Source organism: Triturus cristatus, chromosome 3_2 (genome assembly GCF_964204655.1).
Source record: "Triturus cristatus chromosome 3_2, aTriCri1.1, whole genome shotgun sequence".
NCBI lineage: Eukaryota > Metazoa > Chordata > Amphibia > Caudata > Salamandridae > Triturus > Triturus cristatus.
The window spans coordinates 1,103,248,870-1,103,320,958 of record NC_140584.1 but is presented as its reverse complement, the minus strand read 5'-3'; the positions used below and the strand labels follow the sequence as shown (position 1 = coordinate 1,103,320,958).

At 44.2% G+C, this 72,089-nt stretch overlaps 1 protein-coding gene across 1 annotated transcript; it reads left to right on the top strand.

The window, feature by feature from the left end:
- Positions 1–12,292: 12,292 nt before the first annotated feature.
- On the top strand, positions 12,293–71,697 carry TXNDC17 (thioredoxin domain containing 17). Its single transcript, XM_085649898.1, has 4 exons — positions 12,293–12,574; positions 13,032–13,113; positions 32,193–32,268; positions 70,509–71,697. Exons 1-4 carry the CDS (start codon positions 12,430–12,432, stop codon positions 70,575–70,577), a joined length of 372 nt encoding a protein of 123 aa, XP_085506024.1. The 5' UTR covers positions 12,293–12,429; the 3' UTR covers positions 70,578–71,697.
- The last annotated feature ends 392 nt before the right edge of the window (positions 71,698–72,089 follow it).

Sequence of the window (72,089 nt, the reverse complement as noted above, 5' to 3'; positions counted from 1 at the left end):
ACAAATATATATATATTATGTATTTACTGATCAAGATTTTCTCTCCATTGCAGAGTTTTTTGCAGTGCTCATTAAGCCAGGCCTTCCGGGTGCAGTTGCACTCATGGGCGGTGATTTATGACATAAAAGAAATCCAGATTCAAAAAAGGACAAGGGAACCCAAAAGGTAATCGAGGACCTTGGGTAGTAGTTGATTACAAAAAACAGTGGTCCTCAAATAATTTAAATAGGAATGAGAATAAATATAGTCCAGAATCGGTACTATATACAGGATGTCCAGCCGGACAACCAATTTAATTCTTCAATGAAACAAGACAGAAATACAACAACGAATTATTTGTGGGACACAGTCCTGCATCCGTTAAGAACAAATGACATTTACACAACATACATAGACATTTCAGGCAAGACAAGAGAGCTTATTTACATTATCCAATGTTTAAGCTTTTTCAAAACAGCAATTGCACTTTTTTACGCAATGGATTGATGTGAATGCTGTTTAAACTAAGGTCGACGACGTTTCGATCCTGTTAAGAAGATGCAAGGAATGAGGGACACAACCTGGTCCTCTGATAAGGTTTCCCTTATCAGAGGACCAGGTTGTGTTACGTGCACTGTCACGGATTAACGTACCGGAGCCACTGACTTGGTTGGATTGTCAACATTTGTCCCTCATTCCCGGTTCCTTTCATTCCAGTATTTTCACGTCTCTACCCGTAATTCCGAGATTAACGCCGGACCTCATCCCTGACGCTAAGCGCGGGCTCTCCTCCCAGGCATTGTACACGCCGTGCATTCGGTCTCTGTAAGAGGGAGGGTCGAAAGGAAAAGCGAGGAGGCCGAATTCGAGGATCAATGGTGTCAAGGTTTATTAGTTTTGTGATAAGAGTAATTCACAACAGGTTCAGGATGACTGGTTGGTCTTCTATATCCGGAAATCGTGTTCGCGGTCTTCCCCAGGTGATGGATCCCTGACGAGGTCGGGTGTCTTCCCCAGGTTTCCTCGGAAAGAAAAAAGGGAGAGAAGGCGGTAAGATCCCTGTTCAGGCTTTCCGATAGGAACCCTCCACCAGTGGCAACACTAACCAAAAATAACACCCGTTGTGCAGCGCGACAAACAGAGACAGGTATAGCGATTGCGTGAAGGACGGGGATGTGGGAACGAGGTATATTCAACAGGATACCAAACGAGTAGAGAGGGTAAGGGTCGGTCCACAGAAACCCAGAATAGCTTGACTGATTGTCGGAAGGGTTATGCTCCCAAAGGCACCGTGCAGGGTAGACTAAAATGGCTGAGTAGCGTTGTATACCTTTCTTAGACTATGGTGAGATGACAGAGGGTAGATCGCTTTACCTGTGCAACAATAGTACTACCCGCTAGTCCCCTAGCGGGACTCCACTTATACCACCCCCCCTTCCCGTGTCACGTACCGCGGTGGCCGCAACTCTCCGGAGCTGCGGCGGCTCATCAGCGTCCACCTGGGGCGTCCACCACTCTTCGGACCAGGTCTCGGCTTCCTCGGCTTCGGGAGTGTTCTCCGGGTCGACGGTTGGCCTCGGTTCTTCCTCTCCGGGATCGACGGATACGGGCTCCTCTCCGCTCCTCTCCTCTTCCTGGCGTGGCGCTTCTCCCTGCTCCTCCGCTTCCACACCCCCTCGCTGGTCTTCCGGGTCTCTTTCGTACTCGTCAGTTCCCCATTCCTGGGGATGCCATTGGTTCTCGTCGGGTCTGGGCGGGGCTCCTCCCTGCACACAAGAGGTAGGGGAAAGGATTAACTCTTTCCTTCCCGGCCTTTTCGTCTCATTCTCTTTCTGTTCAGGGGACGACGGAAAGGGCATCCCGGCTACGGAGGCCGCCTCCTCACATCCCCCTTCCCTTACTTTCTTGCTGGCAAGAAAAGAGTCAATGGGGTATCTAGAGAGATAGTCAGCATTGGAATGGTCTTTCCCTTTCCTATGAAATGTTTTGAACCGGTAGGGCTGTAAGGCCAAAAACCACCTCATAATTCTGTCGTTGTGCCCCTTGTTGCGAGATAGCCATTGCAGGGGGGCATGATCCGTATACAGAATAAACTCTCTTCCGTCCAGGTAGTAACGAAGAGTTTCTATAGCCCATTTTATGGCTAATGCTTCCTTCTCGATGACCGCATATTTGGTTTCCCTAGGAAACAGTTTCCTGCTGAGGTACAGTACCGGTCTTTCCTGGTTTTGGGTGTCGGTTTGTGACAGGACAGCACCTAGTCCTTGATCCGACGCATCCGTCTGTAAAATGAAGGGTTTGGTATAATCAGGGCTCAGTAAAACCGGTTTGGAGGTGATAGCTGTTTTCAGGGTCTGAAAAGCTGTCAGTTGTTGGTTTGTGGGACACCGTAGTGCTTTCTCCGTATTGATGGTCTTTTGTAGGAGGTCAGTCAAGGGGGCAGCTGTATGGGAAAAATCTGGTATGAATCTTCTATAATACCCAAGGATACCAAGAAAAGCTCGCAGATCTTTTTTTGTCTGTGGAAAAGGTATACTGGCTATGGCTGCTACTTTCTCTGTTTGAGGTTTAATGAGACCTTCCCCGAGGAGATACCCAAGATACTTCACTGACCTTGCTGCTAATTTACTTTTCGCAGGGTTGATCGTCAATCCACTAGTTTTCAGGTTCCTTACTACAGCCACTAAATGATCGAGATGCTGTTCCCAGGTGTCACTAAATATGACGATATCGTCAATGTAGGCGGCCGCGTATGCTGCACATGGTTTTAATACAGTGTTCATTACTCTCTGAAAAGTGGCTGGAGCCCCATGCAATCCAAAGGGTAAGACTGTAAAGTGATACAGCCCTCCGGGGGTTGGAAAGGCGGTCTTTTCCCTGTCCTGTCTTCGAAGGGGGATTTGCCAGTATCCTTTACTTAAGTCTAAAGTGCTAATGTATTTGGCGTTACCTAGTTTCTCGATCATTTCATCAACCCTAGGTAACGGGTAGGAGTCAAACTGTGAAATCTTATTAACCTCGCGAAAATCTATACAGAATCGGATAGATCCGTCAGGTTTTGGCACTAAAACAATTGGAGAATTCCATTCACTAGTAGATGGTTCGATCACCCCCATCTGGAGCATCTGTTGTACCTCCTTCTCCACTGCCAACCGGCGAGCTTCGGGAATTCGGTAGGGACGTAATTTCACCCTCCTCCCCGGTTGAGTGTTGATAGCATGTTCGGTCACTATGGTATGACCTGGGAGGGTAGAGAAGACCTCCTGTAAAGGCTGTAGCCTATCATACAGGTCTTCCTGTTTTTCTTCTGACAAGTCAGGGTCTATGCTCCCGGAAAAGGGGGCGGATTTCCGTGCGATGGCCACCAAGTGAGGTACCGGCCCTTCCCATTTCTTTAATAAATTAATATGAAAGATTTGGGTGTTGGTAGGCTTTGTGGGGTCCATTTCCAAGCGATAGGTCACCGGAGTAGGGGCCTCTAGGACTCTAAAGGGACCCTGCCATTGGCCTAGGAGCTTGTGGTCCGAGGAGGGCATCATTAGTAAAGCATAATCACCCACTGTAAGAGACCTATTTCTGGTGCCCTTATCGTAAGAACGTTTCTGGGCTTCTTGAGCTTGTTCCAAGTGGACTTTACAGATATTGCGTATTTCATGGAGATGCGTTTTCAATTGTAGGACGTAGTCGTGTAGGGGCTTAGTGCCTTCGGGGATTTCTTCCCACTCCTCTCTAGCCATGTCAAGTAGGGTTCGTGGGGGTCGGCCATATAACAGCTCGAATGGGGAGTACCCAGTGCTTTTCTGGGTCTTGCAGCGGATGGCAAAAAGGGCAAGAGGCAACATGTCTTCCCACCTACGGGTTTCTAGCTCAAGCAGTTTTTTTAGCGTGGTCTTAAGAGTAGCGTTGTATCTTTCCACTAATCCATCGGTTTGTGGATGATATGCAGATGTTCGGATTTGCTTGATATTTAACTGGGTACAGACCTGTTTCAGGAGTTTAGAGACAAAAGGAGTCCCTTGGTCCGTTATTATTTCTCGTGGAAAGCCTACTCTGGAAAAGATGTTAATCAGGGCTTTAGCGATTTGTAAGGCATTTGGGTGACGTAATGCCACGGCCTCGGGATATCGAGTAGCATAATCCACCAATACTAACACGAACCTACAACCACTTCGAGAGGGGAGTAAAGGGCCCACTATGTCCATTCCTACCCGAGAAAAGGGTTCACTAATGACAGGCAAGGGACGCAAAGGGACTCTAGAGAAGGTGTGTCTGTTGGTTTTTTGACAGATGGCACACTCTCTACAGTATCGGCGGATTTGTTGGTAAATACCCGGCCAAAAGAACTGTTTGAGTATCTCTTTTTCTGTTTTGTCCTCCCCGAAATGTCCCCCTAGTAGATGGCTATGGGCAAGGAACATTACTTTCTCCCTATAGGTGTGTGGGACCAATAGCTGTAGGGGTTGGTTGCTTCCCCCCTTTCTATATAGCAACCCCTTCTTTATTAGGAATTGGGGACCTACTGCAGTTGGATCTTCCTCCTCTGAGGCCTTGTTCCAGGCTTCTCGTAGCGTGTCGTCATCTCTTTGTGCGGCGAAGAACCCACGGTCGTACTGCCACATGGCCTCTTCCTCATTCCGTGTGAGAGCTACTCGATTCCAGTCCTGTTTCTCTCTTTTCTTCTGTTTTCTGCTTTTTGGTTGTTTCTCTGGTGGTGGTGTGAGCTGAGGTTCCTTTGAAAACGGGGCTGTTAGACACCAGGCTTCTGGGGTGGGGTGAGAGTCCGGTACGACTGCTGAGAGATAGGGATAGTCAGACCCCAGTACCAACGGTTCAGGCAGCCGAGGTATTAACCCAACTTTTACAGGCACCGGAGCGTGAACTGGACTGTGTTGGACTTGTATAGTGGTAGTTGGATACCTCCTGTTGTCCCCATGTACACACTGTATATTTACCATGCCATTGGTTTGGGTAACGCCTCCAGGAACTGCGGAAGGCTGGATAACGCTCTGTAGGCATCCCGTGTCCATCAGGGCTTGTCTTTTCTCCCCATTGACCCTTACAGTGTGATGATAGGGAGGTCTCTCCTTCCCAGGAGTACAATAATAGGACCGGGTGAGTCCGATTTCCATAGGTTCTTCTTTTTGAGGGCACACTCGTGCTATATGCCCGAAACCACCACAGGAAAAACACTGGGGCCCAGGGGGTGTGGTAGACCGAAGGGGGTTAGGTGGGGGACCAGGTAAGAGGGTGACCGTTTCCGTCCTCCTGGGACCCAGTGGTCTCACTGGTTTGCTGGGTCCGCCGCTAGTACGTTTCCAGGATTGTTCGTCCTTCCCTCGTTGTAACTCTTGGGCGCGAGCATAGGCGCCAGCAATGTCCACGGCTCTATCAAAAGTCAGTCCTGTGTGCTGTCGCACCCATCTTTGTACGGGGGGGTGTAAAGAGGTCAAAAACTGCTCGAGATACAGTTTCTCCATGATGTCTTCTTTTGACGCGGTGAGGGGTTTCAACCATCGGTCGGCTAGATCCCTGATCCGAAAAGAGAGGGCCCTAGGGGTCTCCTGAGGACCTTCTTTGATTTGTCTGAGACGTAATCTGTAGGTCTCGTCGTCTATCCCCAGCCTCTCTAACATAGCTTTCTTTACATCATCGTATGGCGTAAGGCCAAAAGGGTTAGCAGCCTGGTAGGCGGCCTGCAAATCCCCAGTCAGCAGTGGCCCTAAGTACTGACCCCATTTGTCAGCAGCCCACCCCGCCGTTCTAGCCATTCTCTCAAAATTGGAAAAGAAGAAGTCCGGATCTTCACCGTTTACATACTTCTGGAGGACAACGGAGGGTAGAGTGGTCTGATTTCTTTGTTGCCCCATCGTATCCGCTAGTCGGTTGAAAATGGCTTCTTGGGCCTGGCCTTGTTCAACTAAGGTTTTATGGTGTTTCTTCCTCTCTTCTTCGGTCATAGTCAGGAATTGTTCCATAATGCTTCCTAGTTTTTCTTGGCCTTCAGCCATTTTCTTGATTGCGGCCTCCATCTCTTCTGATCCCACTTCTGACACCACGTGTAAGAGGGAGGGTCGAAAGGAAAAGCGAGGAGGCCGAATTCGAGGATCAATGGTGTCAAGGTTTATTAGTTTTGTGATAAGAGTAATTCACAACAGGTTCAGGATGACTGGTTGGTCTTCTATATCCGGAAATCGTGTTCGCGGTCTTCCCCAGGTGATGGATCCCTGACGAGGTCGGGTGTCTTCCCCAGGTTTCCTCGGAAAGAAAAAAGGGAGAGAAGGCGGTAAGATCCCTGTTCAGGCTTTCCGATAGGAACCCTCCACCAGTGGCAACACTAACCAAAAATAACACCCGTTGTGCAGCGCGACAAACAGAGACAGGTATAGCGATTGCGTGAAGGACGGGGATGTGGGAACGAGGTATATTCAACAGGATACCAAACGAGTAGAGAGGGTAAGGGTCGGTCCACAGAAACCCAGAATAGCTTGACTGATTGTCGGAAGGGTTATGCTCCCAAAGGCACCGTGCAGGGTAGACTAAAATGGCTGAGTAGCGTTGTATACCTTTCTTAGACTATGGTGAGATGACAGAGGGTAGATCGCTTTACCTGTGCAACAATAGTACTACCCGCTAGTCCCCTAGCGGGACTCCACTTATACCACCCCCCCTTCCCGTGTCACGTACCGCGGTGGCCGCAACTCTCCGGAGCTGCGGCGGCTCATCAGCGTCCACCTGGGGCGTCCACCACTCTTCGGACCAGGTCTCGGCTTCCTCGGCTTCGGGAGTGTTCTCCGGGTCGACGGTTGGCCTCGGTTCTTCCTCTCCGGGATCGACGGATACGGGCTCCTCTCCGCTCCTCTCCTCTTCCTGGCGTGGCGCTTCTCCCTGCTCCTCCGCTTCCACACCCCCTCGCTGGTCTTCCGGGTCTCTTTCGTACTCGTCAGTTCCCCATTCCTGGGGATGCCATTGGTTCTCGTCGGGTCTGGGCGGGGCTCCTCCCTGCACACAAGAGGTAGGGGAAAGGATTAACTCTTTCCTTCCCGGCCTTTTCGTCTCATTCTCTTTCTGTTCAGGGGACGACGGAAAGGGCATCCCGGCTACGGAGGCCGCCTCCTCACAGTCTCCTTACTACGGCAATTTCTTTTCATAATCAGGCTTGTACACATCACTGTCCTGATGATGATCCTTGCATCTTCTTAACAGGATCGAAACATTGTCGACCTTAGCTTAAACAGCATGCACATCAATCCATTGCGTGAAAAAGTGCAATTGCTGTTTTGAAAAAGCTTAAACATTGGATAATGTAAATAAGCTCTCTTGTCTTGCCTGAAATGTCTATATATGTTGTGTAAATGTCATTTGTTCTTAACGGATGCAGGACTGTGTCCCACAAATAATTTGTTGTTGTATTTCTGTCTTGTTTCATTGAAGAATTAAATTGGTTGTCCGGCTGGACATCCTGTATTTAGTACCGATTCTGGACTATATTTATTCTCATTCCTGTTTTGAGGACCACTGTTTTTTGTAATAAAGGAATTCCAGAGCTGGTGATGGCCGTAGGGGTAGACGTTCGGGTGGTGGTGGTGGTTCTTCTCTAGTGAAAAATAAAAATGAGACGGTTGACTTGCACATCATGATTTAAAAAATTGATTGCAGCAGCTTGAAGGGCACAGATTTGTTTCTGTGGAAGCACACAGCTTTTGAATAATCAAAAGCTGTACTCGTATAAACTAAATTCTGAGCCACATCTCATCTCAATAGTACTCCTGAAATCTTTTTGTTAATCATGTATAGCAAACATTAACTGCGTAGTCCGGTGGTTCCCAAACTGAGGTCAGTGGACCCCCAGGGGTCCATGACACATTCCCAGGGAGTCTGCAGGCAGTAGTTTTAAAAGCACTGAAAAGTATTTTGTATAATCAGCAGTTTTCAAAGCAACAATAATAGTGTCAAGATAACTCCGGTGATTAATGTACCTGCTGGAGAGAGATGGGAGTTTTGTCTAGTGGCAGCTTTGACTCCTCTAAGGAAGCGCAGAGGATTAATATGCCTGCTGCAAGCAACGTGTACCATGCATTAAAAAAATAAGATCATGTGCATTGCTCACTGGGTTACTGCTTTATCACAGAGCGTCTGTTGTTACTGTGCAGTTCATAAGTTATAATCATAAACTAGCACAGTGAGCTACGAACTGCCATCAAAGAGCTGCATTCTAACTGCAGGGTACAAGTTAGTAAGTTATGTTTTCTCTCAGTCTTTCATTATCCTGATGCTGCTAATAAAGGTTTATTGGGGTAGAAATAAATTCTTCTTACTAACGTCAATGCTAACCCCTGTGTTATGTTCTGAATCCTAAGTTTGTGCTTCTTCAGACCAAGCACTCTTACAAAATGCCTACCAGTCTAGATGAAATGTGAATCCTACACCTTGAAGTCCAATTTGCCTTATGTAACATTTTCTATACACTGATTAACACATGTATGATTCATTGTCTCTGCCCTCACTGGTATGAGAGATGCTATAAAATAAATGCAATATATGTGACAGAGGGGCTATCGAGAGATAAGAGGCACTGTTGGAGGGTGATAGTGGGGGAATCATTGAAGAGCCCCAACAAAGATTGTTGTATCTCGATACACACAGTGGTCGAAGTGGGTGGGATTGGCAGGACATGTTGTGCCCCTACTTCTTTAATTTCATAGAGTCCATTCCCCTAATTTCATATTTTAAACATGCCTCCGGGACAGCAGAAATCGCCAAGGCCAATAGTTAAGGCTCAGCTTTTGGGGACGGGTGGAACAGGCAGAGAAGAAAAAGGACTTTGTCTTTTCCTACGTGTCCAGAGAAGACAAGGACTGTGTCCATTTCTCCTGCCCCTGGCAGCTCTCCCCCCCCCCACCTTTGTTCGCCTTCTTCCCTCTCTTTCTGTCTCACTCCTCCTCATTTAGTGAAAACCAAGACTTCAAGAAACAGGTATTACCTTCTCTTTCCTCCTTTCGTTTATTTGCTCCCCTGTGAAATGGATCCAAAAAAGAAAAACACTTTTGCTGAAAATTTCGTCTTTTTCTGACATTTTTCAATTTCTAAGTGCAGCCTCGGGGTGGAGAGAAATAAAACATAAATATGAAAAGTAACTAACTAACTAGCTAAAGTAAGACAGAATGGTTGCAAGGTGGCCAGATTGATTTATTCACACCTAAACACATTGGCGCCCCTTTACAGTGTTTGCCAGTGAAGCTCTACTTTTGTTTTCTCGTCTCTCTTTGAACAACATTGTTTTTCCTGGGTGGGAAAGTGTACTGTTCCTGAAAGTACTGAAATACCTGCTTGATAGGTGAATTGGAAAACTAAATGTGTACAGCTGCTGTGTGTTCACGAATGTGGTCTTTTAAAACCATACTGCTTACGTTTTGTAAGGATATAAGAACTGGGCAGTGAAACGGGTCCCTTCTGGGCCCTGTAGAGATGGCCTTAACTTTTCAGGCAAAAGCACTCACTAATTTATGAATAACAAGTGTAAAAAAAAAAGGTAATCATGTTGTTCCTGCTTACATTTCACATGCTGAACTTAATCTTGCATTCTCTATGAGTGTTTGTTTTTTCTAGGAAGTTGTTAAATTGTTTTTAGCAGCATATTGCTCTTGTCTAGCGCATAATTTGAATTGAGTCACATCCAGGTGTTTATAGCGGATCATTGCTGTGCAAGTTTCTCTAAGTAGGGAAGTATGGTGTTCAGTGGGGTAGACGATGTGGCACTATGGTCAGAGCTGCTGAATTTGGAAGTAGGGAACCAGGTTCAGCCTTCATGACCAGTCCGACAGACCACTGCCCCTGAGGGAACACATTCCCATGCTAGACCTTATAAGGCTCGCAATATCTTAAAAGCCCTGGTGTCTTAGCACCAGCAGGTGGACCCTAACAGTCCGCCACAATTCATTCTGAAGTTCACCTCCAGTCTTGCAGGCAGGCCTATGAAGCAGCACACCACAGAGTGACAGTGCATGTGTCACTGAGGTCACAGAACCCTTGAGCAGGGTGGCTCTTGGGCAGTGCAACCGCACCAGGTGCTGACCAGTCACAGTCCGTGCAGGTAACAGCGGTGGGGCAGTGGGGCAGTGGGGCCGGGTAAGGGTGGATTTTGAGGGAAGGTGACGAGGGAAAAGTAAATAAATAATTTATTTTCCTCTGCATCGTCCCTCGAAATCCCCCCCGTACCCGGCCCCACGCACCCACCGCTGTTACCTGCAGAGACCGTGGCTGGCGTTGAATTCAGGTGGGGGTGTCGTGTTTGCAAGTTTAATGTGGTTTCAAAAGCACTTGCTGCCTCTTTCCTGGCCTTCACCAATTTTCAGCACCAATAAAAATGTCATGATAACTCCAGTGATTAATGTTCTTAGTAGAAAGTAGAATATGTGTGATGTAAAGTGGTCTGACACCCTACACTGGTATTAGTGGTCCTGTAAATTTTTGATACTTTATTATTTTGACATTTTTATACATGCTAACAGTCTCTGCAAAGATTTGTCCTTATTAGTACCAGTGGAACATACAACTGCAGCAGTGAGAAAGGTGACCAGTCAACCTTTGCAAAGGGCCCTCCACAGCAGCACAAGTCAAATGTTTTAGTAACTTTTGATCCATTTGAGCTATAAACAATTTATTAGTTAAAATCAAAAGATTATGCAGCAGATAATGTATTATGTGTTAAATATGGCAGAGCCATAATTATGTTGAAAACATCTGCAAACTAGGATATTTTGCCATTCATGTTTGAACAGCTTGTGTGGAAAAAGGGAGGAGGAGTGCTGATGACAGAAACTCAATGGCTGGGAGACAAATGGCTTGCGATTCCACTTTTAAGGATATTTGGGACATTCTGTGATTGGAAACGCATCCCACTTTGTGAATGTATTTTAATGTCAATAACTCATATTAAACCTTAAATAAACATGTGTATCCATTGGTTAAATTAAATAACGTAATAAGCTGTAACCGGTTAGTGAAATGGGAAACAAATACTAAAAATGTGGATATTTTGCTCTTTCTGCCACACCTCTGATTCCACCCACTGACCCAATCCATGGGTTATTCCATCCCTCTGATTCTCCACCTACAGTTACTTTTTTCCCCCACTTCAACCACTGGGTACACAGTAAAGTCATCATTTACTATGCTTTAAAAGCTAATACAATTCAATATATAACCTCAAATGTATGTGGAATGGCCCTTTTTTCCCTCATTTTCTTGGGGGGGGGGTGGGAGAGCCCCCTAAAGCTCCCTTTGTAGTGGTCAGGCTCACTCGCTGCACTTGGTGCGCACCATATAGGGACTGGTCTGACAACATTTGCCAGTTCTGCTTTGGGTTTCCAGTACGGCCCTGGCAGGAGCAGGAGCCTTGTACTGCGAATTAAAAGCAAACATTGAAACGTTAGTCGCCGAGGTGCATCACTAACCTTCTCATTAAAATCTTTAGATTTTTGCAATTTTTTTTCAATATAATATAATAAATCTTTAGCTATTAGAGTATTTGTTTGGTGTGCGCGTTTGTGTATTTTTCGCGAATTACTGTTTTAATGTTTGAAATTTAAAGAATACAAATTGCTTGGGATCCCCGGCTTCCAGTAATGACTTACTGGGGGTCCTCAGGAGTCAAAAGGGAAGAGGAGTTGGCCTAACGGTTCGGGCGGTTGACCTCGAATCTGGGTAATTGGCTTTGAGTCTTCCAATGACGCTGAACATCCTGTGATTCTGGGCAAATCACGTAATCTCCCCATGCATAACAAAAATGAATGTGTCCTCATGTAATGCAACTGGTGCTATGTAAACCGCTCTGATACCCAATTCAGGTCAAGTTCGTGCAATATAAAACTCTGTAAAAAATATATATATATTTTGGGAAACTATGGCGTAGTCAATCGACACCTAAAAAGAACAAACAATTCTTCCACTTTTGTTGCATCCTGTTAGAATGAAGAGCTTGGCCAATTGAAGTGGGGCATGGGTGTTCATTATTATGACTTTAACTATATATTTCATTTAGCAAATTATTACATTTATTTTGTAAACTGACTGTCTGAAGAAAGATAAAATGCGGCGAAAATGCAACGATTGTGTGGGGGCCAAATACACCCTCCAAAGATGGCTCCTCTCGTGACCTGCGGAATTACAATACGAAAACGTTTTTACTGGTCATATTGTGACAGCCTGGTTGCGTCCCTTTCAAATATGGCTACGTTCTGCTCATTTCTTTATAGTACCATCCTGTTCAAAGATGGCGTATCTGACGTCTGCATCCGACTCTCACGCTGTCGTGCTCTCTCATTGGTTACAGGTGCAGTAGCTGTGGTGAGGGCTGCGGGTTCGTGGTCACGGTCCCAGAGCTGACTGAGTCTTGGTGAAGCCTCTTTCGTAGCGGAGCCGCCAGTGTCCTGTCAGCCTCCTGTCCTGCCATGGCCAACTACCGGGAAGTGAAAGCCCAGGGCTACGAACAGTTCATGCAGACAGTGCAGTACTACAAAGACAAGAACGTGTTCGTGCTGTTCTGTGGTACCAAGACGGAGGAAGGAGTCAGCTGGTGCCCGGACTGCGTGGAAGGTACAGGGCGCAGAAGGCGTTGAGCACAGGACAGTGCTCTGCTTTTCCCCCCCAAATCCCAAACCAAACTGATGATTTTCTTGATCAGAAAAATGTCTAAACAGTCGCTAAGTTGGGATATCAGATGTGGAGAAAGTTCTAGGAGATACAAAATTTCTAGTAATGTGGAATCACGTCGCGATTTTTTTTAAGGTACTCTCGAAACTTCTTTTATAGAAATATATCTACTGTCAGTGCTGTAAAAGAGCAGGTATTGTCCGGTATGGAGTACCCGATTTGAAAGAGAGAGTACCTGCACTTTTCTGCTGTAATGCATTTAATAAGAGAGTACCAGCACTTCTGAATTTTTATTTCGAGTGCTGCCCACTCGCTGTAAAGTGTCATATTTAATGTTGTCAATAGATAAAAAGGTATTGGAAATGTACACTCTATTGAAGATTTCTGTTTGTGTTTATAGCTGAACCAGTTATACGAGCAGAACTCAAATGTCTCCCCGAAGGATCCATCTTCATTTACTGTCAAGTCGGAGAACGAGCTTAGTAAGTGTCCCCGATTATTGACTGGGAAATCTGCTTCAGTGTTAAGCTTCAGCCAGCGCATAGCTTGGAATTTTGCTGTCATGAGTTTCACGCGTATATCGCAACTATTGTGATTGGATTGGTTGCTCATGGCACAGAGTGCGCATTAGACATTGTCAGCGACATTAGTACTGGTGTTCAAAGGCTTTCCTATGTCCTATTCAGCCGCTGTCATTGACCTCTGTAGGCCACATCAGGGTGATGCAAGCACCTCTGATTATTGTATACCTCACTTAAGATTCACTTACTGCTATATGTAACATTTTTCTGTTTCGTCTTTAAATACGGTTCCACAAACACGTGTATATATAGTTCCAAAGCGTTCCTGCGTTGAAAACGTTAGGGTATGTTTGCTCGCTGTGAGTTTATTCAATAAAAATGTGCTTGATCATGGTCCACTGCACTTATGCAGCAGGGTTGGGCTAAATTATGTGCCAGGGTTGATTAAATGATGTGGCAGGAAATGGCAAATTATGTGGCGTAATGCGGCACATTTTTTGATAGTATTACGTCATTAATTTATCTTTTGTACACGTATTAACACTGTTTAGGCATTGCGTGCACCTCATTAGTACCAGTTTAGCACCCAAATATGGCATGAAGCAGCAGAAAGTTGACCGGTCAACCTTTGCAAAGGACCTTCTACTGCATGGCAACATGTATCTCTGCATTTTTAGTAACTTGATCCGTATGAGCTAGAAATAATTTTTTGTTTGTTACAATCTGCAGATTAGTCATCAGCTGATTGATTATGTAGAAAATCTACAATTATGCGGAAAACTCCACAGCTGCACAATAGCATAATTCCAGTGGCCCTGCCAATAGGTCCCAACTGTAGAACTGAGGCAGACTTATTGGCAGGCCCAGTGGTGCACATACACAAGCGTTATGATGTAAGCACACCATGGCGAGCAAACTTCCAATGGGATTTCTACTTAAGAAAACTCATTACAAGGTGGCAGCTGATGCACATTCAGTATCACGGCGTGATGCATAGTAGTGATTTTTATTGTACCAATCTGACCCGATAGACGGTAAACTAAAATGTAAATGAGCCTGTGCACACGTCAATATTGATTGCAGAGTAAGTATTCTGTGTCATAGATTATCTCAGACGGAACATTCAATATACAGCAATGTAATAAAAATAACGATGAACAATAAGGAGTATTGTGGTGTTCTTTAAATCCTTAACGGTTGCCCAGCCAACACGTGTTTCGTCTGGGGAAGTACCTCACGACTTCTTCAGGGCTGACTGGATATTCAACAAAACAATTTCTGTGCTAATATGAACTCAACAAAGGTCATATGATTCTGAGCAAGGCAACCAGTGTGGCCGAGTGAGCACCCTCCGTGACATACCAATGTGTGTTACAGAGGAAGCACATCTACAGGTCAAGTGCTAGGTCCGGGTGGATGGTCAAAAGGTGAGCATGTGTGACAAGACATGTTTTTACAGTACATAGCATATGAACAGTGACACTGGTGGGGTTTTAAGCAAAAGGTGGAAAACCTTTTGCTTAAAACCTCTTCTTTTGACCATCCACCGGGACCTAGCACCTGACATGTAGATGTTCTTCCTCTGTAACACAAATTGGTATGTCACGGAGGGTGCTCACTCGGCCACACTGGTCGCCTCGCTCAGAATCAGATGACCATTGTTGGGTTCATATAAGCTCAGACATTGTTTTGTTGTATATCCTTTTAGCCCTGAAGAAGTCGCGGGGTACTTCCCCAGACGAAACGCGTGTTGGCTGGGCAACCGTTCAGGATTTAAAGAAGAACACAATACTCCTGATTGTTCATCGTTATTTTTATTACGTTGTTGTACATTGAATGTTCCGTCAGAGATAATCTATGACACAGAGTACTTACTCTGCAATCAATATTGACGTGTGCACAGGCTCGCAGCAATTGTGTGTGACCTCTGGTCTATAATGTAGGGGGTTCAGGGTTAACCCCCACCTGTTGGCACCGTCTCATGTACACTATAGGAATAGAACATGCACACTTGTTGCAGGTGCCAATTCCTAACCACATACAGTCAAAACACTGTCCTTTGTCTAAAATGTAAACAAGCATTGGAAATTCAATTGGTCTCGCATTTGTTGGAGTTGGAGCTATTGGCATTGGAAATGGCAATGTTTTTTACTTGTGTGTTATTTGAGTGTATGTATGTGGTGTGTTGTGGAATTATGTGGGTTGGATTTGTTGTGTAATTGTGTGGCGTGGAATTGTGTAGAGTGTATTTGTGTAATGGAATTATGTGGCGTGGTGTGCTATGGAATTATGTGGGTAGTAATTATGTGGTATTGAGTGTGCTGGAATTATGTGGAGTTGGAATGTTTGTTTTGGAGTGTAATTATATGGAATGGTATTTGTGTAGTGTAGTGGTATGTAGTGGAGTTTAATGATGTATGCTGTTTAGGTCTGTCTTATGGCACACAAACACCTATAAAATTATACTTTTAAAATTAAACCATACATGATGTAAACGGACAAAGTAAAAGAATGCACTGCTATTTTGTTGTGGACGTAAAAGAACAAATACATTAATTTTTGAACAAGCTCTGTTTCTGATGTAAATCAACACTTGAAGAATGAAATACATGCTGTTGCAGAGTGTACACGCTCGCATCTCACACTGGAACAGGATTTTATGTATTCACACCTAATTTCACTGAACAATTAGTGAAAGGAGGATGGCGATGTAGCACCAGCTACAACTGTAGCCGTAGACGAATACACAGGGCTAGTTTTTTATTAAGAAAAGAAAAAGCAAGGCTCTATAAATACAATCTTTTGGCTGAAAGCAAGCACAATTGAGATGGATCTTAAAGTTGCAGATAACACTCCATCGAGAGCAAGCACTCTGTACCGGCGACAACCAAAGAGTTTGGTTTTAAATAAATGACGCCGAGTCGCGGCAGGAAGGGGAAGAGTGGGTGTGAAGGACATGGAAGGGCTATGCCCTAATCCTGCATATTTAGACATTATGCTTGTGCGCTAGCATACTAAAGTGTTCATTCATTATTTGGTGCAGAGTTCGTTCTAATAAAGATTGCCTCCTATTTTTCATAAACAATGCATTTCAGAATATATATTATGTCGCTATACCTTCCACTGTAATAGCCGTTCTTTCTGGGATGTGCAATGTAAGGGAAATGACTGTATGCACTAGTGTGATGTAAGGATCGTATCCTTATGGCACTGTACGTTTAATCCAAAATACACCCTTGCATGTGACCCAGTTTTATCTTTGTACTACGGATTATAATGGTGAACAGTGGACCAGCCTCGTCGTCATCTGAACAGAACCTGGCAAATGAGCCCTCCCTTTGCCACTCAGGACATTAGTCATGCCATTTCAAGTGATCTGTGTTGTGACTGACTTGGCATCAGTGCAAGTATACACAGTTGGGGGCCGAAGGAGGGGGGCAACAAGGAGCATTAGGTAAAATGTGCTTTCAGAAAGCACCATCTCCTCTTCTGAGAAATGTTGCTAAAATGGCACGCTTTCCACCTGGAGATGTGGCACCTTCGTTCACCTTTCCCACTCTACTCCCAGTAGAGGCACCCGAGAACTCTGTGGATTGTTTATCAGCTCGAGCTGCCTGCAGAGGAAGTGCTATGGGGAGTGGTGCTGGGATGTAAATATTGTCCCCCTGACTGGTAAAAGCACCGTCTAAAAAAAATCTGTGATGCTATATAGGCTGCACAGCCATAAAAAAAATAAAAATTAATTCAGTTGGTGAACTACTTAGCTAGTGCGGAATAATTATAAGTTTGGCTGACGGGCTTTCGTTAGTATGTAATTTCCTCATTGCAATTTGTCCGGAATGGGAGCGCTGCGAGGGGGGATGGTTTGGGGGAATGAGCGCGGGGAGCTACACACAGAGCAAGGGTCCTTGCGTCCATGACATCAGTGGCTTGTTAACATTCAAAGCACACCAGTGTTTACGGCAACCCCAATCCAATCTCTGTGCTATTCATTAAATTGCAGTCTGCTCTGTGGTCATTCTTTATCTGCCGCCTCGGGGCTCCCCATGCAGCGCGCACTCATTGGAAACTTGGAGCTGGGGAAAGTATATGCTGCCCGGGATGAAGTATGGCTGCATTCGATTCCCGCTTTTAAGTCTCGTAGACATGCATTGCAGCTCGCATGCGCTGCTTGCGTCTGCGAGACATATTGTAGGTGAGTATATTTCAGAATGGGGCTTGAAGCCCGCCCCTCATTTTCATTGGGTAGCGTCACCATTTATGGTAAACGGTGGCTTCCGATTGAAAATAAGGCTTCTGTGTTACTGCCCTTTCTCCTTTTGGGACGGCCCATCCGGACTGGGTCTCCTGCTTCACGGCTGTCGTGAAGCAATTTCTTATCTCCGAGGCGTGTTATGTAAACAACCCTCTGAGATCCATTCCTGATGGGCCTCCCAAAAGGAGACAGGGCGTTGCGTGTTTATTTTTGCATCGCGCTTTCGCTTTCACTTAAGCGCGATGCAAATATAAACAGCACTGCTTTTCCCCAATGGCGAGCGCTTGTCAATATGAGGGGGCCGGCAGAGGGTGGACACCTACTTCGCTGTGTACATCAGCGCTCCGCAGCCTTGCAGAGTTAGCAACAGATGATTTTTTTGCTCTAGGGACCTCCGCACAATCGCCCTTCCCTGGTTTTGTAATTTGAACGGGGCAGCGAGCCCCATGGTTGCGTGACTGCATTCTCGTGTGCGCTTTCTGAGGAGACGGTGCTGTGATCTGAAGTGGGTGTTTCACATCTGGCCTGACTGTTGTTTTCTCTCATTTTGTTTTCACCCCAGAAGTAAGTCTTTTCATTTTACTCCTATCAGTGGTTTATGTCGAGCACCCTCTGTTATTACATTCACTTCGTGAATAATTTCCACTTTATCGAGAAAGCATGAGGGCTAATTTTAAACTGAGGCGCTTTTTAACCTCGCATTACATATGATTAGGGCTTTAATAGAGGTGAAAAAATCGTGTGATGGGGTCTCTAAATGGTGCGTGGCCCATGCGTGTAAGGGCATGGCTTAGAAACCAACTAAATTTATGTGATTTCCATGGAGTGCAACCCAACCGTATTTTGGTGCCTCTCAGAGCTTACTATTTTTGCATGTACATACACGACAAGCCAAGGAGTGGGTGACCATGTCTTCCGAATACCTTTTTGACCCACTGATTAGCGCTGTGAAAAACTCGCACTGTCCTCATTCTCAACTTCAGAGCTCTCGACCGTGGCCCATTTAAGCGTCTGAGCTGACTCCGTTTAAAGTATGCGCTATGCAAGAGTAATATGCTATACAGAAAAAAATACAAAAACATAACACCCTGGAACCAGCTTACTCGCATGGGGAATGCAAGATTAAGAAAATAATTTGAAATATAGACGGGAACGAAATCACTGACCTGGATTACCGTAACGTTTTTAACATTCATTGTTCAGATATCGATCAGTTTTTTTTATCAGTAGGTTAATGACAATGGTATAGGCCCCCATAGAAACACGTTTTAATGGTTGTTTTTATTTATTTCCGGGTCTAAGCCCCGCATATGACATTGTAAGAAGGTATGCTCTTTTGTTGTGGGTGTTTTTTTTTTTTTTTGTAGTCGCCAGTGCTCTTGTAAATCAGCAACTATCATGGTTTGTATTTTGTCATGTTCGACAAAATAAGTAAAATGATCTCTCCCTTTGCAAAACAGCACTTCAGGAAAGAAGAAATGGATCAAAACAATACACACTTTACTGGCAACTCATGCAAATTAGCTGCCCGGGCAATTTATGTAATCAGACCTATCCTGTTTTTAAAACTTGTAACACTGTCTACTTATATGTATGTGCAAGTATAGTCTTTTGCGAGCTATATGTACTCCATTATGGAGTACATATAGCAGGGCCGACTCAGCCTTACATTTTTCCTAGACGAGTAAATTGAATACCATAACTTGAGAAATAGTCACTTGTTATTTACACCTCTTAGACATGGCAGAATGGCGATATTTTTAGCTATTTAAACACATCTTAAAAATGTGAAAGGTTTGGAGAGATGATGCCCTGTTTCATAGGTGCTACTTACCCGCACGGGTGCAGGTTTACAAATTAACTAAAACACACCAGTATTTATTTTTAACATGGAAAGTCTGGTTGCGTCTACTTTGGTCTATATTTAGAACATTTTGAAGGCTGTAAAAAAAAAAAAAAAAGAATTTTTCCCATCTGGTTTTCCATTTGGAAAAAAATGAACGTGGAAAATTGCTATTGATTGCTGGATTTTCCTCAAGGTGCTGTTAACTAAACTCCGTGCAGATTACAGCCTCTAAATGCAAGTGTAGTCTGATCAGCACTGCTCAATACAAAACATACAAACTTTGCATCACATCAAAGTTTGCTCCTATAAAAATTTCCAGTCGATGTCAGTGAATGACTGATGTGAACCACAGTATATAGACCTACTCATGCACAGTTTTACGCTCTAATTTTCTTCCTTGGCAAATTCATGGTCCCCGGTTAAGCTGTCGGAATAGCTCACGGATTTAACTGTGCAGGGTCGCAACTTTCTGCAAGCCACAAGGTCAAAATTTAGCAACTTTGTCTAAGCCTTCCAGCTTTCGCAAAGTTGGTAAACTGAGTACCATTAAATTAGTTAATGGTAACCCCTGCGCCAGATCACAGATAGGCACACCTTTTAATTGGGTGCACCTGGCGCAGACCGAGTCACTGCGCCCTATCGCAATGAATGTACTGACCCACCCCACCACAGGTGTGAACTTGTGCATGCCATGGGAGGAAGGCGGGTAAAATGTATATCATTTTATCCTTGGGTTCACTGCATAATATTTTTGCATAATATTTTTTGTTTACATAACGTCAAGTCAGTCTTCCACTCCTCTTGACTTTTACAGTGAGCACCTTGAGCTTGATAATTAAAACATCCCTCTCCGCATGTGTGACAGTGTCTGGTGTGTCGGCTAGTCTGCCAGACCCAAAGCTTCAGTGTGCCTGTGACTCAGTGTGACTGCATGTGTGATCACGTGCTTCGGTGCACCCGTGTGCCTCTATGTATTAATGTGTCTGTCTCACCGGGTGCATGTGTTTCTCAGCGTGTGCATGCATGTGTGCCCGTTTGTAGTGCGGTTTCTATGTATGTCTGTAAGCGGGGATCAACAGGGGGTATAATACATTGTCATTTACAACGCCATTACTTGATTAATGCTTCACAAAGGGAAAAAAACAATAACATTGTCAATGCCAATAGCTCAAAACAATGTCATTGCGAGACCTATTGCATTGTAAATGCTTGTTTTTGCCTTCACTTGTGACATTGTGTAGGCGCCTTTCTGATTGGTTCGCATACAGCAAGCTCTCATTGGCTGCAGCTATTGTAGACTCGAGCAATGAAAAACTGCTTCGCTAGCCGAAAGATTGAGATGTTTCATTTACTTGTGAAGATTGTGCTGTAGTGGAACATTTTTTAATAGGCACTAGAATCAGGTAAACCATCTCTCCACTGCTAGGCTACTGCCAGACCACACATCCAGCTAACTTAGTTGATCAGATCAAGGTGTGAAATGAGAAATAATGGCTGGACGAATATGTCGAGAAAATACATGGCAAATAATGTATTCGTTGAAAGAGATTCTAGTGTTTGTCCTCCGATTTGCCTACCAGTATTAATTAAGCAGCAGAGTGCAATACATTTAAATGCCTCTATTTTGCATTGGCACCAGATGGAAGGTGAGGATATCTTCCCAGACAGTGGCTGGAGGGCTGGGACGTGTTTTTGTAAATTATTATCTATATGTTGACACAAAGAGAAGGGAAGACCAGCGAGCACCTTATAAAAGCTCTGGAGGTTAAGTAAACGCATTTAAAAAAATGCTCATCGATTCATGCACTAAATCCATTCCTCCACAGAACTGCATTGCTCTTCACATTGCACTGTTAAAAGATTTGAAGATGCTGTGTGCGCAGCGTGTTCCAAACTGGAACATGCTTGCAGGTGTTCTGTGGAATTGCAAAATATGCCCACATGGCATGCTAGTGAGTCTTGTAGTGCAGTAAATATTGAATGATTACTAAATACATGCAAAAGGGATGTTTGGAGAGAAGGGTGACCTCTCAGTGGTGCATAGCAAAGCATGTGAGGAGGTTTGGACGTAAGGCTTTACGCCTTAGATCGTGAATGTGAGCAGCTTCCAATTCATTGTGTGTTGAATCTTGCTTTGACAAGGCTTGTATGTGATACATTATGAACTGGGCTCCACAACCCATAAAAGTTTTACTTTTAAGATGGGGCAAAGCACCGGTGGCGGGACTGTGAGCAGTGTGGGAGGGACAGTTACTGCTGTAGTCACAGCTTTTAGGCCTGATCACACTTGAAAAGCAATAGCCAAACAAGCTATGGCAGGGTTGTATTTTGGCTCTGCCAGTGGTAATTGTTTTGCAACTCAAAGTTCAGTGGCAAAACCATAATACGAGTGCACCAGCACGAAATAGTGGTAACATTCGGTCCCCCGCAGCCAGATAGAGTTGTCAGTGTGAAACCTAAAAGAGTCTTTTCAAGTATGCAGTGACAGGGTATGAACATCTAGTCCGAACACTGAGACCGAAATGCTCTTGGGGAAAGCAGAAGAATAAGGATGAAAGCCTTCAAATCAGGAGCAGACACCTGAGATAGACAGCAAATACGTCCAGTCACGAGCAACGACTGACCCAAAGCCGCCTTAGTCAGAATTACAAGCCAAGAGCAGACACCTGAGATAGACAGCAAATACGTCCAGTCACGAGCAACGACTGACCCAAAGCTACCTCAGTCAGAATTACAAGCAATGTGGCAATACTGCATGTGATACTACAGCAAATCCACCAGGTCAGTCTTGGTGGAATTTGTCCCAAGAAAATTTGTGGATCACATGTGGAAATCAATGTGATTGCACACATTTCCACAATATTTCCAGCACCACAGGGGTCAATTGGACATTTCTTATAACTCTACAGTAGTTGTGCACCAAGAGTTTGATAACTGTGTTGTCAGTACCACACTGGTATAATTACATTACTGATAATGTGTGGTGTAGTTTACTGTGCCCGGCCGGGAGGTTTTCTTTCAGAGGGCTTACCATTAGCTGTTGACACAGATGCTCACAAGCAGAACATTTTTTTGCTTGCGTCATATGTCCTAATGGTACTGACCACTTCCTCCCAAACATTTTGCCATTATTGGGTTGTGCCATTAAATATAATGGGTTGCCCTGTGTCCCTAGGAACCTGGGTATACAATTTATAGTCTACGGAGAGTTCTGTTGGGTACCGCAATTCTTAACCAAGAATTGTGAAAAAATATTGGAACAATCAATACCAGTAGAGAAGGGTTACAGAAGGGTCACAAAATGATCCCTTTTGCTACTGGGGAGTGTCATAATAATTAAGTCTTGCAGTATTCATCCCCTGGCACTGATGAGCTAAATTGTTTTGAAAAAATATATAAACAGGAAAATCACTCACAACCAGGGCGGTGAACTCTGCTCCGCCGCTGGAGGTTGCGGAGCTTTTGTGACTGTGTTGAGTTTGGTTAAAAAAAAAAAAAACTATGCTGACCACCAGCGGAACAGAGTTATGGCTCTTCCCCCTTCTTCGCTCACAGGATTTCACTCTGGACTCTTCATGGTCCTACCCTTTCAGGCTTCACAGGCTTCCAACTCATGAGAGGGGTCTGCCAGAAGAAGGGTAACTTCTGTTGAAATCATCAGTCCCTGCCCTACGGTACTGTTCTGACCTGCGCTGCTGAGGGGAGCCCTTGCCCGGAGAAGGGTAACTTCTGCTCAGAACTGCTTCCTGCAGCAATTGCATTTTTTCTTTTTTTAACAGCTTAGAGTTGAGGTTTACCTCCACTGGGGCATCGTGTGGGCAGGCAAGGGGAACAGTCGAATCTGTTTGTACTGGTGGTGAGCCCCAGAGATGAAGAAGTCTAACCCATAAAGGGACTGTGCAAGGAGACCCTGGAACTCCATGGAAACTACTCGGGAGAGACGCACCCCCAGCGTCACTGGCACCAACAGGAATAACGGATCTGAGGGCACGATGAGGAATGATTCCAGCTATATGGGCAAATACTTGGAACATCTGCCAATGTACACCCACTACTAACCCCACTACCTGCAAACAAAGGTAAGGCGATGCCACTGTGCAGCGCTCGCACCTGCCCTTGGGTGGGGGTGGCCAAAGGTCAGGCAACCGGGAAATGGCTCTATATTTGGTACCCTATTGACCAACCTCTGAGTGGCGGTAGTGATGGGTGGATGCGCCTAGAAGCACCGGTGGTGTGCGCGCTACATAAATGTTTTGCTCCTGGCCCCTTCAGCTTTGGCCTGTTGCTTCCTGCTCCGGGGGCAGGTTTCTTTAAGTGCCTTGTTGATGTGGGAAACTCGCATCACTATTGTAGCTTAATCTTATGCTTTGTCCTAACAGAAGTTTGTTTTAAGTCTGTATTTTCTCTTCTAATTGAATTTAATTGCTTGCACAGTGATCTAAATTAAATCTTGTCTTTGCTGCACAACCATTTCCCGTAGCAGGAAAGCATTAAGGAATATTAAACAAATTCATCACAGTCCTCTCAAGCCATGTTCCAAAGAGAAATCTGGGATGTATGATGATGCAACACAGCCGCCCTAATCTTGGACCAGGTGCGGAATTGATGGAGTGTTTAGACCACTCCGTGGAATTCCATGGAGTAGAGCTCTGCTAGTTCTGCCCACCCCACACACAACACCAAGGACAATTCCTAGTTTGGTATATTCATTGTCAATTAACCAACTTTACTTCCAATAAAGCATTTTTCTTTACTTTTATGTTTTTCAATATGCAGTCCAAAACACATATTACATACAAAAAAACAGCCTACACGTGGTGAGGATGTACACATCCTGGTGTACATATACACCATACATGAAACAATAAAAATATAGTGTAAAATGTCCAGATTCCTAAGTTCAGAATATAAATTTATCCTGTTGTCTATTTTAGGGTAACTGACGCAGGACATTACTCATTCCATAATCCTATGCACACACTCTATTCATTTCCATTTGTGATTGCATTTTATCACTATTCAAATAAACATTAACAACAATAACGTTTCTTTTTAATCTTTATGGATGTGTGGTGTTCTTATTTTCTTTATTTCAAGTAGAATTGCCCAGCCAACATGTGTTTTGTCGTTGGATATATATATCCCATTCGACTTCTTCAGGGCTGTAGATCAGATGGGCGATATTTATAAGCGTTCTCCCCGCCGGTTCTACTTCCGTCCCAGCTGTGAATAAGGCGACCTCCGATTCTTACTGTCGTGGATGATGCCTGTTGCAGTGTCCCTAAATGTATCCCCCAATTGAAAGTCGTGAAGTGTTCTTTTGCTCCAGTTTTACGTTCTGGTAATGGACGCACAGGTCGTTATCCCGTCGTCCCGATCTAAACGAGTGCGTCTTAGACTGCTGCCGTCCCCGTGCGAGTATCCAATTTTGACCCGACGCAGGACATTTGACCTTTCTGTCGCGGTTTGGACCCTATGGTTACATTATTAATTGCACATCACAGCGGGTCTTCCACAGGACTACAATGATGAACAAAAACGGGGGGACAGCCTTCTAATGTTGCAATTCAAACAAAAAACATACAATTTTCTGAAGAATTATCACCGACCCCAGCCGGGGTTCACTCAGAATTTTTTTTTAACTCCTTTCAATATGTACACTCCATGAGCCATATGGATTAAATATGAATAGATTTCGAGGTACATGTCCTCGTGTTGTGGGTAAAGAATCTAATTTCTTTAGATGGCGTTTCATCTTGTGACTGATGGCGGCTTTGCATAACCTATATTATTATTCTCGGTCACCTCTCGTTTCCAATCTTGCACATTTGAATTTACTTCAGGAAGGATGACATTTTGACTACAATTTAGCTTGAAGCTTAAGCTCTTAAGTATTTGCTATTTTGCGAAGAACATATGTTGGGTTTCTCCTAGTACTGCCTTGTTGGTCCCTGGACCTTTGACTTTATCTGCCTGTGCCTGGCAGCTCCTTTCTACTGCCACCCACGACAGAAAGTTGTGTAATGCTCTATAAGGGCTGACAGGCAAGCCCGGCCGGCAAGTCAGGAGGGACACTGAAAAGGATGCAGGTAGGGCTACAGATTCAGCAAAAAGAGACCAACAAAACCGTTCCAACCCCTTGCATAGTTAAATTATGATGCTCACATGAATATGTAATAGCAGCTGCTGATGCATATGCTCACCTACAGCAAGTAGTTGGATCGAAATGCCAAGGAAGTACTTTTAGTATCAGTTGTTGACTAATATTTGTGAGCTGGTGATTCATTGGGCGTTGATTTCTTCTGAGATGTTTGGATAGCTGTTGCACATCTTATTTGTGGAGCTGGATTCTACTTGTCATCTTAAGTGATTAAAGGCTTTTGCCCACGGTTTCGCCCATCATTCAGTCTTCACCTCTCCTCAGGACACAGGTTATCCTTCAGTTGCCCCAGTTACGTTAGCACAAATTAAAGCGAGGCAAGGCTGTTCTGAACTACATTTCACACCATTATGTTCTGTTGGTTACTTTCCATACATATTCCAACTGAGTCCTCTATTGCCTTGGTCCTCGATTAGAGAGCGTGAGGAAGGGAGCAAAATCAGAAGAGGATAGTGAGAGAAATTGATGCTGAGTAGGCCTGGTGGAATTCATTGGGGCCTTGCAGCAAAGCTGCTGACCTTGGAACTGGAGAACCAGGTTAGAGTCTTGGCGTCGGCTCAATATCCTGTGATTCTGGCTAAATCCTTTAACCCTGTGCTTGAAAAGATGTGTAATGTATTCTGGTGCTCATGTAAAGTAATTTGCTTAAACCCTTGACTTAGTTTGCACCATTTAAAACTAAAACAAATGAATATCTGAGATACAGGTGCCTTATGGAGCAATAACAAATGGTGAGGATGATAAAAATTAACTTTAGAAACAGAACGTTTGTCTGCTAGTATACTAAGACCCATATTACAAAGAGGGCACATTGTTCCTGTTAGTGCCATGTTACACTTACAAATTGGTGCAACGCAAGAAGAGACCGCGCCATATAATTGATCAGGCGGAGCTCTCAGGGCAGAGGTGAACTCTCGCCTGCCCTGGATTCAGTGCATTAGTGAAGACTGTTTAAAGCAGCAGGTTAATCTTTCACTGTGCAAGTGGCACCCACCTGCACGTCAATAGGGGACAGATTTCCACCACATGTCATTGAGGGAATGTCCTCTTAAGTGCGTTACATTACCACATATGGACCAGAGCTATCTGTATCGCAGAAGAGGCCGTACAAGCATCTTTGGCCCTTTCTGTAATGCTGTAGTGACCTGGGTGTAAAAAAATAGGCGCACACACGTGTGGAAGTCCCAGGGCAGTGCTTGTCATATGGCCGCAGGTGGGCAGAAGGAGAATAGATAGTGTCTTGTATTTCAAAAAAGTAATAAGAATATTTTGTATGTTGCCGGCTAGTATTCCCTAGTTGTGAAATTGTTCTGCCGTATGCTATGGCAGTTCCATGATTTCAGCATGTACCTGTATATAAATTTGTTTTCATGTAATAGGTCTCGCCTGAGCCAGCGCATGTGCTGCTCTGCGAGACATTTAGTTAGGGCTTTTAAAAGTGCTGCCACACGTCTTAGCGCTTGCGTTCACGCACACGCGCAGCCGGCAGCTTTCAGAGCCCTGACCTCTCCTTCTTTCGCGCGCACCACTCGCGTGTTTTCTTTCTTTGCGCGTGTGCGTGCGCACACAACTCCCTGGCTTGTTTTCTTTTGCTTCTCCCCCTCACCCCCCCCACCTCCCCACATAGTGCGTCTCGCGGCCACTCGCGCTGCCAATGCTTGTTATAACAAATGCTGTTGTTTTGGGTTTCTCTGGCTTTAAACTTTCTTCTCTCCCAGTATATGGGGTAATTAAATGCTTTCCATTTTTCTCTAAATCTCCTTTTTCATGGTCCCGGACTCTGAATGTTAAACTCGTGTGTACATAACCTGCTTTTTGTCCATAAGCCAAACTCTTGCCTTTACCGCGAATTCGCTTCCAGGCTGTCATATCGTTCACCGAGGGCAAAAATATTAACTGCAAACATGAGCGCAGGGGTTTAGCGTGGATTTGAAGGTAGCGAGTACCACTTCGCGGGCCAATTTGATTAGGCCCACCAGAGCTGAACCCATGTTCCGCGGAAGCAAGCAGTGAGTTAGAATGGCGGAGATTGTGTTGGGATTTACAGCTCCAGTCACCCTGAGCTGGCTAAGTGCTGGATAAGCGCTGTTAGGCCACTCCGAAGAGCAAAGGCAGAAGAGGGTCTCTCAGCAAAGGGACCGCTTTTCGGTGGGCCTCTTTTGTTGATACCGCGACCTCGTGCAGGCGTTATTGTCCTACCAGGTGCATAACACTCGGTGCATGGGGGAGGAGATGACGTTTGAAGGCGCGAAGAGCTCTTCCAACACAATGCTTCCAGATGTGCCCGACGAAAACATTGGAATAGGGAATAGGGAATGCAGGCCTATTTCCGGTGTTAAGGCAGACGATGCTAGATATGTTTCTGCACAGGACACCACCATAGTGGTTAAGGAAACGAAGCCAGGCAATTTTAGGTTTTTAATGCACAAGTCAAGGTTGGCCTGTCTGTATCTCTTGTTACTTAAAGTGTGCTTGTAATCTGGATCTGATTTATCCAGCCTGCAATCACTAGTGTCTGTTTTGTATAGTATGTGGCTTAACGGCTAGCGCTACCGACTTTGGAGCTGCAGAACAAGCTCCGAGTCTCAGCATGGGCTCCACATCCGGTGATTCTGGGCAAACCCCTTAATCTCCCCTGCCTACCAAAAATATAGGTGTCCTTATGTAATGTTTCTGGTGCTGATTTAAAGCCCTCCAGTGCCTTTGGGTCGAGTTTGCACTATATAAAACTGCAAAACAAGCACAAATAACTGTTGCACTATTATCCCTGTTGGGCAGCTATGTGTGCGTCTTTATGCTGGATTCCATATTGCATTAATTTAGTTGATTCAAGGCCTGCGAGTGTTCAGCGCTTCTGTGTGCTTCTCTGTCTTCTTTGAACCTAGAAATTCATAAAATAGTCCCCAGATGAAGGGTTCACTCCAAAAAGTACTGGAACACATGGGTGCACTTGTGATCAAATTAATCTTGTAACTATGTAAAGATATGAAATCATGGAAAAGTAGCACATGAAGTAAGGCTTTTGATTAATATGTGAAATTATGATTGGGTATTATGTAATGCAGCGTTAAGGCACACATAGCTGTGAAAGAAAAGACAAAGGTGATCCTTAACTTGTGGATTAAAATTGATGCTTGTGAATTAAGGCTGTATAAATGACATTCTGATTTGGTACACAATTTGAGCTAAAATCGAATAACCATTTTATTTAATAAGCATGTGCAGATCCCCAGGACTGATTTAATTTCACACTCAATAATGACAATTTAAAGTGTTTGAAAATCTCAAATTATTTAAAAAAATGTATTTTATTTGTGTATTTCATTGAGAAAATATGTTGATTTGTTAATATCCCAAGATGAAAAAAAACATTTCTTTGACTTAAAAATGCCAGCAATGTCATTTTAAAACTGCTAAAGAGCAACCCTATATCAGGGCCACTAGCATAGGCCACGCAAATATGTTTACCACACTTGCACCATACTTCACCATCTGCGACATAGGAAATTTCGGAACAAAATGTTTCTAGTTTAAAGGGAGCAACATTTTTAAAAGAATCATGGCAGTCTTGTTGCAAAGCACTGACACACACTCTGCAAAAGCTAAATGGTCACCTTTGAGTTGATAATTACTGTCCATCCAGGTCTTAAACGTCTTGATACTAAAGAGATGAAACTGTTGGCCAGACTGTATTTATGTCTACAGTTGATGGAAAGTGGAAGGGATTTTGAATGCACCATGAAAAAAATCATTAAACATTCAAATGTAATTCAAGACTGTGGAAATAATGCTTACTTCTTTGAACTAAACGTGCATTATTTTTTAATTTTCCTTGTAGATTCATATTACACCATAAACACTGATCTAGGAACATCAGTTCTTTAAACAAGCACTCAAGTACAGGAAAATCCTGAACATTTTACTTCTGCTTTCATGGTCAGATATTTTAAGGTACTTCTTGAGAGGCTTACATTATACATAGGTAATACACAATATTGTTCTACAGGTGCTTCAAAACTTCCATGTACGGACCATTTTCAAAGCATAACTGACAAAAGAGGCGCACCTTTAATTACAAGTAGTATGTACATGTAGGCTTAATGTAGGCTGAGTGCAGTGTCCACACTCACAGAAAACAAGCCTGCATCTGCACACTTCTTGTAACACAACATTTTACTCATGGAGCTAGAAAGAGCAGTGTTGGTAAAATAACGTTACATAGCTCCCAAGCACGATAAAATATGATTTGTTGGTTAGCAAAAATTTGAAACCGGACCTCATCAATGCATGTACATAATGCTATCACAGAATGTGCTGCATAGTGCTGCACAGTTTGCCTTTGTTTACCACATATTTTTCTTAACTGGTATCCCAACAAGCATTGGCATAGCCTATAGGTCTCGCCTTTGGCACCTTATAAGTATTTAGTTATGCAGCACAATATTCTTACTGCAACAACATTAACTGTTGCATGGCTAAGCACTTATGAGGTCCCAAAAGCGAGACCTATTGGCTATGCCAATGCTTGTTAGCTGTTACTCTTGAGTACAGAAGAGCTGCTGGGCGAGTTTTGAGTGCAAATTAATATGCATAAACAGTCTTATAAATCAACTCATGTTGTAGTGTATTCTCAAAAACCGAGTTTGCTAAATCGTCTTTTTTTTTTTTTTTTTTTTTTTTTTAAATCAAATTTTTTTTTAATTCATTGTATAGTATTGAACACAGAATTTCCAGTGTCCCAGTCATTCTAGTACATAAAAGAACCAGAAAAAGATCCCTTGCTTCCTTGGTGTGCCCAGCTGAAACGGGCAGGTATAACTAAAGCAACCCAGAAAGTAACAACTGTTGCCCAATAAGTGGGTCTCCTGTAGCTAGAATACATCTGGAGCCAACTTTTTAGCTTAGTTTAGAACTACCCCTTGCTTGATCTTCTTGTCGAGTCCATTTACATTCCAGGACCAGATTCTGTGTCGCCTATCTTGACTTGTGTGTCATGGTGAGTGGCATTGGTAGGCGATGGAGGATTAAATGCATGTCCTGGTAATGCGATCCACAATAGAACAATGGGGAAACGCATGCCAAATTGACCCCCCACACACACTGCACTTTCCAATCTGAAGTATCTGTAGGTTTGAGTCAGTCAGTGGGCAGTGGTGGGTGGGGGACAGAGAAAATGCAGACAGGAAGGACCACTGCTGTGTCCTTCTTCAAGCCTCCATTTTAAACTAGCGTCATGTGAGTAATTAAAGTGTATGACCAGCTAATTTGCCATAAATTGGTCTAGTAATATGGCCAGTGCAAGCCAGCCACCACCCTCAGCCAGAAGTGAGAGACCAGGGGCCCATATCTCAAAAGCTTGAGAAGTTTGTCTCTAAGCCAGGCAGATCTAGACACGGTCAGGGTTGTAGCGGGAGAGGTCTACATCAGCTCCATGGGGCTCTGTGGCTGGGTCGCCGGTCCCACCAGACTTTAAGGCAGAATTGTAGATATGCCATCAAGATCCACCTCAGTTCTCCTGGGAGTAGATTTTGCCCGTCTCTTGCAGTGTCTACATTTCCCTCCGCTTGGAGTGGGAGGGGGTCCTGAAAGTCCAGGGTAGCACCATCCAGCTGTTCAACATAGGAGCACTCTCCTCTTCCCAGTTCCCGACCTCCTCAGCATTCTAAAAGAAGTGTGTTTTCCCCTGGTAGATCGGTTTCAGCTGAGCAAAGGAGCATATATTTGATCTTCATTTCTCTGAACTTAGTTTTGACCCCAGGATTTACATTGCTGTTGCTCTACTGCTGTAAAGTCCAGAATGCCGTTAGACTGCTTGGTGATCACTGCTTTATTGCGTGCTACTTCGGAGTATTGCGTCTCAGGCTAAATAGTTAAATAGCCTCAGGATAATGGGGCAGAGGGAATGATCCGTCAATCATGAATCAAGTTAAGTTCTTTTTAGGTATCCCGGATGTAAACCAGTTGAAAAATAATTGTTCCGGTTGCTGGCACTCCCAAGTGCTTCAGAACTGCCACCAAGCGCACCTTGATATGCTATCCAGCTGCCGCTACTCACCGTTCCAGTTGTGCTGTTTGGCTCGGTGCCAAACAATATCCGATTTTTGTGGAGTGAAAATCATCTTATGCAAGGCAATCCGGGTCCCCGCATCAGTCATGCTAGCTGCAGCGTTGAGCAAGTCCTGTTGAAGACACCTCCATGCCAACACATACTATCCTCCCCTCAAGGGCCTCACAGGAATCGCAGATAGTCTGTAGGATAGCAGCTGAAGCTGACTGGTCTTCACCCTGTCGCGGTGATTCTATCTGATATCCCTCTGACAATCAGGAAGGGAGACCCATGGAAGGGGTATGAGCAGCTGCCACTGGGAAGCCTGTTCGCCCAGCCGTCCCAGGTTCTCAGGGTTGTGCAGGCGGGTCTGGATAGCAGGGGAGATAGTGTTTTATCGGGATTGGCTGGGCTCGGATGGAGCCTCGCCGAAACACTCACACCATCTTGGGCAGTCAGGACATGCCTAATCATCATATATTTAAATGTTCACTACAAGTATTTAAAATATATTTAAATATTGTGAATACGTTTCATAAAATTTCATTGTAGCAAATGTTCAATGTTTACAAGTATCAACATAAAAAATGCAATGTTTTTATATCATATATATATATATATATATATACACACACTACGTTATTTGGTTTGGCTGTTTGAATTATGTATAGATGAAAATGCCTACTTTAGAAATCTGTGTTTTTTTATCTTTATAACTTGTCCTTCTCTGTAGCTGGAAAGACCCGAACAATGACTTCAGAAAGAAGCTGAAGCTAACTGCTGTACCAACGCTTATGAAATACAACACTGTAAGTACCTGGTGTTCCTCATATGCAGTGAATAATGGTTTTATTCTTTTTAGTGTTGGTGTGGTTTTGGGTTAACACCACTGAGGGAAAACTTGCATTCAGTGCTAAGAATACTAAAAGACTAGGTTAGCTTGTATGATCTATGCACTCACATTTTCATCTATAACCTCCGCTACTACCAATCCACTGCCTCTGCTTCCACCCTGATCACCACACTATAACAATCTCATCACCCTACATTTGCTTCATCACTTTGCCCTTGCCTCTTTCATTCATGCATCTCCTTATTTATCACACCTTCCATCCATGCACTCACTCCCAGATACAAGCCCTCATTGGTCCAAACATCCATCGTGCCCACTATTGGCGCAGTCTCACAATTGCCCTCTCACTCGCGATCAATGAGAAATCATTCTCACTATAGTCTCAACTACTCAAAAAACGTCCAAATTTAGCAATGAAAGCGTCTTTTTTCAGTTTTTACTGTGAAACAGCAACTAAATATCAACGTGAAATAATGTTTTGATCAATTTAAAACTATTATGACCTATGATCTACTTTGCCATTTCTGGACCATGTATGATGTCAAGATTGAAAAACAAACCCATAAGGAGTAGAACTGTGCACATGAATCCTCATCAGGGTTAGCTTCGGCACCTGTTCTACAGAGGCATTCCCCATCATGTGAACATCACACAGCTCTGCTGTTGCAAGGTTTTGCACTAGTCATGGACTGAGAGCCTAGGGAGTCCGGCTTAGCAGCAAGAGGTTGTTTACTCATGATCCGGCACCGGCTCCACTCTTCGTGACTCTCAGGTGATGTGGAAAAGATGTTACCCACTAAGTCCTTAGCAGAGGCTTTGGGGTGTATAGTGCTGGGGTCTGAATCAAGGGTGAGTCCACACTGGAGTTGTCTAAGAAGCTGCACAAACCCACTTCACAAATGAGGTGAGGCCAATATGGAGGTCAAAGTGATTGGCAGAATTCCTTGAACTAATTGGGAACTGGTGAGCTTGCTGCCAAGGCTGTGATGAGTTTTGATATCTGGGAAAGAGGGCAGGAGGAGTTTTACTAACTAGCAATTATTGAGCTTGCTGCTTAGACTGTGATATATTTTCGGAACTTTGAAGGATGGCATGAGTCATGAAGACAGTGGTCACCATGAATCCATGATCCAAACTCCTCAAACCCACTAACTTCCCCCCGCCCCCACTCCTCCCGCAGCACTGCGAGATAAAGTTGCCAGAGTAAGTGCCATGGCCTCTGCTACTTAGGTCTATAAGTGACTGGGCTGCCAGATGGCCTCCTGCTCAGTGGGTGACCTTTCCTGCAGTAAAATATATTTTTACAAGAGGGGCTTTCATCAAGGATGTGACTGAAAGAATTAGGGTAGAAACAGCCAACCTGTTAGGTGTGTTGAAAATAATAGATAGACTTGATGACTCTAAGGCCCTTGGCAAGAGAAAGGGAGGGAAAATTAAGTGGACATATTTTATCTACATTTCCCTAGAGGTAGCTCTGAAACATTTGTGTAACGTGTATTTGTAAAGCGTACGAGTGTCCGGTAATATCTAGAGTGCATAGGAAGTAAAAACATATTTGACAAAGTGTAATTGATGGAGTAAGAGATTGTCTCTACGTGCCATGCAAGGGCTGGCTTAGAGGGACCAAAAATATAGGCTTAATGCCTCAAATCCTGAACATTTGTGAAAATACAAGCACTGACCTATTCCACCCCTTCACCCCCTTTTTTGTTGACTGTATCCACAACAGTTCATGGCCTGTTGCTATGGTTTGTTAGTTCTAGAGTACCCAGAGAGTGAGGGAGCGGCAAATGTAAAATATCTGATGGAAGAAATTGGAGGAGGAATCCACACTGCCTAAAGAGGTCTAGAGCCTTTAGTATACAATTTAAAAGCATTAGGCTACTTTTCATTCTGGATATGAGCTAAAACCACCTTGCGTGCATCCACCTATCGACAGTGGAACAAAGTCAATTCGGAACACTTAAAACACAACTTGCATCCAGTACAGATCTGGAAACAATACATTCTGTTAAACTATGAGTGGCTACAGGAAGCTCTTAATATCCTAAAACCACACAACAGAACAAAAGAAAACGAGCACCTTGGAGAAATACAGAGATAAAAGACATAAAACTACAAATTAGAAAGCTGCAACGTGCCTGGCTGAAAACAAAAAACGAACAAGACAACTTCAACTACAGAAATTAACAGATCATAAGTCAGCTATCCAAAAAGCAAAGAAAAGGTACTATTCTGACTGAATTCAAAATGCTAAATGTGCAAATAAAAAAATTCTATAAAATACTCAATGAATTTCGCAAACCAAATTGCCTAGAAGGAACTCATCCCGCTACTCAAGATTTCACAGACAAACTGGTAAATCATTACACGGACAAAGTAGACACGTTGGACTCGTACTTGAAACAGAGACAAAGCAACAGCACAAATCCTTTTACAAAACAACAATCCAAGAATACTCTAACTCAGCATCTCCGTTCCTTCCAACACATTTCACACAATAACTTTATAGACCTGGTCAAAGCAAGCAGGCCAGCCGGCAGCCCTTCTAACCCATGTCTACCGCAAACCTTCAAGACCATTCTTCTAACAACCTCTGCTGCCGATCCAGTAAGAAGAATCATCAACGATTTCTTAACTACCGGAATTATTCCAGAAGAACTCAAAAAGTCATACATATGTAAATTACTGAAGAAAACAAATTTGGACCCCCTTTGAACCCTGACAACTACAGACCCATTACAAACTGACCTTTTCTGGGCAAACTGATAGAATCAGCAGCGTTCGCCCCAGTGTCACAATTCATTGAAGACCATGCCATACTTTCAGACTTCCAAACTGGATTCCATCCGGAAAGAGGCACAGAATCTGCCCTCCTTGCCATCTGGGAAGACCTGAAGAACACAGTTGACTGCAACGGGGTTGCTGTGCTACTTCTCTAGGACCTCTCGGCTGCCTTTGGCACGGTTGACCATGACACTGGTACAAAGACTCTATGATGCCGGCATAGAGGGGACTGCTTTAGACTGGATCACGTCCTACCTTCGAAACAGAACTACTGTATCCATACCCCACCTTTCTTGTCCAAACCGTACTCCACAAAAGTTGGGGTCCCTCAAGGCTTTATCACCTCGCCCATGCTTTTCAACATCTACATGAAGTCATTACCGGTACTGATCAAACAATTTCACCCCACGTGCTATAACTAGGCAGATGACACACAAATACTCCTTCAACTGGAATGCCCCAAACACATCGGAAATTTGCCAATTTTCAGTAGGTTCAGAGCCGTGGATCAATGGATGACGTGGACCCATCTCAAATTGAATGCTTCCAAAACGGAAATACTCCCGTGTGGCGATTGGAAACATTATGACCCGCTTGCCACCTGGCCTGATGACCTGGGATCGCCACCTAAAGTACCGAAGGAAGTAAAACCTCGAAATGACCATGGACTTCAAGCTGTCGATGCGTGAATACCCAAGTGGACAAACTAGCAAGATCAAGCTTTGTTACCATGAAAACTCTTCGACAAATCTTCACCCATTTGGGATTTCCACACAAGGTCCAAGCTACCATCTCCCTTGTTCTGTCCATACTCGATTACGCCAATAAACTGTACCACGGATCACCTTTAACGACTATGAGAAGACTACAACGGATTCAGAACTCTGCTGCCAGACTACTCTTGCATATCAAACTACAAGACCACATCTCCCCTGCCTTGAAAGTCCTGCATTGGTTACCGGTTGCAAGAAGATCCACGTTCAAGCTGCTTTATATCACCCACAAAGCGATGCATTGAATGGGATCGCTCTTTGTCAGGAATCAAATCTCCAAACACATTCATCATAGGACCCTCCGCTCTAGAGTGGCACCTAACCTCAAAATCCCAAGATAAAATGAAAAAAACCATGGGTAGCACATCCTTCTCTGTTCAAGCAGGCAAAATATGGAACTTTTTCCCCCCCCAGCATAAGATCCACTGACGGCCACCTTATCTTCAGAAAACTACTCAATAATTGGCTCTTCCCCACATAGGCACCATACGCAAACAGAAATATACAGCATATCCCTCTGAATATAAGCATTTATTGGTACTATAGATCGGTACCTATATATGTGTATTGCTTTGTATAATCCTGTTGAATAACTGTTTTAAAAAAAAATTAAATGAATGAATACATTTTTAAGTACAACACTTGAAGACCAGAGTTTATCGAATGCATCTTTAAATTTACTGATACTTACTTCCTTTATGCATCTATATACCTTCCATCTACTTGGATCTATGTATGTATTACTTTCCTCTAATTTTTTTTTAAAAAAAAGCATATTCAATGCCCTACCTTATTTCTCACCCTATACCTCTATCACTAGCATTAATCTACATCTACTTACTTCCTTTATGCATCTATAAACTTTCCATATCCCCTCCTTGCACCAACTGACACCTCTTTTTACTATTCTGATCCCACAAAACAAGCATTTCTAAACTCTTCCCTCTGACCCTTCCCCTCCACATCCATTTTTACTCATCCCAAGCCTCCGACTACTGCCATGACAACCCGAAAAACAAAAAAATCGAAATCCTTCTCTTCTATCCCCCCCCACCCCCCCCATATCCTTTTCAATCAAAATAAGACTGACATGTCCACTTATCAAATTTCATATGTCACTATACGAATTCACCACTAATCCTTTTTTTAAAACTTTATCATTTTGGCAAGATACAAGGCAAATCAGGCTTACATGTTCACTGTCAATAGCATAACATCAAATATTAAGAAAAAGCAAAAAAAGGATAAAGTAATGCATCATATCCTTATCACAAAACAGACATGTTATAGGCTGTGTAATATCAGCAATATTGCAACTTATTAAAAAGAAAGCACAATCCCACAGGCCATCCCCCCGAGATTAGTGCCAGTTAGCAATGGGTAGGCCGATTGTAGTCTTATGTGAGCGTCCGCATACAAAAAAAGCCATAGCGACAGACAGAGCATCATTTTGTGAGGATTGAGAGGAGCATGTAATGCAAATGCTGTGTGAAGGTGATCGCTTTACCCCACGCCCTCCGGAACTATGCCATGGTCTAATTGAGAGCCAGAAGTCTGCGGCAGTGTTTCTGCATATGTTCTGTAGGGACCTCAATTGTCTCTAGGACAGGAAGAGCCTGGCAGTAGACCGGCATAGATCTCGCATTTGGTATTACAATAGGCCAGGCTACGCAACCAGCCAGCCAAGGTTGGAGCAGACTTGCGGCCCCATAATAGAGCAATTTCACGTTTAGCTAATAGTAATTTGAGGGATGCAAAACGTCTGACCTGTTTGGGAAAGTTAACTGTGTATCCCAGTAGTGCTACTTCCGGTATGGGGGTAAGGGTCAGTTTTGTCATGGCCCCTAGCACGTTGTGTATTTCTTCCCAGTAGGTGTGGAGTTTAGGGCAAGTCCATGTGCGGTGAACAAAATCAGCGTATGGGGTTGCGCACTCGCGGCAAGTATGCGGTCTGGTAAGGTTTAATCTGTGTGCTTTAACGGGGGTAATATAGATTCTGCGTAGGAACTTAAAATGCAATGGTTTATGTCTGCTGTTAAGAGAGACATCCTTTGTCACTGCGCAGCACTTGGTCCACTGATCATCCGTAATGGGGTGGCCCCAATATACCTCCACGTCAACCTTGTCATCATCTACAGGCTGCAACGATGCACAGGCGTTCTATAGTTTAGAAAGGAGATGTGCCCCGCTGGGGCTTTCAATTATTCGTGTAAGGGGTGGGAACGAGTCTGGCTCTAGAGGGAAACCGGGCAGCGCAGGGCAGAGCGCAGAGCGGATACGACTCAGCACAAATCTGTCCATAAAGGTGAAAGCCTAAAAACGAGTATCTTCCGATGGGGAGAAATTATGCCCCTCAGGGTATAGGTCCCCTGGTGTAGTGATAGTTAATTTGGTTAAAGTGCGCTAGATCAACCTTTCGCCAGTGATTGGTAGCCAACGCGCGTTTGGGACAGGTAAGGCAGAGGAATACAGTATGGGGGCAGTGGTGATCCGCCTCAGCTTGTTCCCAGGCCCAGCTGGTGGTGGAGACTGTCTGACTGTCAGTAGGGTCTCTGGGAGCTCCCTTGGGAAGTACGGTAGACAACCGTTCAGGGAGGATAAAATCAGTTTCTGGGCGCAGATAGGTGATCCGTGCGTCTGGGTGAAACCATGCATTGGCATAGCAGCATTGAGCTACTAAGTAATACAGTTGGAGATCCGGTACGCCATATCCACCTCTGTCGTATGGCAGGGTAAGAATTTGCCAGCAGACGCGCGCCTCTTAGCCCCCCCCACACTAGCCTTACAAGGTGCTTACACAATTTAGAGAAAACCCCATTGGTGAGGGGACTAGGGATATTATTGAAAAGATACAAACATTTGGGAAACACTATCCTCTTAAGAATCGCGACCCTGCCGGCAATTGACAAGGGTAAATGCAGCCATCTCTCATCTTGAGTAATTGCTCGACCGTAGTTGAGGCGAAGGATCTGGGCAGTGTCGAGATGTATATGAATGCCCAGATATTTGACGAAATCAGTGCACCATTCGAGAGGGAATTCGCACTCCCAGGGGGGTCGTACTGTAAGTTAACGGGGAGATCACAGATTTACGCCAGTTAATGCCTATGCCAGAGAAGAGGCCGAACCGCAGTATTTCTCTGATGAGGCTCTAAATTAACCCGGGGATCCCTAACGTATAGGATGGTGTCATCGGCGTATAGCGAAACTAGGAGGGAGCAGTGTTAAATTGTAAGCCCCTTTGTAGATGTTGTTCCTGAAAATGTCGGATATGGGGATCCATGGCTAAAATAAACAATAAGGGTGATAAGGGGCAGCCCTGTCGTGTGCCGCGGGAAAGCGAAAAGGGACGGGATAATGTTACGTTTATGCAGAGCCGTGCTGTAAGGCGGTGGCGGCTATGAAGCCAATTGGCATGTCCATGCGGCGCATAACCGAAAGGAAGAAGGGCCATTCTAGAGAATCAAAGGCCTGCTCCGTGTCCAACAAGATTGCGGCAGCCGGAACCGCAGAATTAATTCTGTGGAGGACCGAGAAGAGCGTCCTAAGATTCAAAGAGGTGGAGCAGTGGGGGATAAAACTGGATTGGGCCGGAGGTGTATTGAATTCCATCAGCTGGGAGAGGCGATTGGCGATGATTTTGGCTAATATTTTATAATCCAGGTTCAGGAGGGATAGAGGTCTGTAGGACCCGCAGGAGGTCAGATCTTTTCCTGGCTTGGGGAGAAGGATCACGACCGCTTCCCTAAGCGTGGGGGGCAGGATTTGTTTCTTGAAGTCCTCCGCATAAACCTCAATCTGCTGCGGGGCCAGCATATCTTTGTATCTCTTATAAAAGTCCCCTGTGAAACCGTCCAGCCCGGGGGCAGAGGAACAGCGGAGCGTATCAATGGCACCTAGAACTTCAGTTTCGGTTATCGGTACTTCGAGGAAGTCTTGCATGTCCTTCTCAAGGTAAACCAAGGCAATTTCCGACAAATAAGCTTCCTGTGCCAATGGGTCCTGGCCTGTCCTGGTGGAGTACAAGGCCTTGAATTATTATAGGAATTCCTCACGAATCTCTAAAGTGGAGGTGAGCATCTGATCCGTAGAAGTACAAATCTCAGTGATGCAGGCTTCACCGTAAGGGGGCCGCACATCTGTGCCAGTACTCTGCCCGGCCGTTTACCCTCTCCGTACCGCCTAGTGGTTTGATATTTGCCTAGGTATAATATCTCATGGTCTGCGGTCTCCTGGAATTCAAACAGGAGAGCTAACCGGCGACCCGAAGTGTCTTGGGGCGCGGAGTGCAACGTGGTATCATCTAACTCTGCGAGTTCGCGTTCAATGTGGGAGATTGTGGTGCGGAGACTTTTAAGCACGCCTGAGTGCTTGGCTATGCACATGCCCCTAATGTAGGCATTGAAGCCCTCCCATAGAACTGCCCAAAAGTCCACTGAGCCAGTGTTAATGGTGAAATAGTCTTCAAATGCTTTGTGCACTTCTTCCTTAAAAAGATCATCATATAGCGCATGGCTCGGAAAGCGCCATTGGCGTTCAAACCCCTCTGGAAGAGGGATCCTCAGACGAAGCTGGACCGGAGAGTGGTCCGAGTATGTTCTCGGGAGCGTCCCAAGTGCCTGAAACCAGTTAGAAATAGCAGGGGTAACTAGCCAAAAGTCAATGCTCGTCCAAGTGTTATGTTGGCCAGCGTAATGTATATATTCCGAGTAGGTGGGATTGCGCAGGCGCCAAATGTCAAGTAGGGGAAGTTGCTCGCAGTTGGCCATGAGACCGCGTCGGGAACGTAGTTTAATGTCAGGGGTTGAGGCTGTTCTGTCCAATACAGGATTGAAGACCTTAAAATCTCCCCCCACCACGAGCAGACAAGGGGCCAGTCAATAGTTGGGTGTGTAAGGAGTGAAACAATTCAGGCGAATCAGTGTTCAGGACGTAGACACATTGGGTAAATGCGTCTCCTGCAAATAGGCAATATCCACTCTATGCCTGAGGCGATAATGAATGACATGTCTTCTCTTAAGGTTATCGTTGGGGCCTCTGAGGTTCCAGGACATCAGGGACAAGCCTGATGGACCGTCTATAATACCCAGCTGAGCCATTGGGGGTGTTCATCGAACATGTCATGCACAAACAACCAAAAAGACAAAACAACTGTGACCGTGAACAAACTTGCAGCCAATTATAAACGCCTGGGCCAGAATCTTGTGATCTACCGTACAACAGATCAACTGAATCCCCCTCCCAGCCACTTCCTAAAGGGAGAGAGGCATACCCCAAAACTGAAGACGTATCCCGATATACCAATGACCTTTAAGCTGCAATGGAGCAAACCCCAGCAAGGTATATTCAAATTCCCAGAAAGTAAACCAAAGGTATACACCGCCATTGGAAACGTACTGGTGAACTGAACATTAATATCCCAACCTAAGAATACCATTAGTTGATCGCCTGCAGGATGTACTGATCCGCTTAAGCCCGCGCTGGAAAAACCGGTCCATGCTTGCATTGGAGCCACCATCCAAGGGCGAGGATCTGCCCTCGATCGGTTTTTGCTCTGTTTTGTGAGTGCGACGAAATTCCTGCGCCTCAGTTGGGGTGTCGAAAATGCATGGTCGGCCGTTTACATCAACTCGAAGTCTCGCGGGGTAGAGCATCCCATATTTCATGCCCATGTTTCTGAGTGTTTAAAGTTTACAAGAGCGACCCTTGTGTCCCTGTGAACCGGGTAAGTACAATGTACTGTAAAACAACGTTCACAAGGAACTCATTCAACATTTTTTTTCAATTATATACAATCTCAATGATTGCCTTGGAATTAATCTCCTACCAGGAAGTCAGGAACAAGGAATACAAAATTATTTTAAAAAAGGACAAATCAATAATAAACACAGTAAGTCTGCACAAAACCCTTTTAAACTACTGAAATCTACCAAGCCTCAGCCGAGGTCTTTATTTAATAATCACTTTTTTTCTCTGTATCACACATAAAAACACATTTTTTATATACACAAAATCTCTCTTACATTTACAGTGAATGGTGAGCCCCAGTGAAACAAACCATAACCTCATACAATGTGACAAGACAAAAAAGATTGGTGGAAGGTTATTGGAAAAAATATAAGGACAGTTTATATACAATATACAGTGATTCAGTCAAGGCTGTCTCTTATTTTGTTGTCGACGGCGTTTCGACCCACTTTTAAATACCGGGTCTCATCAGGACTGTGATTCTGGGGGCTGAGAGAGAAGAAAGAAGGGAAAATAACTATACTCCGAGTCATATACTAATATTTTTAAAAAAGGGTACCTACGCGACTTACAATTTCTTGGCTTACCAGTTTGAAACATACAATCGTCCGTATAGGATCCAGTATGTATAGAGATGTGATGGATGAAAGTTACATCCAAACCTATAAGTAAGGGATACTCATTTAGTAAAGACTCAATCTTAATTATTCCATATCATCACCCAAGTGTCTAGTGTTAGTGCACTTACTTGGGTTCTTTTCTATCCTCCAATAATGAGTCAATTGTTGCACCGGATATTTAGGGAGATTTGGAGTGCTGTTTTAACACTTCTGGAACGTATTGAAAACTGTGATCAATGTTCATAGGACAAAAAATGGGCGGGGGTGGGGGAAGGGGTTAATCCAGTTTAAAAACCACTTGGTCTACTTACATATTCAGTGTCAGAAGAACTCATGTAATCAATAACGGTTCTGCTGTATACTCAATGAGGCAGTGCTCACCCACTGTAAAAAACGAGGGTATTAATGAGTTAACCAATGTCCCTCATAATAGTCGCTTAAAAAATATATATATATATATCACTCTATGTGCAGGGGGCTACTTACTTCGTGGCACCGTGATCGATACGTGTTCTTCACGCAGCGCTTGCAGCCGAATTAATCGAGCTAGCAGTCGGGCCCGGATCTTGCTCGTTTTTAACTGCCGATCCTAAGCGAAAAGCGCCCTAGTGGCCGCCATATTGTAATGGTAAAATTATATCCATTAATTAAAAATATTTATGCCCATTCCTTTTTAAGATACATACACATAATCCACCTATGAAACTTTTGAGTGGGGGAGCATTGGGACGGCAGAGTCGATCACATTTGTGATCCGCCCTGACCCTCGCTATTTAAATGATTGCCATTTGTTAGGACGGCGCGAGCAGCGGCCATCTTGTAATGGTGAAATAACGTTACTCGACCCAAATCCAGGTCTCTTAGCAGCTTAACTTCGAAATCATACAGATGAAATGCGGGACGGAAGCGGGGGAAAGGGGACTGTATAGAATATATTTCATTGTGAAACTCAATTTCGTACCGCCTAGTGGTTTGATATTTGCCTAGGTATAATATCTCATGGTCTGCGGTCTCCTGGAATTCAAACAGGAGAGCTAACCGGCGACCCGAAGTGTCTTGGGGCGCGGAGTGCAACGTGGTATCATCTAACTCTGCGAGTTCGTATAGAGATGTGATGGATGAAAGTTACATCCAAACCTATAAGTAAGGGATACTCATTTAGTAAAGACTCAATCTTAATTATTCCATATCATCACCCAAGTGTCTAGTGTTAGTGCACTTACTTGGGTTCTTTTCTATCCTCCAATAATGAGTCAATTGTTGCACCGGATATTTAGGGAGATTTGGAGTGCTGTTTTAACACTTCTGGAACGTATTGAAAACTGTGATCAATGTTCATAGGACAAAAAATGGGCGGGGGTGGGGGAAGGGGTTAATCCAGTTTAAAAACCACTTGGTCTACTTACATATTCAGTGTCAGAAGAACTCATGTAATCAATAACGGTTCTGCTGTATACTCAATGAGGCAGTGCTCACCCACTGTAAAAAACGAGGGTATTAATGAGTTAACCAATGTCCCTCATAATAGTCGCTTAAAAAATATATATATATATCACTCTATGTGCAGGGGGCTACTTACTTCGTGGCACCGTGATCGATACGTGTTCTTCACGCAGCGCTTGCAGCCGAATTAATCGAGCTAGCAGTCGGGCCCGGATCTTGCTCGTTTTTAACTGCCGATCCTAAGCGAAAAGCGCCCTAGTGGCCGCCATATTGTAATGGTAAAATTATATCCATTAATTAAAAATATTTATGCCCATTCCTTTTTAAGATACATACACATAATCCACCTATGAAACTTTTGAGTGGGGGAGCATTGGGACGGCAGAGTCGATCACATTTGTGATCCGCCCTGACCCTCGCTATTTAAATGATTGCCATTTGTTAGGACGGCGCGAGCAGCGGCCATCTTGTAATGGTGAAATAACGTTACTCGACCCAAATCCAGGTCTCTTAGCAGCTTAACTTCGAAATCATACAGATGAAATGCGGGACGGAAGCGGGGGAAAGGGGACTGTATAGAATATATTTCATTGTGAAACTCAATTTCGGGCTTGGAGGTATTTTCTATACCCCGGTTGTAGCCATCTTGAATTGGGAACACCAGTCACCATACTGTGGGTATAAATATATATTGCAGTCCAATTGTGGGTCATTTAAATGATTTGATGCAGTGGTTGAAAGTGAGAAGTAATATTTCAGACATATGTAAGCATGGTGGACATCTGCCATTAAAGTGGGAAAACTTATCGTTTTGGTACCGGTAGTTGTTCAAGATGGTCAGTGTCATTTATGGCATAGTCCTAGTCTGTTAATGAACACAGTCACTGCCATTGGGTGATAATACATCAATACGTAAACCATTATCTCATTTTAAAAACAATCATACTGTACAAAACAACGATATTTGAGCACAGGAGGGTATCTTGAACCGGGAGAAGGGGGGGGGAGGCGAAGAAGGGGGGGGGGGGTCGGGGGGGGGGGAAGAAAAGTGGAGGGGGAAGATACACCCATACAATACTTAATAAATTGTGCAAAATATTCTAAAGGAACACAAGATAATCTAACATATGATCCTGTCTAATGGCATAGTCCTAGTCTATTAATGAACATTTCACTGTCATTGTGTGATCCTTGGTCATAATACATCAATACATAAACCATTATCTCTCTTTATAACGCAATCATACTATATAAAACATCGATTTTTCAGCACAGGAGGGTATCCTGAACCAGGAGAGGGGGAGGGGTGGGTGGAAGAGAGAAAGGGGGGGGAAAATTTACACCCATACAATACTTAATAAATTGTACAAAATGTTCTAAAGAAACACAAAATAATTTAGCATATGATCCTGCCTAATCTTAATCCTTTCCAATAGTCTACTGCATGACAGAGCCCTGTCAAATACATAGGTGTGCAGAGATTTTAAGGAGAGTCACACTAATGTAAACTAATGAATTTTCGCCACTCCTCAAGGCTGTTTAATCCATTCTTGATGGACCCACACTTGTCTATCCATTTGCATTCTAAGGATTGGAGAATAAGAGAGATGTCACCTCCCCTACGCGGAAGCTTGGCTTTTTCAACCACTTGCCAGGTCAAATCATTGAATGTGTGATCCTTTTCAATAAAATGATCGACCAGGGGGGCATTCCTCACTTTGCACCGGATACGGCTCCTGTGTTGGCCGATCCGTGTCTTTACTGGCTGTGTGGTCTGTCCTATGTAGACTGCCTCGCGATCCCCTAAAAGATATCCAAAAATCGATAAAATCAATAACAGTGAAGGGATTGGAGGATGGTTTCCTGACGAAACATGAATTTGATTTTTTGAATAAATGCTGCCCAAGAACTCCGGTTCTATATACTTTACCGAAAGTACATAAAGATTTGGAGAATCCTCCGGGACGACCAATTCTTTCTGGCTGTGGATCGGTAATGGAGCCATTGGGACATTACATCGACAGCTTCATAAAAGAATTCGTTCCGGTCTTACCCACCTATGTCAGAGATAGTACGCATATGATCAATTTGATTGAGAACATGGAGTACAACCCAGAGACAGAGACTCTGGTTACAATGGATATCAATTCATTATATACAAATATCCCTCCACAGCAAAGCATTGAGGTTATCAAACAGATTTTGGACAAAAGACCAGCACCAATAGAGGTCCCTACAGAATTCATCATTGATTTACTGAATATAGCCCTGACCAAAAATTACTTTAGGTTCAACTCTGATTATTACCAGCAATGCTCAGGCACATCTATGGGCGCAATTTTTGCCCCAAATTTGGGAAATCTTTATGTCGGAGACCTAGAAGAAAAGTATATCACCAACACCAATAATCCCTTCCACATGAACATCAAGTGTTGGAAGAGATATATAGACTATATTTTCTTTGTTTGGGTCGGCGATGAGGAAAATCTGGACTCATTCATAACATATCTGCACACATGTCAGTCTTCTCTCACCTTTACATATTACAAAAACAAAGAAATGGTACCGTTTTTAGACCTTAAAATTAGATGCCGAGATGATCATCTAAATGTATCACTGTACCGAAAACCTACGGATAGGAATACATTGTTGCAGTATAATAGTTTCCACCCTAGGTCCCTCGGAGATGGCCTACCATACGGCCAATTTCTGAGGTTGAGACGGAACTGCACAGAAAAACAGGATTTCTTCCTAGAGGCAAACCTTTTAAGTTCTAGGTTGCGTGAAAGAGGATACCCAAAAAGTTGGTGAAAACCTCAATGAAGAGAGCCTGGTTTAGCCCACGAGAGGTTCTATTAGAAAAAACGGTGAGAGAACCAATGAAAAAAGCTGTTTGTGTCACTACCTTTTGCCCCTGGAGTACGCAGATACAGCGGATAATCAAAAAACATTGGTCCACTTTAAACACCATGGATTGCTGTAAAGAAATGCCTTTGTTCTCTTTCAAAAAAGGAAAAAACATTAGAGATCACCTGGTCCATTCAGACACAAGCCTGCACCAGAATGAAAAGACTATACAAGAGCTTTGGTCATTACCGGCTATAACAGGACATTATAAATGCGGTAACTGTGTGGCCTGTAGTCTGACAAAAGAAACCAAATTCTTCATACATGGTAACATCAAGGCAAAACTGTACGACCACACCAACTGTTCAACATCCCACGTTATCTACTGTATCTGGTGTCCCTGTAATTTAATTTACATAGGACAGACCACACAGCCAGTAAAGACACGGATCGGCCAACACAGGAGCCGTATCCGGTGCAAAGTGAGGAATGCCCCCCTGGTCGATCATTTTATTGAAAAGGATCACACGTTCAATGATTTGACCTGGCAAGTGGTTGAAAAAGCCAAGCTTCCGCGTAGGGGAGGTGACATCTCTCTTATTCTCCAATCCTTAGAATGCAAATGGATAGACAAGTGTGGGTCCATCAAGAATGGATTAAACAGCCTTGAGGAGTGGCGAAAATTCATTAGTTTTAATTAGTGTGACACTCCTTAAAATCTCTGCACACCTATGTATTTGACAGGGCTCTGTCATGCAGTAGACTATTGGAAAGGATTAAGATTAGGCAGGATCATATGCTAAATTATTTTGTGTGTCTTTAGAACATTTTGTATAATTTATTAAGTATTGTATGGGTGTAAATTTTTCCCCCCGTTTCTCTCTTCCACCCACCCCTCCCCCTCTCCTGGTTCAGGATACCCTCCTGTGCTGAAAAATCGATGTTTTATATAGTATGATTGCGTTATAAAGAGAGATAATGGTTTATGTATTGATGTATTATGACCAAGGATCACACAATGACAGTGAAATGTTCATTAATAGACTAGGACTATGCCATTAGACAGGATCATATGTTAGATTATCTTGTGTTCCTTTAGAATATTTTGCACAATTTATTAAGTATTGTATGGGTGTATCTTCCCCCTCCACTTTTCTTCCCCTCCCCCCCTGCCCCCCCCCCCCTTCTTCGCCTCCCCCCCTTCTCCCGGTTCAAGATACCCTCCTGTGCTCAAATATCGTTGTTTTGTACAGTATGATTGTTTTTAAAATGAGATAATGGTTTACGTATTGATGTATTATCACCCAATGGCAGTGACTGTGTTCATTAACAGACTAGGACTATGCCATAAATGACACTGACCATCTTGAACAACTACCGGTACCAAAACGATAAGTTTTCCCACTTTAATGGCAGATGTCCACCATGCTTACATATGTCTGAAATATTACTTCTCACTTTCAACCACTGCATCAAATCATTTAAATGACCCACAATTGGACTGCAATATATATTTATACCCACAGTATGGTGACTGGTGTTCCCAATTCAAGATGGCTACAACCGGGGTATAGAAAATACCTCCAAGCCCGAAATTGAGTTTCACAATGAAATATATTCTATACAGTCCCCTTTCCCCCGCTCCCGTCCCGCATTTCATCTGTATGATTTCGAAGTTAAGCTGCTAAGAGACCTGGATTTGGGTCGAGTAACGTTATTTCACCATTACAAGATGGCCGCTGCTCGCGCCGTCCTAACAAACGGCAATCATTTAAATAGCGAGGGTCAGGGCGGATCACAAATGTGATCGACTCTGCCGTCCCAATGCTCCCCCACTCAAAAGTTTCATAGGTGGATTATGTGTATGTATCTTAAAAAGGAATGGGCATAAATATTTTTAATTAATGGATATAATTTTACCATTACAATATGGCGGCCACTAGGGCGCTTTTCGCTTCGGATCGGCAGTTAAAAACGAGCAAGATCCGGGCCCGGCTGCTAGCTCGATTAATTCGGCTGCAAGCGCTGCGTGAAGAACACGTATCGATCACGGTGCCACGAAGTAAGTAGCCCCCTGCACATAGAGTGATATATATATATATTTTTTAAGCGACTATTATGAGGGACATTGGTTAACTCATTAATACCCTCGTTTTTTACAGTGGGTGAGCACTGCCTCATTGAGTATACAGCAGAACCGTTATTGATTACATGAGTTCTTCTGACACTGAATATGTAAGTAGACCAAGTGGTTTTTAAACTGGATTAACCCCTTCCCCCACCCCCGCCCATTTTTTGTCCTATGAACATTGATCACAGTTTTCAATACGTTCCAGAAGTGTTAAAACAGCACTCCAAATCTCCCTAAATATCCGGTGCAACAATTGACTCTCATTATTGGAGGATAGAAAAGAACCCAAGTAAGTGCGCTAAAACTAGACACTTGGGTGATGATATGGAATAATTAAGATTGAGTCTTTACTAAATGAGTATCCCTTACTTATAGGTTTGGATGTAACTTTCATCCATCACATCTCTATACATACTGGATCCTATACGGACGATTGTATGTTTCAAACTGGTAAGCCAAGAAATTGTAAGTCTCGTAGGTACCCTTTTTTTAAAATATTAGTATATGACTCGGAGTATAGTTATTTTCCCTTCTTTCTTCTCTCTCAGCCCCCAGAATCACAGTCCTGATGAGACCCGGTATTTAAAAGTGGGTTGAAACGCCGTCGACAACAAAATAAGAGACAGCCTTGACTGAATCACTGTATATTGTATATAAACTGTCCTTATATTTTTTCCAATAACCTTCCACCAATCCTTTTTGTCTTGTCACATTGTATGAGGTTATGGTTTGTTTCACTGGGGCTCACCATTCACTGTAAATGTAAGAGATTTTGTGTATATAAAAAATGTGTTTTTATGTGTGATACAGAGAAAAAAAGTGATTATTAAATAAAGACCTCGGCTGAGGCTTGGTAGATTTCAGTAGTTTAAAAGGGTTTTGTGCAGACTTACTGTGTTTATTATTGATTTGTCCTTTTTTAAAATAATTTTGTATTCCTTGTTCCTGACTTCCTGGTATGAGATTAATTCCAAGGCAATCATTGAGATTGTATATAATTGAACATTTATTTTGAATGAGTTCCTTGTGAACGTTGTTTTACAGTACATGTTTCTGAGTGTGGCCTTAACCCCATTGTACTTGCGGCGGGCTGCCTGTACCATGAGCGTGAAGTCTGGATAAAGCGCTATTTTGGAGCCTTGCCAATCCGTGTCTCCTTTCTCTCTGGCGAGGCACAGAGCTATATCACAGTCTCGGAAGTTCATTATTCGGGCGATGATGGGCCGCAGGGGAAGGTCCGGATTAGTCCTGGGGCCAAGAGATCGGTGAGCACGTTCTACCACAAATCCTGGGGTTAAGGATTCCCTGCCAAACATGTCTGGCTATAACGTCTCAACGAAGAGGTCCAGGCAGCCCGTTGCAGTGGACTCTGGGACCCCCAGGTTGTGGACGTTATTTTGCCAACTGCGCGCCTCAAGGTTCTCGTTTTTCATCGCCACATCTTTAAGGATGCGCTCCACGTGCTCCAGCCTCTTGCGGGATTGCGCCGTACCGTCTTCGATGTCGGAGATGCATGCCTCAGCAACATCTAAACGCCGGTCATGCAGTTGGATTTTAGCCCCATATCTTCCAGGCGTTTATCCAGTGTGTTGAAGTGGCCATCCTGCGCTCGGAAACCAGCCCTTAACTCAAGGAGTAGCATGGATGTCTGTGCGGAGAGAGCGTCAGTAATGTCCGTTCCCAAGCTACTCTCTGCCATGGTGGGGTCGTCGTCACGGCCTTGCTCCACAATTTTTTCAAATGGCAGGGTATTTTGTTTAGGGTCTTTACGGCCCATGCCGCCGGCGGAATAAACTGCAGGAGCTGTATCGACGCAAGGCAGCGCCGCATACGATGGTAGGCCCAGGAGAGAGGCTGATGTTGTAGAGAGATATTAAGGCAGGCGTGCCGGTGGTATGACCCCTGATGGCAGCAGGCCAAAACCACAATACAAGCAGGTGGCGGGGGAAGTAGCCGTCCACACAATGGGCCCGAAGCGGCTTTGGTGGCTCTGGTAGGCCCCGCGGAGGAAGCGCAATGCGGGAGCAGGATCTCGCCCCCTTTAGCGTTTACACCATGGGAAGGCCAGCGGGGGAGATGCAGGCAGGCTGGAGGCGATGCCTGCCCGGCGGGCGGTCTGTATCAGGGCAGCGAGTCAGAGAGCTGCAGTGACGGGCCTGGTGCTGTATTTCAGGACCATCCAAAGGGAACCAGTGCAGTATGGAGCTGATAGTATTAAACCCAGTGCGGGGGGGACTCTGACACACGAGGGGTGAGGCACCGCTTCTACAGTGTCCAACCAGAGTCTGGGAAGTAGAGCACTCAGGGTGGTGAAGACGGGCGCCGACTGTAGGCCTCAATGGCGGCACTGGGCAGAAGGCAGTCACCCCCGGCGGCCCTAAGGATGTCAGGGCCTCGGGCCTCCCCCGCTACAAGGGAGCCACCAGGCAGCAGGCGCGGCCACCCAGCCCCCCCATGCCACTCCGCCCACACCCTGCAGAGGCTTGGATGTCGCTTACAGGCCCGCCACGGGCCCTATCCCTGCGGGGCCTGTGGGGGGGAGGAAGGGCAGAGGGTGCGGGCTCAAGCAGCCGAATGGGCCGCATAGCAAGGGTATGCAGGCGAGGTTTGGTCGGGGGAGAGAGCGCCGACCGTGCCCAGCGGACTCACCCTGTGTCACAGCTTCTCCGCCGGCTGGTGATTCAGTCGTAGCGGGCGTCCGAGTTCAGGGCAGGCCTCGATGATGGTGGGCACGGCAACAGCGTAGGCGCGCTCCTCCTCACCGCACCTTGAACGGCCGGCGCCTCACGGAGCTCCTGAACACATTTCGAGCATAGCTGTATGGTCACAGCAAGGAGGGCCACCCGCTGGGGCTGAGTGTAGCGGCGATGGCACGTTGGTGAGGGGGATGTTGCTGCTGGACTGCGATCAACTGGCAGAGCTTCAGCGCCGCGCGGCCATGTTGGTCGACGGCTTGGCCACGCCCCACCACTAATCCTTTATGGGTCTTTAATAGCGTGCTACTCTGCGAAAAAAAAGAAAAAAGCACTTCAACACCTCATATGGGGTAGCAAGCACTATATAAACGCAACAATTTTTTCCCTCTTCTATCCCTCCGCTATCCCTCTCAATCAAAATAACTTTCATATTTCACTATACTAATCCTTTATGAGTTCTGGAGTAGCGTGCTACTCATCAGTAACAAGCGATATATATACACACATACCTCTGTCCATCTGCTACCCTTCTCAATCCAAATAACCGACTAATAGATCATCCACCACTCAAAGTACTTTCATATTTCACTATACTAATTGACCACTAATCCTTTAATGGGTTCCAGAGTAGCGTGCTACTCGCCAAAAAAGCACTTCAGCACCCCAACAGGGGTAACAAGTGCTATATAAATGCAAACCTTTTTCTTTCCGCTATCCTTCTGAATTCAAATAACTGACTAACCTATCCACCACTCAAATTACTTTCGTATTTCACTATACTAATTCAATACTAATCTGTCTTGCGTTCCGGAGTAGCGTGCTACTTGCCGAAAAAGCACTTTGACACCTTGTTGGGGGTAGTAAGCGCGATATAATTGCAATTACAATACAATAAGAACCCACAATTGATGCAAATGTCTATTTCGGTAAAATCGGAACTTTGCTAATCTAGTGTACCAGCTGAATGGAACGCTGGCATCCAGTGTAATTCAGTCGTCTAGAATGGAAAGATGTATATCTCTTTGCACGAAGATGGACATATCACAATTTGAGGGTGCTATTGAAATAGAATTGAGACCTCAACCAACTTCAGAATTAGTTTTATACTGGAGTGTTTCACCAGTTGCTAGATTGTCTTTCTCTCTTGCGGTATTGGGGGTTAAGATTAGAATGTTGTATGCTATTAGTAGATCCTTCTATGATCGTTTCCAGTTTCTCACATTAGCCGCCTTTTCCCTCTCCTTCACACCATTCCTCTGTCCTGTTTTGATTTTGGCTAGGATTTGCTCACAAACTGAATCACATGCTTAGTGTTGGAAACATGGAATTGCTTGAATAACAAGATGCTGTACTGATCTACAGAGATCAGGTGCGGAGTACCCCCAAGGTTCCTCCCTCAGCCCCACGCTCGTCTACATTTACATGGCCCCCCCCTTGCAACCATCGTCAGAAAACACAGACTCAGCATAGTTTCCTACGCCGACGACACTCTGCTCATCCTCTTCCCTCACTAAGGAACCCTACATCACCAGGCAAAGTTTCTAGGAAGGCATGAAGGACGTCGCATCCTGGATGAGCAGCAGCTGCCTGAAGCTCAACTCTGGAAGTCCTCTTCCTCGGATCCACCCCCTCCGCATGGGACGATACCTGGGGGCCCCCTGCTCTCAGAAACTCACCCACCCCCACGGACCACGCCCACAACCTCGCCATCATACTTGACTCCTCACTCACCATGAACCGCCAAATCAACGCTGTGTCCTCCTCATGCTTCAACACCCTCTGCATACTCCACAAGACCTTCAAATGGATCTCCCCCGACTCCAGGAAGACAGTCACCCACGCACTCATCACCAGCAGACTGGACCCCAATACCTCAGTGAAGGAATCTCCTTCCACGCCCCCAAGAGAAACCTCCGCTCTGCCGACCTAGCCCTTGACGAAGTCCCCCGCATCCACAGAGTCAGAACTGGGGCAGATCATTCTCCTACATCACGGCAAAGACCTGGACCGAACGCCCCCCTCAGCATCAGACGAAACCCTACACTGCAAGTCTTCAGAAAGGACCTCAAGACCTGGCTCTTCAGATGACCTCGCAGCAGCCCGAACCCGTCCTCCCCAGCGCCTTGAGACCCTTACGGGTGAGTAGTGCGATCTATAAATCCCTGATTGATTGAAACATACGCTAGAGGATAGCTTTGCAAAAATTCTGTTTAGCCCCATCGAGTGCATGCTCAAAACATTCAAACCTCTAATGCATTCTCCCCCTTCTAATATTGAACTAAACACCTCATTATAGAGGGCAACCAATCAACCGCGGAGAAATAGACAATTTAGTAATCCATGATACTTTGCTCAGACAAGACTTAAAAAAACAAGTGATCATATATTTGAAGCAGAATAGAAGGTTACACAAGACCATTCCAGACAGGTAGCTGACTTGCAGTGCACAGTAAAGAGACCGTAAAGAAGTTCACAAAACTGGAGGATAAATTGAAATATAATAATGTGCACCACCTAGCCCTGCTGGTGGAAACAGAAACCCACCCAAAGGAACTCTTAAACTTTATACCCACCCTGTTTACTGATCAAAACACCATTGGTTTTACCAGTGGCCAGAACTCACAGGACACTAATCACTTGCCTACTTACGGGTGTGTCTCTGAAAATGATTGTGATTCTTTTACAGAGATATTGTAAGAAGTTCAAGCTATAAACACTGACACACCAGCCTTATAGCCCCTACATATTTAGGCATTAGAGCAAAACGCAAGAATCGCCACTATGACAGTCCGGAGGAGCTACTACAGTTTGTTGAACCTTTGGGCTCATTGGGCAATGTGAATATATCTTACATGTGGAGGTGTGGGGTTGTTTCAGGAACAGGGGTATAAGTAAGTCAGTTGTAAACAAAAACAAGCCAATTGATGTCCCCTTTGGGACCTCTTGGCTTGAACTATAGTTTGTACTTGGATGGTGTACACCATGACTAAAGAGAATAAATGTAAAAAAAAAAGATGGTACAACACAATGGGTCGCATCATTTTGTAAGAGTCTATAAAGTGGCGCAGGCATTTTGCTCTGGTGTGTGGGGTGAGCAACACAGAGTGTTTCGGTGGGGAGGCAGCAACACAGCAGGGGGAGGGGAGTGGGAAAGCAACGCAGGGGTAAAAACAACCTGGACTGCAGGAGTGGGTAGGAGAAGCAACTTGCAAGAGAGCAACGTGTAATGGGCCGGTATGTAGCACACCGGCAAGCGAGCACTGGGTGAGAAGTACTGGCTTTGGGAGGAAAAGCAACAGGTGAGAGGAGGAGGGCGGGTGTGAGGAGTAGAAGTAAACGCAATAGAGCAAATGGAGCACGGGGGAAGAGAAGCACACTAGAGAGACAGCTTAAAGCATATGTAGTCTTGTGGAGGGCTTAAGACAAAAGAAAAAAATGTTCCTAAAAGTGTGCAGTGGAAAGACACCAGTAAAGAGGCAATGATCCAGTGGTGGGACATACCCAAGATGGGCAAGGCAAGCTATTAAATAAGTAGCAAGTGAATTAAAGTGACTGGAAAACCACCAAGAGTAACGAATCGTTGGGGCCTTGAATCGGAGAGAAATAACAAGTGTTGAGTGGGAGAGACAAATGGAGGGGAGGTCCCATAACCAGCATTACTGCTCCATCAGTAGTGCAGTATGTTCACATGAGCATATTCATCTCCAGATATCCATACAGTAGTTTATCATCCAATTTTACAGTGCATCTGATGATTACCTGGCCTACATAAAGCGGCACTATGTAAATTGTCAGAAGACACAAAATATAGCTTAAACATATCGTTAAATTGAGTCCATGTAAAACGGGTAATCTAACATTTGGGGACTGGATAGGCGCCAGGTACTAGGAGCTTACTGGTGGATTTTAAAAAAAGAATATATGAAGTTTTTGCCCCACAACTATTAAATATGTATAATTAAGCCATTACTAAAGGAAAGTTGCCAGGATCCTAGAGGGGAGCACTGGTGGGGATGCTACCAGTAATACCGAAAAGTGGTAAGAATGCCATAGACTGTGACTCCTAAATATCATTGTTGGTGATTTAATTATCACTATTGGATATTGGAGAAAATTCCAGCAAGACTTTTTTGATGCTGGCATAATACAGAGAATACCCTTGCCTTATATTTTCAAATCTTCCCTCTCCAGTCTTGTACAATCTTTATCCTGTGACTTGTGCAGACCAATTCCTAATACCGTTTGTATGGAATCTTCAGGAGCCTCTACACCTGCAACTAAAATGGGTATGGTCTCATGGCAGTGGCATGAAATCACTGGAGTCAGTTTGATCTATTCCCTAAAATCCTTGGATCCCTTGTCAGCACTCCGTTTGGATGGCGCTGTCAACATATTTAACTCCTCTTTTATATGCTTTTGGTTAACTAGCTCCGACACAATGGGCTGCACCCAAACTAAAGTCGCCAACTGCTGCATGCTTCTCACCTCTCCTACAGGCCGAGAAATGTCACTGCATACACTTACAAAGAAAACTGAGGAAAAGATATGAGCCCACCAATAGGGCAAATTATAAAGCGGCCCTTAGTGCCTTCCAGAAATAGATCGGGAAGGTCCAAGCAGAGTCTTTTGCCAAGCAGATTGATAATGCCAGCAATTCTTGGTAAATGATATTTCAGATGGTTTGATCCATTCTTTCCCCAGTGGGGACTAAACAAACTACGAGGGCCTCTCAAACCTCATGCAATAATCTTTCTTACTATTTTCAGAATAAAGTTTCCAGTTTTTTTATTGGTTCAGGATATTGGTATGTCCTACATATTTCACTTGGGCGAGTCACCAAAAGCTGCAGGTTACTAGCTGGCTGAATTTGAGTAGATACCTTTTGCAGGCTCAGAAGAGGCCATTTTATTGGGTCGCTCAGGTTTCCCACTTGACCTCTACCCGCCTACAATCCTCAAACTTGCAGTACCTCTCGTGAATGAACAGATGCATTATTTAATTGCTCCTTGAATTTTTGCATTGTTCTTGCAACCTGGGAAAAATAGCATTAGTGCTCCCTTTGCTTAAAAAAATAAATAATGCTGACCCGGAATGCCGGTGTAATTGCAGACCTATTTTCCTTCTTCCCATACTGGGGAAGATGCTATAGTAGTCAGTCAACAAACAGCTATCCCAATTTATTGAAAGGAAAGGGATTCTGCTCTACACCCAAACCCGCTTTCAAAAAGGTGTTCAGTAAGGAAGCTGACCTTTCAGAAGTTATGACGTTTGTGAAAAACAACATAGATCTAGGAAAAAAAAGTGGGGTCATACTCCTTGAACTCTCGCCCACTTTTGATATGGTCTCCCATAAAATTCTACTGGAGTGTTTGGAAGAGGCAGTGTTGCAAAGTCATCCTACGCCCTGGGCACCCCCCAACTTTTTGCTGACTGGTATTGGTGGTAGCTGACTATGACAGACCCTGGGCTCTGCCTAACCATGGCCAGTGCTATGGTGAAATAGGCACTTGGAATACAGTGAAAACACCTACGTACACTATGGGTTAAGGTACCCCTATGATTGGCATGACCTCCTCTATAAGGCCTTAGTACATAATAGGGCAGGGGGATTGAAACTACCTTGAAGTCCCTAGTATATAATAGGGCATGACAGTTAGAGGCCAGTCTTTACTGCGCGTGTATGTGTGCACTGCAGAATCCTGAGGTCAGTTTAAAAGCAGCCCTGTGTTGCAGGACTGCGTTTAAACATGCAAAATGTGCCCAAACTCGACTTTGGTGTTTGGGGCACTTAGAAAATGGATAACCTACAATGTTTGGGCAGATTGGGTACCCCCAGGATCTCCCCTAGGTGTCCCAGGGGTGGCGGGTGTTAGGTATTTATAAGGAGGACCTTTAAGAAATTAGTTTTGTATGACCTGGGTTAAGTGAAATTGCACATTTCATTCCCCACATTGTGATAAAGTGCTTCCCATATTCGACGTTTGTGCTAGGAGCGCTGAGGATGGAAGATCTGCAATATTTTTCTATATTCAGAACCCCTAATGTGTCCCCTAGGTGTTCTGGGGGGTGGTCCTGTAGATATAAGCAGCGTTCTTATCAAAGGTGTTTTTATAAGCCCTGGTGTTGGAAAAATGACCCAAGTCATTTTTCCCATTGCAAATCCCCTGAAACGTAGGTTAACATGGCAAGAAGTTATTAACTAATACATCCTGCTAGGAGACTCCTAAAAATAGCATTCAAGGATTTCCCAGAATGGTATTTATGAATCCCAACAATATGGTATTGTTGAATTTCTTCTAAAATGTACAGACAAGAAGTTATAAGACTTTCTTGTCTGTTAGCCAAAAATCAGCTTTCCAGTTGTCTGTCATGATTGGTTAGAGTTAAGTGGTTTAGCCAGTCTCCTTTGAGGTGATAAAGAGCCCCTGGGGTTAGCCAGCTCTTCTGGGAGGGCAGAGTTCTGCTACACAGGAATGCCAGTGCAGGAAAAGGGGTCGTAAACAATATACTGCTATGGAAAGAGGAGACGGGCAGAAGATACCAGTTTCAATTAAACTTCTCCTCTTTTAACTCTGCCAGATGCTAGGCTTAAGGAAGGAATGAGCAGATGCAAGGGGGAGATAACTATGAAGATGAGCCATCCTGGAATTGTGTTTAGCCAACTTGTCTTTCCATGCTGGAAAATCAGCATTGATGAATTTTGGGGCAATGGTGCTCTCTAGGAGGAAATAGTGTCACAATTTGGAGTCATACCCTGGGGTGTTGCCCTGCACCTCATTGGACAGGAATGCCATCCTGCTTGACCCAGAGATCTTAGAATAAGTATCTGAGAGGGGCAGAGCCTGTCGGATCTGCTGCTTGAAACCTAAGAGGGCAAGAAGGGTCCACGCTGAGGAGTCTGATGTGCCTCAACCAGGCCCTGCACTCTGAAGACCGCTCCTTCTGCACCATCCAGAACAGCCCTGTGGACTTCCTTGCTTTAAATGGACTAAAGAGTGCAAGCTGCAGGTTAACAGAGCTCACCTGGAACATCACCACCAAGAATCCTCAGCCTGGATTACTATCATGTAGAGTTTTAAGGGTTTTGTCCAAGTGGATTGTGGGAACTGAAGTCCCAGTCTTTCAAGGTCCATCTAGGAGCTTCCAGACCCTTGGAGTAAGATTTGGACACTTTGGGACCCTTTGGGGAACTTCAGGAAAAAGTTCCATAAGTTTGGAGAAACTTTGGAAAAAAACTCCATAAGTGGACCGACTCGACCTTGCCAGCCAAGCCGGCGACCCTCAACCACAAGATGGTCTGCCGTCCAGGTTCATCCTGCTGAAAAGCTCCGGAGGTTCGACTTCCAGAGTATGACCGGGAGTAGGCTGAAACCCTCACCGAATCCCGCCTGGTGAATGGCATCGAGGGACAATGCAAGAAAAAGCTCTGTAAAAGATTCTTAAGTCTGAACGTTGAAAAGATGACCGGGACGAACCGCGAGAGCCAAGCCGCCCACCTTAAAACGCGAGTCGGCCTGGAGCCCTTGTTCATCCCGCTGAAAAGCTCAGGAGGTCTGTCTTCAATAAGTTTGACTGGGAGCTCGTCGCAAGGAAAGCCGGCGAACCATTATCGAATCCGGACTGGCTGAGAGCTTCGAGGGACCCCGGGAAGAAAAGCTCCAGAAAAGTTTCTAAGTCAGAAGGTAAAAGCTTTGACTGAGACCTACCGTGATGGGTAGCCGCTCATGACTTCATCGCCGTTGGCCTGAAACTTTGACCCGGTCTAGCGCGACTAGATGTCCCAATAGGCGCTATAGAGTTATATCTGCTATATAGTGCTAAATCTTTAAAAATTCATATATCCGGTTCCCTACGTTGGAGTTTTATTTTTTTGGTGTCATTTTAAAGATATTTTTTTTTCCTAATCTTATAAATTGGTATTGGATTTTTATTGCGTGTTGTATCCTAATTATTTACTGAATTGGTGCTTTTAAATGCTTTACATACCTGTTTTTGAAGTTAAGCCTGCCTGCTCGCAGCCAAGCTAAGAAGGGTTGAGCAAGGGAATCATTTTCTAAGACCTATTCTGAGCCCTAGACTGGGTTAGTGGCCTTATTGCCAGTGGCAGATATACATTGGCCCCTACTAACCATCTACTTTCCAACAGGTAGGGATAACCAGGACGGCATACCGCTGGTTGAAGTCTTTTTTTTAATTGTAAAGGGAGTTCGCGATTTGTTCCTCCACCTTTCACCTCCAGTTTAAAAAAAGCCTCAATATGGTGTCCCTCGGGGCTCAGCATTGAGTCCCATGTTGTTTAACATTTATATGGCCCAGTTAGGGAAGGCCATCGAACATTGGGGCTTCAACTAGTCTTGTATGCAGATGACACCCAGTTAATGCTGTCATTTCAGCAAATAGAGCACACAGTGGCAGAGAATTTTAAAGGTTGCTTGCACACGCGGTGGCCAACTGGATGAGTAACAGCTGGCTGAATCTGAATTCAGATAAATCTAAAATTCTGGTATTTGGCCAATCCACCCCCCCTTAACCGCCAAATTCGCTGGATCATAAATACCCACGCACTCCGAAACCTGATGCGAGAATTCTGGGTATTAAATTTGACGTTTCTTTTTTTTATTTTTTTTTTTAAGACCTCGAATCTGACCTATTATAGCGACGTGTTATGCATTGCTCAGATCATTAATAAAAAAGCTCGGAAATTACTTCCTGGACATACTCTGAAAACGGTGGTGCATGCTTTGATCCAGGTTGGACTATGCTGATCTGCTTTACTTAGGACTTTCCAGCTGAAACTTTTTCTAGTACAGAATGCTGCTGCTCATTTGTTTCTGAACTGCTCTAAGAGGTAATCTACTACAGAGAATCTCGAGCAGTTGCATCGGCTTCATGTTAAATTAAAGATCAAATTTAAGGCAATGTTACCTTCTTTTAGAGCACTTTGTCATAAAGGGCCTTTGTACTTGCAGAGAAGACTTGAGCTTTACACCCTGGCTAGGAAATCAAGGAAAGCTACGTTTCCCAGTACGTCATTAAGAAACATCAGGTTGTAGATCTTGTTTGGGCAGCCAAAATGTGTAACTTGCTTCTGAAAGTTTTGAGAGTACTTGATTCTGAGCTGGTGTTCAAATCAGGTTTCAAAACTAATCTCATTAGGGTTACCTATCTATAACTTTTAGCTGGTTTGAGCGCCAGAACGCTTCCAGGTGAAGCAGCTGTTGTGTTTTACAGTAGGCTTTTCATTCATTTATTCATTCATCGTGTTGCTGATGGTTAAAAAGCTGGCCATAGCATCCCATAGAATTAAAGAAGTACTAGAGAGAATTGGATCCAAGTCCGGCTTTAAGCTGAGCTTACCCAAATTAATACTACCTCTTTTTCTAGCCTTGACCCACTGACGCTTGCCTCTTTTTCTAGCCTTGACCCACTGACGCTTGCCGCAGTTCCTTTGATAATGTATTTGATACCATTTAGATATATTGGTATATATCTGAACCACAATATACCGAATGTGTGCGAGGCAAATCTGACCTTGTTGCTTGAGGGCATTGAGAAATGCTGTAAAACAGGTGTCTCCAACCATGCATGTAATAAGAGCTATTTATGTTCATTTAAAATCATCACCAGGTACTAATATTATTGAAATAGTGAACACTCGACCCAGGAGACCTGGCGAATTATCGCCCGGTATCCTTGTTACCTGGGATGGGGAAACTAACCGAAAAATTGATAAATACCCAATTGGCGGCATTTCTGGAGAAATACAAGCTTCCCCATCCATCCCAGACGGGGTTCAGGAAGGGACAAGGCACGGAGATGGCATTGTTGAGGGTGGTAGAAGAGGCCAGAAGGATTTTGGATGCAGGTGGCAGCGCGGCCATTATCCTTCTGGACCTCAGTACCGCCTTCGACGCGGTAAGTCATCACCTGTTGCTGGCGCGTCTTCAAAAGATTGGGGTAAACGGGAAAGCCTTGGAATGGCTGAGATCCTTTCTTGAGGAAAGATATTTTCAGGTGTTTGAAGGAAACAACTGCTCTTGCCTTCTCCCGTTACAGTGTGGGGTACCACAGGGGTCGTCCCTCAGCCCCACACTGTTTAATGTCTACATGGCCCCGTTGGCGGAACTAGTAGCTCCGTTTGTCATCCAGCTAATAAGCTACGCGGACGACACCCAGCTGGTGTTTTCCCTGCAGCAAATAGATGCCCCCCCGAACAACTTGGCTAATTGTTTGGAAGTGGTGGTAAATTGGATGCACGTGTCTCAGCTCAGACTTAATGGAGGAAAAACTGAGCTGATGCTTCTAGGAAAGCAGGATATTCCCGAATGTCTAGCTTGGCCGGCGTGTATGGGTGCCAGACCACCGCCCAAGTCGGAAATAAAGAGTTTAGGCTTCTGGCTTGACAACGCCTTGTCCTTCCATACGCAGGCCAGGAAGACGTCTGCAGTTTGTCATGGGATACTTAAATCCCTGCGCAAAATCCTGCCCCAACTTCCTGAAAAAGCAAGGAAAACCGTAGTTCAGTCCCTGGTTTTATCACGAATTGACTACGGGAATGCTATTTACCTTGGGGCACCGGTATCCACTTTTAAGACCTTACAAGTGGCGCAGAATTATGCTGCTAGAATTCTGACTGGAACTAGTCGGTATATGTCGGCAAAACCAGCACTAAGATCACTCCACTGGCTCCCGGTGAGGGAACGGGTGCGATTTAAATCCCTATGCATCACCTACAAGATCATGCATGGAGAAGGCCCCTCCATTTTGGAAAATTTGATAAATCCCTACAAACCCCAACTTAATCTCCGCTCTAGTGAACACAATTTGGCAATCATCCCCAGAATAAAACGAGCACGCTCGGGCGGTCGGCTCTTCTCTCTGCAAGCAGCAAGAGAATGGAATGCCCTCCCTTGTAATCTGAGGCAGGAACAGACCTTCCTTCAATTCAGGAAGAAACTTAAAACTTTTTTATTCCCTAGAAACTAGCTCGTAGTAGGAATGCAGATCGGATCAGCCCAGGGTCACTGTGTGCCAAGAGCGCTGGGATGCCTACGGGTAGCCATGCGCTATATAAGTGATATTACAATTACATTAGGCAAGATTACAATAGTGGCCACCATATACAAAATTACCAGCAGTGAACATCTCGGTGCATCAAGCACGGTTGCCAGCAGTAATGTAAAAAAGGTTTCGTCAGTTTGGAATGCCATTACATAGGTAATACATGCTTTCCACAGCAGCAGTGCCCCGGGCCCGAAAGTGATATTAGTAATAAGACCCCCTACATGATATGTCACTCAAAAATCATCTTTAAATACATTTGTAGAGGCACCCACTTTGCTTCAACGCTTCCAGTTTCACAGAGTGCACAGTGCGCTTGGACAACAACTGGGGGACGACTTAACGGACCTCCGGAAGTGCAAGAATTAACATACCTCATCAAAACAAAATCCTCCCGCAAGCTTGTCTCCAATATCTATAGACTAGCAATGTCGCAGAGAGCTAACCAGTATACCAAGGCTAGATTGGCCTGGCAGCGCGACCTGGAAATAACTATTGATGACGCCATGTGGACCTACTGCTGCATAAACACACAGCGCATATCTCTACATGGGAAACATAGATTGATACATTTTAAATATCTTAACAGAGTGTATTATACGCGATAGATGCCGGGCCACTTCAGCGGATTTCATACATGTAGCGTGGAGCTGTCCAGGTGTATACCGATACTGGGAAAATATATTCCGTGAGATTAGTGCAATAGCTGAGTTGGAGATGCCCCCGGACCCAGCATTGGCGTTGCTAGGCTACTCTAAAAAACTACCGAGGGGCAACTCGTTGACTGGTGGACTTGGACCTGCTTATGGCAAAGCGCAGAGTAGCAATGTGCTGGTTGAGGGGCCCCTTACCCACAGTAACACAATGGTCGCACTTTGTACTTTATTGCTGTATACAATCTGAGAGCTTTAGCGAATTGCTCCCTCCAAGGAGCAGACCAAAGAATTTCTGGAGGCTATACACCACATATTTGAAAGATAAGGGAGAGAGAACAGCGGCAGCGGGACAGGAAGTGGGACATGACCCGATAATGAGGGGCCGTTTCTGGGCTTTGCGGCACTTTGAACTACGTGACATACAAATAGAGCAAGGTTATTTCACGTCTGTACAGATTATCAAAGGTCTTGGGAAGACGTGGCCTTATTTTCGGAAGGAACCTGTGTTACATTGGTGAATCTAACATTGGCTCTGGGAGAAGGGGGCAAGTGTATAACTACACTGTACAGGACATTTTTAGCCACATTAAATGCAAGTCTCACTCATTTAGAAGAGGCCTGGAGTGACAATGGACACAAAAAAATTAAACCGGCTTGATAGTGAAAGATTTACAGGAACTGCAAAATCGTAACCTGGAATACCAAACTGACACTAAGCCATTATAAACGTAGACATGTCCCCTGCTCTGATGTATTTACAACCAACAGTATTTTCTGATGGGACTGTGATCAGTTTGTCACTTACCCCCTTGTCCACGACTGTTAGATATAGTGGAGTATAGTATCCTATAAGAAAGTGACCAAACTCTAGATAAAAATAATGAAGCTTGGCTTGCATGACTGACAAAGAGAATAATCCCTATGCTTTCAAGACAGCCCACCAGTCCAGTATTGAAAAATTGTGCACTAGAGTTGAGGAATTAGGTAACAGCCGAATGCGGAATCAGAAACTGACTACTATTCCTACAGACTGCGATATAGCTGTATGGGATCTTGCAGTAGCAACTCTGGAAGTATCATTAGAACATTGGAATGTTGGGAGCTCCATTAAAGACAATGGAGTGCTCCGGATAGTAATGGATGGTAGAAGCCTGGAGTTCCAACATTCCAATATTGTCCTACACAGCTGTTGCTGTCAACAAAGGCCTCACGGGGCCTGAGGGGATTACAGTTCCCTCGGGCTTTGTGAGGCCTTTGTTTTATTTGGTAGAACATTCTGCCCTCTAGAGGCGGAATGTTCTAATAGCCTTAGAGCCCTCTGTAGCGGGGCTTTACCGGCATTAAAGTTCTGCTCGGGCCTTTAATGCTGGAGCAGGCCTTTAATGGCCGGTGTAGCCCGCTACGGTGGGCTATGAGGCTATATTAGAACATTGGAATGTTGAGAGCTCCATTGAAGACAATGGAGCAGAAGCAGCCTGAATGAACTGGTATAGGCCCGCTGATTACTGAAGCCTCAGCACACGTAAATGATATATTTCTCGTCGTCTATTTCATACATTAGAATATGAGTACATAAAAGGCAAATCATACGACAGAATACAGTCTTCTTCTTGTCTTCTTTATTAAGACGTGTTCAGGTGAAGTATCAGCGTTACAGCCATTCACAGCCAACACGTGTTTCGTCGCAACGAGAGTGTACTCCCACGACTTCTTCAAGGCTGTGCAAACAAACAGATAAATGCCAACACATACCGTGAAGGTCAATACAGGAATTAAGAATCCACAGTAATCAACATTTCGTTTTGAATTGAAAGCATTAACAAAAGTGAATAATTGCGTGCTGGAAAATCGATTTCAAAAAGAGAAAGATAGGAACCAATAGGGGAATGATGACAAATAGTCTTGAAAGCAAACCAAACAAATGGAGAGAGAGAAGGCCCGATTGTGATTTGAAGTGATTGTTTTGTGAAACTTCTAATTCAGTGAAATATTGATAACACTAGTGCCGTCGTGAGAAGTAAGCGTCATGCCATAGCTAACCAAACGTGACTGAACAAATTACACCAAAGTGCTGAGGTTGAATATTTACCTCTCTTCGTATTTGTGGAAAATTCGGTTTATATAAGGAAAACAAATAAGAATAGTCTAATGTCAGAAAGACCTCGAACCGTACGATGGCAAGCAAGTCTTATGGTAAAAATTGACTAAGACCTACTTTAAATGTGGTTGTAATTCCGGCCCACATGGGGGTCTATGTTCAATGATGGGAACGAGGGATGTCACAGATCTGCCAGAGAGGTGTTCGTGTTCGACACTTCTCTATGAAAATAAGAGATATACGTGTCAAGATCAAGAAAAACTATAGTATAAACCATATTGCTCAAGACTCCACTCAAATCCGTAGCTGAAAACCGGGTCTAAGCCCCTTTCCCCCGTACCGAATAAACAAAAGCTAGTTACTCCAATAGTTCCACCACAGGCAAAACTACAAATAAAATGTGTAAAATCTTCGTATGCTTTATCTAAAACGCTTAATCTCAAATATATATGTTCAATATATCTGGTGAGATTCCTGTAACCATTCTACATTTACCCGGTATCTCTTTAAAGCCGTGAATCGATCCAAAATACAGGCTCCTCACTCTATACCCAAACTTGTACTCGTATCACTTTGGAAGAGTGACTACAATAGAAGACCGCAAAGCTTAAGTTCTATTCTCTCATTTCATCCTCCTGTTATAAACGTAGCTTCACCCTTACCTGGCGTACTCCTACAATTCTAGTGCCCTCGTCCTCAATCCAGTCAGCGATATGCAATCGTCGGGTCCGCCGAGTGTGGCAACTCGTACTACGAGTGTTTGTTCAACGTAACGAGGGTCAAGCCATAAATATATCCGGGTTGCTCGTCATAATGTGCGTCACTGCAAGTGACATAGAAAACAGACTCTATGTTATTCCAATGTCTCCCATCTTTCGTATTGGGATTCAGAACTTATGGGTGCTAAGTAACATCACTACTATATTAATTCTCTCTTGACAGTTGGACCATATCGTATGCAGTATGTTATTTATTATTTATTTAAAGATTTTGTAGAGCGCGTAGTAACCCAAGAGCATCCCAGCGCAATACATTCCAATATTGATAAGAATCAATCTATGGTCTATATATTCCGAAGTCGTGTGAGGGTGTCGAGTTAACGTTCCAGTGATCCTAAATTGAATATTCACCGATTTAAGATCTGTAGATGCCTAAATTCGCCCGTTGTGGATTCAAAGCCGGTCGCGACTTATATTCTAGTCAGATTATGAACGTGACTTGTACGTGAGTCGGCTGTATTAGTGCCGGTCGGTACATTTCTTAAAAGTAAGCAATAAGTGTCCTTGAATCTCTCCATAAGTTAGATCGAGAACTTGTTTGATACGCAAATTCAGCAGTAGTTCATAGAAATGTTTGACTATGTCCAAAATATTTAAACAAGTAGATGATAAACATATGGTGTTCATTAGCATATTCCTGCGTCTGGAAATACACACACAAAAAACATAAACATTTAGGGTCATAAGTGGAGTAAGCGGAGATGTAACCTTGCGTGCCACAGTTATCATCGGATTACTCGGCTAAGCATACACAATACGCCATTGTGTTTAAGTATATAGTTTGAAATAAAATATTTAAGAGTAAAGTATATAGAAATATAACCTTGCGAGCCACAATTGTTATTTGATAATTTAAGCTAAACATACACAATTCGCCATTATGTTTGGATATATCGTGTGTTGTGTTTATAGTTTCAGCTGCTTAACTGTGGTTGTCAGTACAGTCTATCTGCCCAAGAAGTAATGTAACTCATGGTCGATGTTCAAACCACATTCAGTACTTCTCATTTTTAAAATCCATAGTGCCTCCTTGCGTCTCAGTGTCAATTCCCTATTACCGCCCCGGGGGTGTCTGGGTATGTAGTCAATTCCATAGAATTCAAAATGCTTCATAGTTGTTTGTTTAGTGCAGATAGACATATGAGCAGCTATGGGGTATCTCATATCCCCATTCCTAACTGCTCTCATGTGTTCTCTGATCCTGTCTCGTAGTGGCCTGATGGTACTGCCAATGTATATCTTCCCACATTTGCACTCTATAGCATAAATCACGAATTTGGTGAGACATGTGATGTTGGTCCTGATTTTGTAAGCCTTGCCACCTGGGCCCTGAAATTCTGTGATTCTAGCGTGTGCCCATTTGCATGCTGTGCATTGTCCACAACCAGAAAAACCACATGTGTGACTAACCAGTTGTCTATGTTTCTGGGTGTGGGATAACTCGGACTTAAAATATTCTTAAGTGAGATGCCCCGCCTGAAAGTTATGTCTGGTTTGTCATTGATGTAGTCTCTGAGTGATCGATCTGCCTTCAGTAAGTTCCAATGTTTAGTGAGATTTCGTCTCAAGATCCCGGACCAGTCATTGTAGCTTGTCACCAGTCTGATCTTATTGTCCTGTTTGGTCGCCACCGTTTTTTCTTTCAGAGTATCTACCCTAGTGATCGTGTCAATTCTCCGCTCAGCCCTTCTTAAGATCTCCTGATTATATCCGCGATTCTTAAATCTATTAAGGGTACTTCTCTTGTGTGTTTCGAAGTCAGTGTTGGTGCTGCAATTCCGTCTCACCCTCACTAGTTCTCCATATGGGATCGACCGAATTTGATGTTGTGGATGTGAGCTGGATGCATGGAGTACAGAGTTACATGCTGTTGCTTTTCTGAATAGTCTACTCTGTAAGCATCCGTCCTCCACATAAAATTCCACATCTAAAAAGGAAATTTTATTCTTGCTCTGTTCCGAGGTGAAGTGGATATTCTGATCATTGAAATTTAGATGTTTTATGAATTCAGTGAGTTGTGTTTGGGACCCAGTCCAAATCATAAAGCAATCATCAATGTACCTTCCCCAGTATAATATTGAATCATTCCAACTGGTGCCCAATGGGCCCCAGATCATCGTCGCTTCGAACCATCCCATATAGAGATTGGCGTACGAAGGAGAAAATCTGGAGCCCATTGCAACACCCTGCTTTTGTCTGTACCAGTCACCTTGAAATAGGAACACATTATTGTCTAGTAGCAGTGTCACCATTTCCATCAGCATCTCGGTATGTTCCCAAGTGGTTGCTGATCTGTTGTACAGCATTCTTCTTACCGCCATCATCCCTGCCTCCCTCTTAATGCTGGTATGCAGCGCTGTGACATCCAAGGTTACCATGATCATCCCATCTTCCCAAGTGAAATCAGCTAAGGTACTCAGAATATGTTTTGTGTCCCTGATGTAGGACGGAAGGTTGACTACCATGGGTTTCAGAAATGTGTCAACGTATTCTGAGATTTTTTCTGTTTCAGTAGCAACTCTGGAAGTATCATTAGAACATTGGAATGTTGGGAGCTCCAATAAAGACAATGGAGTGCTCCGGCTTGTAATGGCTGGTAGAAGCCTGGAGTTCCAACATTCCAATATTGTCCTACACAGCTGTTGCTGTCAACAAAGGCCTCACGGGGCCTGAGGGGATTACAGTTCCCTCGGGCTTTGTGAGGCCTTTGTTTTATTTGGTAGAACATTCTGCCCTCTAGAGGCGGAATGTTCTAATAGCCTTAGAGCCCTCTGTAGTGGGGCTTTACCGGCATTAAAGTTCTGCTCGGGCCTTTAATGCTGGAGCAGGCCTTTAATGGCCGGTGTAGCCCGCTACGGTGGGCTATGAGGCTATATTAGAACATTGGAATGTTGAGAGCTCCATTGAAGACAATGGAGCAGAAGCAGCCTGAATGAACTGGTATAGGCCCGCTGCACTCAACATTTCAAAGTTCTAATAGACAGTCTTTCCCTCCCTCTCTAAAATTCATGGAGTGGGCAGGGGCAAGCGAAAGGCAGAGGCTATGCTGCAGGGCATACACCGGAGCCTCCCCACCACCCTGCTCCCTAGCTCAGAGTCGCTTGAGCATTGCGAGGGGGAATGCTGCTCTGCTCCCCTGTCTTGGGTGAACTACAAAAAGCAGATCAGCCAAGCCGGGGAGATCCAAATGCGGACTTCAGCCCCTTTCCACATCTCTTGCTGTGACTGTTCAAAAGCTAACAGCCGTGACTCTGCGCGCTGCTGTTAGCTGTGGAACATACACAGCAACAGCCCTGAACAAAGGCCTCCCGGAGTTCAACCCCCTCGTGCTCCGTGAGGCCCTTGTTTTACTAATTAGAACATTCACCCAGATGAGACCGAATGTTCTAATAGATTTATAGCCCGCCGTAGCTTGGCTAAACCGGCCTTTAATGCTGGGGCGGGTCTTTAACGGCAGACTATAAAGCCATATTAAACCATATTAATTAGCGAATGGAATAACCCATTTAAAATTTTTAACACTCAATAGCGATATCTTGAGGCAACTAATAAATAGATGCTCTACACATTTAATGTTTAAGCAGCATGCTGTAAATTGTACACACTGTACTGATATTTAATTATTTTGCTTTCCATTTTGTTAATTTGTTTGTTAAATGCAAATGAAAACCAAATAAGCATATTCTCCCCTCCCCCCCCCCCCCCCCCCCCCAACAAAATTAAGCCCTTTTGACCCTTAGTTCCGCCATCTTAGCATGAGCTGGCTGATAAAAGCTTGGTAAAAAACTGCTAAATATTAGGACTCTTCTTCTCCAAAACTTAGATGGATTCAGTCTGTATCATCTTTCCAAGACTATTGTGATGAGAGATGTGAGATCTTTAACTTCTTAAGTGAAGAATGGACCTTGTCAAGTCAAATATATGCATCTGGAGCCACTTGCAGAAGCCAAACTCTGGAGGTTTTCTAATTTTTCAGAAAGTTTGTCAGGAGGGGAAAAAGTTGATTGACAATTCTGATTTGTGCCGGGCTGATATATTGTTCAAAACTCGCTGCTTCAACTGTGCCATTGTTGATGATAAAAGCCATGAGGCATTCTTGAAGATCAAAGCATTTTTGTCTATGACCCCTTTGTCACCTAGACCCTTCTCCACCACGTCTCCCGCTGTGACTGCTCCCCTTTGCTTATGGGGCCCTTATTAATTATTGGAAAAGCCAGCATCGACAACAACACTCTAGACAAGATCACATTAATTACATGCTGGCCTCAGGTCGTCTATGACAATCATGACTCGTTTGTCTGACCCCATCCACTTTTTACATTGGTCTGTTATGTATTTGTTGTGCACTACCTTTATATAAAACGTCTACCTCAAAGAACAGAATTGAAAACATACAGAAGTAATATTAATCTTTATGGATGATGTGAGACTATCCTTTAAAGCTGTTGCATTCCTTTCTTTGTTACACATTTTGTGGCAGATTACATCTTAGCTTGTTGGGCAAAGCTGGAGGACATATACGGATGTCTGTTAATTGTGTTCTTCCTCTTTTTTTCAGCATGAGAAATTGGTTGAAGACCAATGTCTGAAGAAGGACCTAGTCCAGATGATGTTTTCTGAAGAGTAATGTTTCTACCAATGTTTTGTTTATATTACAGATTTTTGATTCTCAAATCTGATCAGTTAGATCTGAAAAACTGATCAATGAGCCTGCAGTTGTAAGTTCTTTGAGTGCTTCTTGATGGTGAACATGTTAATATTCACCTGCCAAATCCTTCACGGTGATGTACAGATGTATTTCATATCCTGTGCTATGAAAGCAGCAACTCTGAATAAGAGACAGGTCTTGCATTCTGCTTTAGAAAGGGAATGGTGTATTGCTTGGTGTACAATGTATAGCAAAAAGCCTCATAACTCAAATACAAAATATGCCAGGAACAAGCACATTTCAGAAACTGGTATCACACCTGTCTTCATTCCATTTTTAAATTGGGGTCAATGCTCACTGGGGAATCCTGATATCCCAACAAACCTATAAGGGTCTTATTTCATTCAGAGTATCAGCTGCCATATCTAGAGATATCTGCTACCCTGATAGATCTCTGTGCCTTAATAGGTGTAGCTGCCATGGCATCTGATCTGTATGCACTAAAAGTTTGCTGAGCAACTGGCATGTTTTATGCGACTGCTCAAAAAACGTGTGTGCTTTACATAAAGTTCCAAACCGTAAGTAAAACCAAATACTAATGAGCCTGACACCCTGGGAGTTTTCTCCCTGGGTTTTGGTTTGGGGTCATGTTACTTTTTTCTGCTGGGGAACTACCAGTCTTTCCCTGGCTGTTCCAAAGTACTTTATGCCATCCGCTCTAAATAGGGTGGACGGTGTGAGGTACTTACATGACTGCTCCAAGCCCATCTGGCTGTCGGTGTAAAGTTTTTGCTGGGGGACACATTACATTCCACCTGACTCCAAATACAGCAAGTGGCCAGTCTGGCAGACAGGGTAACTTGCCATTTTTGTGGTAGAGTATCCTGTCTGCCAAACTCTTAACGAGGGCCCAAGTTATTTTTAGAATCTTCAGCCTAGAAATGTTTCTATGTGACCACTGCACAGTTCTGTTTTTAAAGTTGTCCGTGCCGTATTCCCCTTATCTGACATGAATGTGAACTCCTATTTCCGAGTGTTGTTCAGTAATGTTTGGTCATTGTTGTCCTGATTGTTAAAATAAATTACTATTTTGGCAGAATACTCCTTAAAACTTCATTCTTTTGAAATCGTACGTGGCTTCCAGTCACCCTTTAAAATTCGTGCAAGCTGGCTGCAGATCAATCTGTTTATATGAAGAGCAGCTGTTTGTGACCTTGTATTTCTAACCTCTAAATACAGAGTTTTTTATACTGCAATTGTTTTTATTAGAAAATTGCTAATGCCGTAGTGCTGGGGAAGAATCAGTTACACGTATGAGAGTGGTTGGGACGTAATTTATTCTGTTCCAATGATATGGCTCATCTGGTGCAAAACTGATAGATGACTGTCTGTTTGGAATGTGGTTCTGACGACTATAGGGTTGCCAAGGGGCCACATGTCGGTGACGCCGAGCTTTTTAGTCATTAGCACTCTGCCTTCAATTGTAGCATT

What these genes read in the sequence shown, in the direction of transcription:
- TXNDC17 (XM_085649898.1), top strand. Translation starts at nt 12,430, where the DNA reads ATGGCCAACTACCGGGAAGTGAAAGCCCAGGGCTACGAACAGTTCATG. An exon ending in GTGCCCGGACTGCGTGGAAG is followed by an intron (nt 12,575 to 13,031) that starts GTACAGGGCGCA and finishes TTGTGTTTATAG; the next exon opens with CTGAACCAGTTATACGAGCA. An exon ending in CAAGTCGGAGAACGAGCTTA is followed by an intron (nt 13,114 to 32,192) that starts GTAAGTGTCCCC and finishes CCTTCTCTGTAG; the next exon opens with CTGGAAAGACCCGAACAATG.